General features: G+C 42.1%; 1 protein-coding gene across 8 annotated transcripts; it reads left to right on the top strand.

The window, feature by feature from the left end:
- The first annotated feature begins 10,500 nt into the window (after positions 1-10,500).
- On the top strand, positions 10,501-49,125 carry LOC108920559 (diacylglycerol kinase eta-like). 8 transcript variants are annotated; one of them, XM_018729396.2, is made up of 32 exons: positions 10,501-10,918; positions 12,890-13,063; positions 23,222-23,332; positions 24,366-24,521; positions 25,583-25,663; positions 31,099-31,203; positions 32,395-32,527; positions 35,130-35,236; positions 35,339-35,464; positions 35,749-35,851; positions 36,805-36,967; positions 37,070-37,178; positions 37,298-37,437; positions 37,664-37,745; positions 37,964-38,055; positions 38,152-38,251; positions 38,512-38,803; positions 39,419-39,535; positions 39,954-40,070; positions 40,413-40,530; positions 40,685-40,795; positions 41,974-42,070; positions 42,341-42,448; positions 43,468-43,581; positions 43,686-43,820; positions 43,924-44,084; positions 44,218-44,323; positions 44,429-44,521; positions 44,748-44,867; positions 45,074-45,173; positions 46,003-46,133; positions 46,949-49,125. In XM_018729396.2, the coding sequence occupies exons 1-32, from the start codon at positions 10,874-10,876 to the stop codon at positions 47,033-47,035; spliced, it is 3,834 nt and encodes a 1,277-aa protein (XP_018584912.2). In that variant the 5' UTR covers positions 10,501-10,873; the 3' UTR covers positions 47,036-49,125. The 8 variants fall into 8 exon arrangements, with proteins under 8 accessions (XP_018584912.2, XP_018584913.2, XP_018584914.2 ...); XM_018729397.2 differs by lacking the exon at positions 24,366-24,521; XM_018729398.2 differs by lacking the exons at positions 45,074-45,173; positions 46,003-46,133; positions 46,949-49,125 and adding an exon at positions 44,963-45,073.
- Positions 49,126-51,397: the final 2,272 nt, after the last annotated feature.

Here is a 51,397-nt window from a genome sequence, read left to right as displayed (position 1 = left end):
CTGCAACAGAGCATCGTGTCATGATATCAACATACAACTTTTTGACGAAGAATCTACGTGTGTAACCGTTTTGCCCGGCGTCACGAGAACAGCTTTTCCTCGATTTAACCCACAAAGACTTGCTCAAAGTGTTTTCTTGTCAAATGCTGGCGGCACCATCACTCAACGGCCTCTGTGGATCTGGGCTCAGACTCATCTCCCAGCTGTGTTTGTACTGGAACTCAGTTAATGTGTTTGTACAACTGCTTATCAGTTCCTATTTCAGTGATACTCTTGCTTTCTTTAAAAAAAAAAAATACAGCAAGGTGTCCTGAAGGACTTTGGTTACAGCCTGAAAGTCAACAAAATCACTCTGACTCATACAGAACCTCATCAGTCCGAGTGCTGTGCTCCTCCACCTCTGCCTACTTGATGGTCCCACTTACAAGGGGTCCACAATCCTCATTCCTCATATCCTTATACTAATGAGAATAAACCCTCAGTCTCATGATCAAATGGCTATAATCTAGTGTCAGAAATTTGTTAGTGATACTACACAGCACCTCAAACAGCATAGTGTCTGAGTGCTTTGCAAATTGTGACAAAGAAAATGTTCTTCAGAGCTTTATTTCTTCTTGTTATAAGCCTTGTCTCACCCCCCCCACTTATTGTGAGATAGAGCCCAGGCCACCATGACCCTGCACTGGGCAAAGAGTAAATAACAAATGAAAATGTAGCATTAAAAGATGAGCTGGAAACCATTTTTGTTGACAATATTATGAAATATGTTGGTGTCAACATCCAACAAATACCCTTAATTTTGATATTTTAATTAATATTAGATGACATTTTTTTAGAAATCTGGAAACTTTTTTCAAGGAAAATAATGTTGATTTGATCCTCTCATTACAGGAACAGCAGCGGCAATCCTTCGCAATGATCAATGCCTCTGATCTACATGCCTGTTGGTCGCCATGGTAATCGGAGAGCTGTGGTCAAAGTGTATTTATTTCGGGAAACTTTAAAATGCTGTTGCTCGAAGACTGAGCATTTGAAGTGAGCACTTCACTGACCTTGAAAAAAATGAGACCAACTTTTGCCACCGTACTGTAGCACCAGTGGAACGAGAACATCCTCTCCTTTGCCGCTTAATAAAACATTTTTTCTCACCCAATAATTATGAGCATTTCCTGTAAAAGCCGAGACCTTGAAAACACCCTGTTGTTACAACTTACTCAACTGCTGATGTGAAGGGCAAACTCAGGTGAACCAGCCCGAAACCTCAAAGATGCCGTGCAAAAATCTGAAACAACCACTGTTCTCCTTTTCATCACTTTACGCCCAGACTGCAAACAAACACGTCACTCATCTCACAGGTTGGAGGCATGGGAGTTCCCTCCAGCTCCTCCTGCCATCCTGTATTTCTGTCTGGCCTAATAACACAGTCAATGTGACAAATGCAGTGAGAGCTTCATGGTGTCATTCCTTCCAGTGAGTCCGCAGGTGCGGACAGGTACTGATCTGAGGAGTCAGGCTTCAGTTTTCCCATAAACTCAGAGATGCATACAGAAAAACTCTTACGTGGAATAGTTTCTGCTGTGAAACTACAGATATATAAAACCTCATGTTTCATCTTCAGATATTGTATCTGCCAATTATTGGGTGGGTTTTAAGAGTGAATTGGTCTTTATCAATGAGTCTAACTTGTGACATATCCAAAAGCAACTACTCTAGATGTCACCTTTACCTGAATCCAATTGTTCATAACAGTAGGAGACAAATGTCAGAGAGTACAGGGCTCGATGGACATTCCTCTCGGAACATGTGCTGTAAATGGGGAGGCTTTTCGGCAAGTTTTAAAATAAAAATCCATAAATGAGTAGGACCTCGAATGTGAAGACAGAGCCTGTAAATCTCAGCACAGAACAACCATTTAACACAAACTATTCGGACAACAGGTGGGGTGTGGTGGCGCAGTGGGTTGGACCACAGTCCTGTTCTCCGGTGGGTCTTTTGCCTTTTCTTGTTTCTATGGCTTATCTTAATGCACCAAACTTTGTATGTTATGCAGTCATTGCAAAAATTAAGGTGTTCTAAATTTGCAATATATATTATTTGCAGGGGGTGCGGTGGCGCAGTGGGTTGGACCGCAGTCCTGCTGTCCGGTGGGTCTGGGGTTCGAGTCCCGCTTGGGGTACCTTGTGACGGACTGGCGTCCCGTCCTGGGTGTGTCCCCTTCCCCCTCAGGCCTTACGCCCTGTGTTGCCGGGTGGGCTCCGGTTCCCCGTGACCCTGTACGGGACAAGCGGTTCTGAAAATGTGTGTGTGTGTGTGTGTATTATTTGCAAATATATATAATATCTGTATATCACACCACCCGATACGCAATTCATCAGATGGGAAAAGAAGCCATATACACCTTTTCATAATTTGACAGGGGCTATTGGTGGTTGGCAATGTTTTTTTTTTTTTTTTTTTTTTTTGATTGTTTTCAGGGGGGCGCGGTGGCGCAGTGGGTTGGACCGGGTCCTGCTCTTCGGTGGGTCTGGGGTTTGAGTCCTGCTTGGGGTGCCTTGCGACGGTCTGGCGTCCTGTCCTGGGTATGTCCCCTCCCCCTCCGGCCTTACGCCCTGTGTTGCCGGGTAGGCTCCGGTTCCCCGCGACCCTGTATGGGACAAGCGGTTCTGAAAATGTGTGTGTGTGTGTGTGTGTGTGTATTCGGACGACAGATGAATACAACATATGTACTGACACACAACAAAGACATATATGTGGATGCTCTGGAGAATGTGAGCATCTAATAGAACTCACATTCTATACAATGTTGACTGACTGGCACGTGTATCTCCAACTAGGTCTGCAAATTAGGAACCCCTGCAGTGATTGTTTTTATACTGAAGCGTCGCTTTGCATCTAACCAGGACACAATATCATTCCACTCTGACCTTAAAACCCGTTTTACCAGTGGCAGCAGTGCAGTTCTCTCAGATTCAAAGAGAAATACGACAGTGCCGAGGTCAGCAGTCACAGCTGTGCTCTGCTTAGAGATGTGTTTTTTTTTCCAGTTGAAAAATAGCTTTAGAGGTTTTTTCCACTTATTGCATCTTGGTGCACTATAATATGTCAAACTTTCTAATACAGGGGTAGCAGAAAAGTGTTCCAGAGGTACAGCATCATTCCGGAGATCCAGTCCTTGTGGAAAGCGGGTGTGACTCTACTGTGGAGCCACTGAGAGCTCGCTTGGGTTCATACTAACGTGAAAATAGCATACATTTCAAACAATGTTAAAAGTATATAAATTACAACTAGGAAACTCTCTCTCTCTCCAGTTCAGCTCAAATATGCAGCCTTTAATAGACACCCTGCAAAGGCAAAGCTCATAATCTGAAGAGCTGGTATTCATTTGCACCCTAGACGGGTGTCCTAATTTATCAAGGACATAAATAGTTCAGCTGGAAGGAGGACAGTGCTTTTCAGTAGGAGTGCTAGGTAAAACCATGAGTGGGGTCGTCCTGCTTTTTTTAGACTGCCCCTCTTTTTGTTCTTCTGTAATCACTGCTTTCCACTGGTGAATTTTTAACAAAATACACTTTGTTGATGTTTTGCAAAGAAGAAAAAAAAGCCTTTTCCAAAGGAGAAAATTTTGTGTGTTTGTTGAATGGAATAGGAACAGTGGTGAAATGTAAAAGCTCAGATCTGACGCAAGAATCTCTTGATTTTTATGAATACCAGCTGAAATGTAATTAAGAACTTCTGGGTGTGACATTGACGAACAACAATAATGTGGCAGGGTACACACACACACACACATTTTCGGAACTGCTCGTCCCATACAGGGTCGCGGGGAACCGGAGCCTACCCGGCAACACGGGGCGTAAGGCCGGAGGGGGAGGGGACACACCCAGGACGGGACGCCAGTCCGCCGCAAGGCACCCCAAGTGGGACTCGAACCCCAGACCCACCGGAGAGCAGGACCTGGTCCAACCCACCGCACTCCTGTGGCAGGGTATACTTTGTCAATACCATTGCACAGCCATGTACAGCAGGAAAATGGATAGAAAACCTTAGTGAATAAGGTGTGTGGGCTGATAACACTATATAGCATCCACTGGAAGTCTCTTTGGAGAAAAGCATCTGCTAAATAAATAAATAAATCCATCAATCCATCCATCCATCCATTGTCAACAACCACTTATCCCAAGTGGGGTTGCGGTGAACTGGAGCCTAACCCGGCAACACAGGGCGCAAGGCAAAAGGGGGGAAGAGACACACTCAGGATGAGAAGGTAGATCATCACAAGGCACCCCAAGCAGGGCTCAAACCACAGACCCACCAGAGAGCAGAACCTGGCCAAGCCCACTGCATAAATAAATAAATGTAAATGTAAAACCATTGTAAAACACAGTATTTGACCCTCAAAGTGTTCAGCATGGCATAAACTGCTTTGTCCCAGCCTGTCTGCGCTGCACATTCTAGTTCCATACAATGCTCTCAGGGTCACGATATTTGCCCTTACACCCTGACTCTCTTATCCAATTCCTTCTGAGGAACCTGGGAATTCTGGAGCCCTGTGGAAGGTGGGACCTGTAATGAGAGCAGAACATAGGTGTCCTCATTCCAGCGTGCTGTCTGCATGAACACGCCCCAGACCGAGCGCCAAGCTCATCCATCGGCACTGCCCGCCTCCGCACCCAGGAAAAACAGGTCACTCGGAAGTGGAGCGGCCAAGGACTCTCTCCTCTTCTTCCTCAGCAGGTGCTCTGGGGAGGAGGTGACAGAAAACGTCTCGGATTTGGGTCAGCCCTCTCCTCTCCTCGCACTCCTAAGGGAACTCACACAGTTTGCTTATATGGAGCTTAACCAGGACATTGCTGACTAAAAATATTCCTATGTATCACAGGATGGTCACATTCACTACTGTACAAAAGGAGACACTGAAAGAGTAAATGTTTCAGTGGTCTGGTGTAACAAAAGGTCTGAGCTCATTAAGGCACTAGAACTCCTAACAGCATCGAGTGTTGACATTTCGGTACATCCCTGGAAATACATCCCTGGCATTCAACTCGATTTCTTTGGAGGTCAAAGGGATGTAAAATATTTATGTATTTGTAGGTGTGAGTACGGCACTCCATGCAGGAGGTCTATCGCTCTTGTTTATGATTCTCTGAAGCCTCGTTGAAGTGCAAAAAATGATGAACATAGCAAGTCTGCCACCAGTCGCAAATTATCTGCGTGTATAGGAATAACCATGATGGTATTTTGGTGGAGTGAAGGTACTGGTCAGATTCAGTTGGTAAAGCTTTCTGAGCAGGCTTTGACAATTTCATTGTGCTTAAATTTTTTCCCTGCCCATCTCAAACTCATGCCAATCACTGTGTAAAGCTGTCAAGAGGAATTCTGCACATAGATGCCAATAACTGTGACCTCCCAGATATCCTTTGTGTTTTTGTGTAATCAGCTGCCATCAGCGTGTCTTCTGGCCCCATTCCTGTCTAATCTCTCCAGACAACTCATTCCATTTATGTGAAGCAGAGACCCTTGCGTGTAATACAGAGGAACATCTTCTGGCAGAGAAACTTCCCAACAATCCCCAAATCTCACCCTACAGTCATTGTTCCCAGCAACCTGTTGCCTAGCAACCGTCTTCCTATGACCTTCCGACACAGCTTGTGGAGCAGACCGATCTCAGGTGTTTGAACCCAGCCATCGTGTCTTTCCTAGCATCACCTAAAGACAGTGCCTCGTTTTTGCTCGTAATACAATTCTTACAGATGGATATTTAATAATTCACCATTAACTGCAGCATTAATAATACAAAAGATATTCCCTTCAGTCCTTATGTGACAAGAGCACTGGTATGAATAAATATTTAAAATACGAGCATTACCCTTATTCTGGTATGCACAATTTGAAAGTTCAGGTGCAATGAATTAATTCAGCTCAGGTATCAATGTGATCAATAATCAGCATACGCACTGTCTTCTCGCTATCAAGGCTAAGAACCTGTTTTACATTTGCAGTCTGCAGCCTCAAATGAAAAATTAGATACAACAAGAAAAGGTATAATTAAAACTCCTTGAATAAATTCAGAAAATTATATGCATTTTTATGTGCTTTTTTAAAAAGAAAAATACGTGCAAAATAATTTATGTTGTAGTGGTGTCTATATATATATATATATATAATATGTGTATATATATGTATATGTATGTATGTATTGTTATGTGTATGTACATATATATGTACATATAGTATATAGAATACAATAAAAGATAAACCTACTTTAATTTTGCAAAAAAAGGTATAAAGTGAACAGTGGCAAGTGTACAGTTCTATTAATATTAATTATTTAATGTTTATGTGTGTAGGTGTGTTCATAATACCTCAGTGAGTTATTCCCAGCGCTTCGCAGCAGGGATTATGTTAGGGTTTTCTTGAGCTCTTTTATCAACAAATTCCTCTGTTGTTTGATTAATGTTGCCTTGCAAGAGGCTAGAAATCCAAACAATTTTAGAAACATGATAAATAAAAATTATTTTAATCACAAATTTTTATGTCAAATAGGAATCAGCTATAGAGTGAACATAAATCGGTGATGCTTCCAAATGAATTCAGATCATTCTTCCATGTCACATTAGTTTAAATACTGTGGCAATTAATTATACTGAAGTAATACATAAAAAATAAAATTAAAAAATTATTTTATTGAAAGGGGTGCGGTGGCGCAGTGGGTTGGACCGGGTCCTGCTCTCTAGTGGATATGGGGTTCGAGTCCCGCTTGGGGTGCCTTGCGACGGACTGGCGTCCCGTCCTGGGTGTGTCCCCTCTGGCCTTATGCCCTGTTTTGCCGGGTTAGGCTCTGGCTCCCCGCGACCCCGTATGGGACAAGCGGTTCAGAAAGAGTGTGTGTGTGTGTATGTATGTATTTTATTGATTCCCTAAAAGAATGGCAGCAAAGTCAGTAGATCAGGAAAAACAGGCCTTATGAGCTGCCTCTGAATAATTTTCAAGGGCTTCATTCAATAAGTGGCATCTCACAGCAAAATTCAAACTTGCCAAAAAACTATAATGGCAGTTCATGTTTTGATTAATGTTACCTGGACCATAATTACACTTTTACTGACTTAAAAAATGTTTTGTTTACTGACATTTTAATGGCTCCACAGTTGGGACCATAGCTTATTAGACACATAATTAAAAGTTCTTTCTATGCGTCAACGCAAAGTATTTGTTCAAGTTGTGGGCTTTGTGCTCCTTTTTGTTTGGATTATTCCAACATGCTCATGTAAAAGGGATAAAAATAGAGACAGAAAGGGATGTGATGTTCCTGAGTCGACAGCCAGAGACTAACACCAATTACAAGCCTCTCATGCACAGTTACAAGCTTCTCATCAGCATCCAGGACCCCATACTAGGAGTAGCGTTCTTCCTCATAAACATTAGCTCATGAAGCTGAAAGCAATTGCTTGCGGCAGCAGACTGTGACGGAGACAAGCATGGAGAGCCTGGCAGGGCAGCGGTGTGACTGCTGTCGACCAGGACCAGCTGGTTCTCTCCTCTCATGCTGTCTTTTTGGGAAGCACTTTTTTGGGTCTCATCTTTGGTGGCTCATATACACCTCTACAGGAAGGGATCTCCTGCTGCCACGTCTTACAAACAGGAGGACACAACAGCGCCGTGAACAGTATCATGACATCGTAATGTTTTATTGAGGACGTCCACCTCAAATCCGCTCACACCAGCTTGCAAGGAACATTTGAATGCACAAAAAATTCAATCTTTTCCTTTAATGCTGCTTTGAGACTACAAAACACTTCAGCTTCAGACTTCATTAAAATCCATATTAATGTCAGAATGATGTGTGACACATTATTTACATGCATAGGGAACTTTTCATTTACTAAAGCACATATACTGTGAGGATGCCATATATGAAAGTTATTCTGCTGTGTGTCCAGCATGGAATTCGTTATGCTGATGGAATGAACTGTCTCACAATTCCCTTCTTCCCAGAGAAGGACCTGTGACCCAGAGCTTCCAAAAATAGCTCCAGCATGATGCACCAGCGCCTTCCTCGTCCTGCAGCGGCTCACAGAGCCCCGCGCTAGACCAGCAGCACTCTGGGCATGCCCAGCATTCCTACACGCGCAACGCAGCGGGGCTTCACGACTCGAAAGGCCACTCGTGTTGACTCCCACCCCCCTCCCCCGGGTGCTCAGAGGAGCACATCTTCACTAATTCCAAAACAATGACCAGTCCTGCATGAGCACTGGCTCTCTCTCTTGCCATTATGTCATCGAGAATAACTCCTTGACGGCTTCTTAAAGAGAAGCCAGTGGCTGACATCATGTCATCGGTCCATTTTGTCAGAAAGACACACCTGAGGAAAGGTTAATTACTGTGTCTTCTAAGGATTCTTGTAAAAATCTTTTTGTTTCATTCGCTTTGATTTAATTCAAGGGTCTCTGCTTCAGGCTGCATAAGGGTGGTGAGTATGAGAATTACATTTAACAGAAGAAACAGCTGAGTGTGTCTGAGCAACTAGATTATTGTTTCTTAAAAAAAGAAAAAAGTTGAAGTTGAAAGCGAAATGTTAGATTGTACCCATCGTTATCAAATAAACAGTTTAATTTGGACAATGACAATTGTGTCAATTATGCAATGTAAATTTGCCAGAATGAAAACCTGGTACAACCCAGTGGTTTGGGCTGAGTTTATGACCCATTGTTCAAAATTTCACAGTTGCATTGAAGAGATGGGTTCTCAGGTTTGACAGGTGCCCGTTCTCAAAAATGAGCCACATCGATGTGGTCACTACAGCAAAATATGTACCAGTCGTACTTGGTACGTGAAGTATTTCCCTTACTATCTGGTTTAATTAGTACCTTATGCTGAACTGCCGTGGGAATTCAGTGTTCGGTCCATTCATTTATGAAAATTCCGCCGTACAAAGATGCACATGCGAAAGCCAAAAAGCGCTGACGTCAAAGTAGGGAATTCTAAGCTCTTCAGGCAACCACAAAGTAAGTCTTTGTGTAATTATATTTACAAGGACAAAACATGTCTCCGCCTGTGGGAATGAACTGCATGAAATTATATTGAGATGCTCTGAAATAACTGCGTCATACAGGAGCTTTGATGCAGGACTGAAGGGTCCTGTTGATTTAAGAAAAAAAACCGAATGTCTACACAATGACAAACAAGTGTCACCTTAGTGATGCTGACATGCACGTGTCCGTGATGTGAAGAACACGCTGTAGGTCGAGTGGCTATTCAGCTCTGAGCTTTTTTTGTTTTATTTCTTCCAATGTAATTCAACATAGGAGTAACCCTGTGTTTCTGGCAAAGAAAAAAGGAAGAACACACACACCCCCTCTGTGCAGGGGCTTCCTGTAAGAAGGTCAACTGGATGCAGTCTGACCTGTGGTTTGTCTTCTGGGTTCATTGTCAGCGCCTACAGATAAGGCAACAAAACCCCGGATGTGAACACAAAACCAAGAATAAATATCACCGCACCACACTTCCAAAGCCAATCTTGAATTCAAAATAAGCATCACCCTTAAGCTAAATACTAATTGTGCAACAGCTATTTTATATTGAACTATTGGAAAACAAAAAAAGGCTACGCCATGTTTGTCGCAGTGGGTAAAGAAATGTTCATTACACAGCATACAGTTATAACAGCAGAATAATAACTGACAAACTGCTCAATGTTAATATTGAAAAAGTACATTACTGAAACTGTCCTTTCCGTTGTTAACACCAAGTTTGATCATCTGTCCAAGAGTACACCATGAGCTTCCAAGAAAGAAAAACTACTCTAATTTATAGAAAGTACATGCAAAATAACAGATAATACACGAAAGCCCTGTAATGCACTATGGTGTTTGAATATTCATAGTACTTGAATACTATAGTTTTAGTCCACACTATATGAGTATGGACCGGGGGATGCGGTGGCGCAGCAGGTTTGCCTGTGCCTGCTCTGTGGTAGGTCAGAGGTTTGATTCCCGCTTGGGGTGCCCTGCAATGGACTGGCGTCCCATCCTGGGTGTGTCCCCTCCTCTTCCAGGCTTGCGCCCTGTGTTGCCGGGTTGTCGTGACCCCGTTCGGGACAAGCAGTTTCAGACAGCGTGTGTGTGTGTATATGAGTATGTGCTTTCTGTAGTATCTGACAAGTTGTTAACCTCTGATTCATCATTTTACTGCTCTGGGCTTTTCTATGAATTCAGCATCTCTTCAGCATGCAACACTGATGCAAGGGTGAGTTCAGATCTCTGTACATTTGCTGGGGTAAGCATGGTCTTCTCAAACATGGTAAACAGTGACTTCTCAAACTGCTGCCAGCTGATTCTGAACCTTCTTCGGGATGCTTCAGATCTGCTGATGGCGTACGGCAACATCACGTGTATGTACTTTGAGTGTGAGGTTTTGGGCTCTTCGAGTGCCACCCCCTCTCACCCTTCCCCCTTCCCCCACCCTCGATCAGCTTGTTAGCCCGGAGACAAGTGTAGCGGGCTCTGGAACTGGGTACACGGTGACGGTGATGAGACTGATGGTGAGGAGATGCCGGGGGACGCTGGGCTGACACGCGCTCACTGACAGCGGCGCTGCCCCTCATCCGTCACGTGGCAGGAGGCTCGTCCGCGCGGAGCTCGGGGCGCTGGAGACGAGACGATAAGTGGCGGAGGAGGAGGAGCGGGAGAAAGGGGCCCCACGCGAACTGAAATGAACACCTTCCTCAAGACGCACACATGATCAGTCGTGTCACGTCTGCCCACGCGTAAACATCGCGAAGATCCTCGGAGGTGCCCGTGTTTTTCCCGCGCTGTGTTTTCTTTTTGCTCGCTTGCGAAGCGCGGAGACGCAGCGCACTGAGCGACTGAGTGACACCATGGAAGATGTTCACTTCAGCCGGAGCTCCGTGTGGGAGGAAGAGGTCCGTTCGCCGTGACCGTCCGTCCCCGAATGACACATTTGATCCGTTTCACCACGCACCGCCTTTTCGCGTTTAAATGTTTTCGCTTCGCTGTCCGCGCTTCCATTTTTACAAGTTTTGCCGGAGGCTGAGTTCACGCTGCTCAGCCGCGACGCGGGACCCCGAGACTGAGCAGCTCGTCCGTGAGCTTTAAGGAACCACTTTAGCGCTGAAAACGCATCAACGCCTCACATCATCAATCATCATGCGGGACAAAAGAGTTTTCCACGAAGGAGCAAACTTACAAACGGGCTGGAAACGGCGTGAAACGGTGTTTAAAAAGTATATTTTAAAGTGCGAAATGGTGTGAAACACTGTTAAATGGCGCCAGAAGAGTGTAAACATTTGGTAAAGTACCTTCGGAGCGTTACACTCTGCAAAAACGGTCACGGTGTGTGTGAGACCCGATTTTCTTGCTGCAGCGATGATGTGCGGCACGCGACTCGACGGGTCCGCGCGACTCTACAGTGAGTGAGTCACTGTGCGGCTCTTCGTCGTGGCTCCACGCGCGTTCTATCGGAGTGACACTTCCACCACACCTCCGCGTGTTTCTTACCGCGGCTTTACATCGGAAACGACTGCAGAGCGTGTTCCGTTTTTAAACGCAGGAGCATGGCAAGGGATTAGAGAGCATGCGGGAGGTAAAAGTGTAGCTAAGTAAGTGTTTCCCCCCAAAAAACACTCAGGACCGAAGACGAAGTGTTTGAAACGCGTGTCAAACCTCAGTCGTGCGGAGTCGCACAGATCGGTGTGTTTCACTCGCAATTATGAATATATTTTTGTCCGTCGACATGTTGGTCGTTAGAGCAAAGGACACACCTTGCACTTTCCACCACGTGTCGTGAAAAAAATAGCGTTATTATAATTAGATATTGTGTAACATCTTACATTTACAGACGGTGAATGTAACTACTCGCTAATCAGTTAATGAATTCAGTTTAATGCAAATATCCATATTCATATTTGCTAACCCTGCTGTTTTTGTTTTCATGCTTTTTTAACTGTTACGCCATGGAACTATGGTGGAGACTAATAGGTTACTTATGATGTTGTACGGATCTTAATTTGTATGATCTAGTTTTGTGTAGGAAGTGTGTAATTCTGATGATATAATTACAGCAGGAGGCTCGAAGGTCCAACTATATCAGCAGCTTTTGTTTAATGACTCTGTGTCTTTTCAATATGATTATTTAGTATGAGGGGGGTGCAGTGGCGCAGTGGGTTGGACCACGGTCCTGCTCTCCGGTGGGTCTGGGGTTCAAGTCCCGCTTGGGGTGCCTTGCGACGGACTGGCGTCCCGTCCTGGGTGTGTCCTCTCCCCCTCAGGCCTTACGCCCTGTGTTGCCGGGTAGGCTCCGGTTCCCCCGCGACCCCGTATGGGACAAGCGGTTCAGAAAATGTGTGTGTGTATTTAGTATGAAGTAAAAACAATTTGTGACAAATCCCATTTCCACGTTAGGCCTGTTGAAAAGAATAATCTACACCCATTAATCCAGTCTGTGTGGAACCTCCTCAAATTTTAGGAAAGTGTTACGAATTTGGTGATCAATGTTGATTACTGATAGGATATTATTATAATATACCTTCAAGAAAAAATTCTGTACTCTGACTGAAAGATGGTCATTATTATTTTTCTCTTGAAACCAATTAATTTTTTATTAGAAAATACAGGGTTTCTGATGTTGTCCAAAAAATACACGTTAACATCGATTTCAGTATGATTCCACATTTACATGTGTATTAGGGGTTCAGCTGTTTTTAGTTACTGTGATTTTTGTGGTAAAGTGATATCGTCTTCTTTCAGGTGAACTCTCTTTCACATGGGGAAGATAACAGCTTTCAGCTACTGTCCAGCTCTACTTTAGGTAGGATATGAAAGGTTCACATAAGCCCATGAAAGCGGACACTAAGAAGTGTGCCTCTGCTCCTCAGGGTCCGGTGAAAGAGGCTCTGACTGCTATAGATCGCATTGGGATGGACCATCGGGAGGAGGGAGCTTCTGGAGAAACGGGCCATATGGATGAGTCATCTGACAGTGAAGGAGAACACGAAGGACCCCAGAAGCTCATCAGGAAAGTGTCCACCTCAGGCCAGATCAGGAGCAAGGTAGGGAAGAGCTGATATAGTGAGCTAACCCCATTGTGAAATTAAATGAAAGAAAGTGAACTTCTTCATAGACTTAATGCAGTAACATGTGAACATTCCCACAAGTGGGTTGAATGTGAGATTCCATGAATGCTGAGATTTATATTTATCATTCATTATTAACTTTATTTAACTGATGCCTCTGTCCAATACAATTTATAATGTTAGATGATGATCTTTTACAATGATTTACCCGGGTTGTATTCTTATTGGAGCAATTAAAATGCTGCTTAAAAATGTTCAAAAACAGTTTTCTTATTCTAATCAATGGTTAAAATATCAAAGATAACTGAAGAAATAATCACTAACTAGGCAAACATGGATTCTGAAATATAAATACAAGGTTGTGTGTATACAGTATATTAATAACAATATTTTTGTAGAAGTTGCATATTACACAAGTATTTTTACCATCTAAACAACACACATTTGTCAATACATGACTGTCACATCCACGCCCGTATCACACTCGACAACACCTGACACCATTCAAGCACCAGACACTAGTCAGTACACGCACCCTTAAAGACTCTCCTCAACTTCTCTCAATTGTGGAATCTCGCTGAGACAACCGTCCCTCCTGCGCTACGTCTAGTTCTTCCTTGTCCTTGGATCCTCGTTCTCACCCTGACCGCCGAACAACCGACTCTTCGCCTGTCCGCAACAACGAGAACTTGCCTGATACCTTGGTTCCTGATGGCCGATCCCGCACTTGGGTCCAGACACCCCCGCGTCCTCGGTTCCGCGTGACAACGACACATTAGTTCTGCAACCTTGATCTATTTGTGCAAATACTGATTTTTAGTATTTAAAGAAGATTAAACTTACTTTCATCAAATACACCCAAGGCGTTAATTTCATTAATTAAAGCGTGTTATATGGAGACATTATTCGGTGTGTACATTAGTGTAGTTTATGATATAGGTTAAAATGGAAATATAAAAGTTAAATTGATCAAAACTAAGAATTGCAGAGTATTCAAATGGCTGATGACAGCAATTTAGATAAGTTTTAATGAAGTTAATGTTATTTTCAGTTCAGGTCCAGCTAAGTGTGTTAAATATCAAAACCAGTCTAAGAAAGAAGAAACGTATTTTTATATTTACTGCCTGACATTGTGCTTTGTGTCTTTTTCCCAAGAATGTTTTATCAGTTTTTGTCCAAGATTTTGTCAGAGGGTGTGTGTGACCTGGCTAGAATAGGATTTTTCTATGTAAAGCTGTACACAGTTTAGTAAGACTTCTAAAAGTTGTATTTCTGCCAGATTAACATGCTTGCAGCAGCTGCCGCAATGCATACAGTTATTAAGAATTAAGCACTTTAAAGTACACTACAAACATTCGAAATTCTTGTATACATGTTCTAGGACATCTTTTCATTGGAGCATGGTATTGTGGCACGCAGCACCATGGGTTCGGATGTGGTGAAGAAGGACGCAGAGGCAGCGTTCATCTCAAACATTTAATTAAACACCAGTACACTGGGAAATAACCCACGCTTCCAGCCAGCCTTCCCAGCCTGCTTATTGCCCCCGAGATTCCCTCTCTCTCACTGGCAAACATGATCACCCCCTCATTTTGCCCATAAGTCCGCCCAGTGGTTGCACACTTCATTCACATTCCCCATAATGCAACTATCTACATTTAACAGAATTCCTGCTCCAACTCGCAGTAACACAGGTCGTTACAGTATCATATTCACTTGTTCAAATTCACTCTGACTTACTGGAGAAAACGGGCAATTTAGAAGAGTTGCTCAGTTTTGCTGAAGTATATTTGTCGATTAACCACTGATGAACGATAAAGAAGTCATTTGGAAAGGCTGTCTCTCTGCTGCAACGGAGGATTTTCACCCTTTGTTTATTTTCTGGTTCCATCTACTTCTCCATTCCCTATTTCAAGTGCATGACACATCTACTTCTAGCGCTACAGTTTCTTTTACTGAATGGAGATGCAACTATGCATACATCTCATTTTCACTTGTTTTTCAAAGCAGCGAAAAGTCTGTTGTCTCTGTGTCTGCTGGGTGGGAGAAAAAACCTTTATCTCTTTGACAAGAGACAACTCTGTGTACGTGTGTGTGTGCATGCGTGTGCGCCTGTGTGCCTTCATCAATGCATTTGAGCTATAGAGCAGGTCCGTCGTTGCAGTATGCAGGTGTGCTGCTTGTCTCCTGGTCGGTGAGCCATTTGATTTCAGTCGGTGAGCTGTTTTGTAAATGAACCATCTGGCTTGAGTAGAGAGTTCTTCAGCTATGCTGCACCTGGGGCTTGATGCTCCTGTGATGAGTGCTGGACGCATCTCTTGCCAGACACGAATGATAAAAATACTCTGCTGGAAGTATCAAAGCATTACAAACCAAGCAAATCAGTCTGTTTTTATAGCTAAATATTATTTCACCGCGGGGGGCACGGTGACGCAGTGGGTTGGACCGGGTCCTGCTCTCCGGTGGGTCTGGGGTTCGAGTCCCGCTTGGGGTGCCTTGCGACGGACTGGCGTCCCGTCCTGGGTGTGTCCCCTCCCCCTCTGGCCTTACGCCCTGTGTTACCGGGTAGGCTCCGGTTCCCCGTGACCCCGTATGGGACAAGCGGTTCTGAAGATGTGTGTGTGTGTGTGTGTGTGTATTATTTCACCGCGGGGGGCACGGTGACGCAGTGGGTTGGACCGGGTCCTGCTCTCCGGTGGGTCTGGGGTTCGAGTCCCGCTTGGGGTGCCTTGCGACAGACTGGCGTCCCGTCCTGGGTGTGTCCCCTCCCTCTCCGGCCTTACGCCCTGTGTTGCCGGGTAGGCTCTGGTTCCCCGCGACCCCGTGTGGGACAAGCAGTTCCGATAATGTGTGTGTGTATTACTTCACCATATTCTAGTTACCCTCACCATAGCTGAATATTGTTCAAAAGTTGGAGGACTTGAGTATTATCTTGCATGTTCTTTCAGGGTAAAAGTCTCTGTTTTTAGTTAAATGATGAGAAACATAACTCCTTAAAGTGATTTGGACAGTCGCTGTACATAGAAATAAATGAGGAACATGGAATAAAGAAACAGTCTCTTCGGAATGAGGGCTTTTTTGTAATGACTGAGAAGACGTTATCTACATGATTGCTCTTTCCTCTGGGCTTCGATGAACGTTTTCATTTCAGTAGCATCTACAATAATGACAGTGCGTTTGGCTTTGTTGCTATTATTGTGATGAGGTTTGTCACATATTAATTTTCCACACAGCCTTTAAGAAGACTGCTAGATTGCCTTTGTAATGTTTTCTCTTAATATAGCGTGCTTGAAATGGCCTTGCATTTATTATTCTGTTGCTTTGACTGCATTTCCGCAAATACATTTTTATTAATTCCTATAACATATATAGAGTTGACGAAAATGTAGATATGTTAGTGGTCCAGATGCTGTCATTGTCTTCCAAGTAACCACTGCAGTCCCGTCTTTCCCACCTTAATTTTCTTTCTTTTTATTCAACTAGTTGTTGCTTTTCTTTAAATGGACTTACAGTATTAAGCTATTTTCGGTTAATTAGCCTTTTATACAGCTGGAAAATTTTTGCTGGAGCAATTCAGGCCATGTGCTCTTGTCAGGAGTATTATAGCAAGAGCAGGGATTCAAATGCAAGGCCACACAGATCTACTATGTACCCTGCTGCTCCACCTTTGCCCTTACTTCACTTTATCACTGGCTCCTTTTTGCAAACAAAGGCATCATTAGGGGAACAGGTTACAAAAGCAGTTAAAGTCATGGACTTGTAACCTGAAGGTTTCTAGTACAGACCACACTTCAACTTGCTGTAGTACTCTTGAAAGAGGGAATTTTTTTAAAAAACTGAAGCAATTAAAATAACCCGCTGTATAAGTGGGTCAGATGCCATAAATTGAGTAAAAAGTAAAGTAAGTTAAGTAACCCCAATCAACAATTCCTGATATAGTGCATTAGAAGTGCTCCATTTAAAAAAAAAAAAAAAAAAAACCTACTTTATTGTAAATCACCAGCTCACTGGAGTGAAAGATGTGGTTGTTCCATTATAATACCAGGGAAGTAGCAAGTACAGCTCTGCAGCATAGTCCACTGTCCATTACTTTCAGTAATGGTGCACATGTAAGGCATAAAGACTATTTCTTCAAGCTACAGCCCCCGTGCTTTGGGTGAGGGTAGCGGTAATGGCTTGGACACAAGGAACGGCAAGGTCGGCCAGTAGCTTATTCCGTTAAGCAGAAGTATGTCTCTGGTGCTCAGCTGATTTGCCACAGTGCTCCTCAGTAATGCTGTTTGGGATCATACTGAGTCATCAGTGATTGGATTAAGAACTTGTTAGAGAGGGGCTCACGTGCCAGTACCTTTTTCACTGTTCCCAGGACTGTCCCGTTCTCCTTTCTGGCAGACATGTCCATCAGGAAAAGTGTACAGTAAAAGTGACTTCTTCATACAAATTCTGCTTTCAACAAGACGTTCAACAGTTTTTTCTGAAAGTATTGAACGTTAAGCCACGGTGAGCAACGGAGTTCCAGTTTATACACACACACACACATTTTCAGAACCGCTTGTCCCTTACGGGGTCACGGGGAACCGGAGCCTACCCGGCAACACAGGGCGTAAGGGGACACACCCAGGACGGGACGCCAGTCCGCCGCAAGGCACCCCAAGCGGGACTTGAACCCCAGACCCACCGGAGAGCAGGACTGCGGTCCAACCCACTGCGCCACCGCACCCCCTTAGTTCCAGTTTATATTTTTGGTTAAAGTTTTTTTGTCATGTTTTAGATTTGATCCCGGGTTGTATCTGGAACTGATTAAATGTATTTAAATGTTTTTTGCTCTGGCTGATGAAGTTAAGTGCTGAAGTACATCTTTCTCATCTTGACATCTATTGATGTCATTATTTTGGCCTTGAATAGGAACCACAAGGCCAATATAATGACAGAAGGAAGAACAACGGAGGAAAACATAAGTGTGGTTTTTAACAATTCTTTTTTTTATTTTTAAATGCTGCAGTTTTCTGTGCTCCTGTACTTTGAACCAAATAGAGGACTCCTGGTTGTGGGAGATTATAGCTCTGAGTTGATCAGAAGGCGATCTTAAAATATGCACGATTAGAAAGAAGAAACACTAAATCTATGTTTATATCTCAGTTGTCAAACTCATTAAACAATTAAAGCTCATTTGCCATGTGGAGTAGATATGTGAATCCAAACTGAGTATGTATAGAATCACCATGCAAAAATCCCTTTTAATGAGTATGACATACTTTTAACTCTCTAGATGTTTTCTTAAGCAGTTTGTGAAATGTGGTTAGTAGCCATCCATTATTTATTCAGCTTTTATTGAAATTGAATTTACGGTTTAATTAATTTTCTGGCTTGGTATTTTACTTAACTACTCCCCTCTAGAAGGGGGTGCGGTGGCGCAGTGGCGCAGTGGGTTGGACCTTGTCCTGCTCTCCGGTGGGTCTGGGGTTTGAGTCTCACTTAGGGTGCCTTGCGACGGACTGGCGTCCCCTCCTGGGTGTGTCCCCTCCCCCTCTGGCCTTATGCCCTGTGTTGCCAGGTTGGGCTCTGGCTCCCCGCAACCCTGCATGGGACAAGCGGTTCAGAAGGTGTGTGTGTGTGTGTGTGTGTGCTCCCCTTTACCCAGCTTTCAAATTAAGACAATTTTTTTTTCTTGGTGGGGGTGTGGCGGCGCAGTGGGCTTTGCTAGGTCCTGTTCTCTGGTGGGTCTCGGGTTCGAATCCTGCTTGTGGTGCCTTGTGACAGACTGGCATCCCATCCTGGGTGTGTCCCCTCCCCCTCCAGCCTTGTGCCCTGTTTTGCTGGGTTAGGCTCCAGCTCACCTCAGCACAAGCAGTTTCAGCCAGTGTGTGTGTGTGTGTGTGTGTGTGTGTATTGTTTATTGAATTACAAAGGGTTTAAGTTCTGTCTGTCATGGCTGTTAAAACACATTGAAAGACAATTGACTTTTTACCAGTTTTTGATGAAGACTACACTTGGAATGTAAAGGTTATTTGACTGTTTCTACACAGCGGACTGTGACATTTTTGGGGAGACTGTATATGTTATGTGTATATTGTTCATGAAAGACAAGAAACCTTGAGGAGAAAATTACTTAGATGGGACACATTTGTTGAGCTTCCCACAGTTAGGAAAGAAATGATTTATTAATAAGTTCTTGACCCACTTGGCAGAAGGAAGGGAATCCAAGGGAAGTGAAGACACTAAGGAGGTCAGAAAGGGGCTGCATAGACAGGACACATCAAAATTCTAAAACTGGAGCACTGAACTTGTGTTGAACGAAAACTGGAGCACACAATGGAACTTCCTTGTTGCTCTGTGAAAGGAAACATTCCCCTTTGGTGGCATCTGTAACATAACAGCACATTCAAATGACGAAAGATGGTGTAACTGAAGTTTCTGAAGTAACAGAAGAAGTTTTGGCAGTATCGAGTCAAAGTTTAGCCTTTTTTTAGATAGATAGATAGTACAGAGATTAATGGCCATTGGTAGTAATGAGCTGAGTTGACAGTACTTGGAAAAACACATGTGGACCAGTCTGCTCCTGAATGTGCTCCTCTGTTCAGCCCAGGTTGTATGTAGAAGGTAAGAGTCTTTCTCAGTGATGGGTTTGTTTAGAGATCTTCTCTGTGCTACTTTCTCCGGAGAGTCCAGCCTCACTCACCGGGTTCAAGCCTGTCTTCCTCATTAGTTTGTTCAGGGTTTGAGTTGTGCCAGGATTGACCATCTAGAGTCTTCATGATGTGTGCAACTGACCCATAGTCATTCGAAGCTGACTGCCACACTGAATGATCCAATAAGTAGCAGAAATGCTATTTGTTTTTTCTGAGATAGTTGGGAGGACATACACAGGTGTACTACATTGCACATATTAAGGCAGGAGGGCCAAACTCCCATCACTGTAGGTCAGAATCCTGCACGTTTACATTTTAATGAGTACTTGATTTATTATGCAGATAATTACTTAATTGAATTACTTTAACTTGAAGGTTGAATAAAAACCCACATCTTGTAAGGGCAACCCTGTGGTGTGGCGAATGGTGTTGGGTCCGTGTTGTATTGTTCATACGTCTGATATCTGAAGGAGCTGCACGCCAGGATGTTTCCTCGCACTTTGGTCTTTTTCTGTAATCCTGCCTCAGCGACTAGGCTTCCTCTTAGGAAAATAGCGCAAGGTTAGGTTGCTGTACATTTAAAATGAGTTCAAACTCTTTTAATTTTGTTAGCTAAAACTCTTTTTGTATTTTTACAGCTTTGTATAAAACAAAAAAGCTAAGTCTTTTTTGCTGTAGGACCTAGGCAGATGAGTAAATGGGGACAGGAGGCTGAGAAAGTTCTTATTCTTCATATATATAACTGTACTTATAAATCACATGTCTGCAACTATGTCTCTCTTTCTTGTAATCACACACACACACACACACACACACACACACACTGTCTAAAGCCATTTAACCTGAGTGGGGTCGCGGCAAGCCGGAGCCTGCCCGGCAGCACAGGGCATGGGTCCAAGAGGAGAGGGCGCAGGCAGGTGCCAGTCCATCACAAGGCACCCCAAGTAGGGCTTGAACCCCAGACTCCCCACAGTTTGTCAAACCCAATTCACCACCTGTCTCCCTTCTTTCTCCTAATGTAAAGCACAAATTGTATTTTCTATGAGATGTACAACGCTTTGGCGAAAAGCATCTGCTAAATGAATGCACGTAAATGTAAATACAGGGCTAACCTTTCCGGCCCAGAGTTTACCTGTGCAGGGATCTGTGTTACTTTCCACCGTGTCCCATAGTCTGTGTAAATTAAGACTCTCTTCTTTTTTTCTGTAAAGCTAGTTGATTTCCAAAAAAGATTTTGAAGTAATGTGCCTTTTTCCAGCTGTAATTTTGCTTTTTACACATGCTTCTCTGAAAACACTGTTTTGTAATCCTGTGATTTTTACAGAAGCAGGGGCTGAACTAGATGTTGTCCTTAAGGAAGGACATAGCGTCTTGGCTGGAGAAAATGGTTGACCCTGAGAATGCTGTGTTTAGGTGATTTCAAAGCAGAGTGTTACCCCTCATTTCCTCTCTGCCATTTACTTTTCCTCCTCTTGCCAAGGCATGAAATTGGTGTTGAAGCACCCTTGATCTTTTAAGCATTTCCTGTAGATAAATATAGGGGTGTGGGCAGGGATGGGCCCACATTCATGAAGAATTCCAGGCGTTTATTTCTCCTATCTAAAATCCGAAAACAATACAGCCTATTTTGAAATTAATGACTATAACTGCAGACGTGAATACAATGCACATGTAAACACACCAATATCAAAAGAAGTGATGAAATAATAATATAAGTACAGTACAGAATTTCTCTTACATTTTCAATTTACTTTCTCTTAAGTTCATGGGCCATAACTTTAAGATCATGCCCAGATAAACCTTTACGCAGCTACTCCTGTAATGTACGTAAATGTTGATATGCATATCAAAAAAAAAATTAGTGGGAAGGTGATGAGGAATCGTCGATATTCTCAAGTTCAAGTTGTTTTTATTGTCATTCCTCGCTATAGTTTGTATACAGTGCAACGAAATGTTGCTTCTCTGGAGACTATGGTGCAACACAGAACAGGAGTACAAGACAGTAAATAAATACACAGGACGTGGACGTGGACATCGGCTGTGAATTGTAGGCAGTTTGTAGTGTATGGAGTCATGCTGGGTTAGCTGTTTCACTGTGCCAGGTGAGCGTTGGGAGGCAGCAGGGTGTTGAGTAATCTGACTGCTTCAGTGAAGAAACTGTTGTGGAGTCTGCTGATGGTGGCATGGATGCTTCTGTACCTTCTGCCAGATGGCAAAAGGACGTAGAGTCCATGAGAGGGGTCATCCGCAATGCTGGTGGCTTTGCGAATGCAGCGGTTTTTGTATGAGGAGTCGATGGTGGGTAGAGGGACTCCAATGATGTTTATTAGCTGTTCTCAAAACTCGCTGTATCGTCTTGCGGTCAGTCATGCTATTGGTATGGTATGGTATGACATGGTATGGTATGGTATGTCCATATTCTGAGTCTTATGCAGCTACTCGTGTGATGAACATTGGTGCATATGGTGAAAGAAACAAACTGACTGTACTTAAGAATCATATGTCTGCAACTATGTCTCTTTCTCCTAACGTAATGTACAAATTGTATTTTCTATGAGATGTATGTCGCTTTGGAGAAAAGTGTCTGCTAAATGAATAAATGTAAATGTAATAAATGTAAATAAATGTAAATTTCTGCATCTGTTTTCTTTCACTTTTTATTTTTTGCACCTTCAGAATAAGCTTTTGCTTACTAGCCAAATAAAAAGTAACTTGAATGGAATCAGAAACCGAATATTTTTTAAACACGATCTCTATTAGACGCAGTGACTGAGTCAATAAGAAATACGGGTTCTTTGCAGCAGCACGGCCAGCTTGTGGGCAGCAGATGGAGTGGTCATCATTAAATGTTACAAACAAATATCGGGACTTCAGAATAATCCACTAAGGTTGACAGATTGGCTTTTGTAAGCAAGGGTTGTTCCTAAGTCACGTATGTCATAAGTAGAGAACTATGTTTATGCTCCTCTTACCTAGTAATACCTGCATTCTTCCTTTTGACATCCCCTGCATGTCTGCTTGGTCTAATGTAGCTGTTGCCAAAAAAATGGCCCAAACTATGTTCCAGCCTCTTTCAGATAATGTGTCTTGTGTCTGATCATCCATGTTACATAAACTGGAATTGAGCCATTGGATACATCCTAAAAGAAGAGGCTTGAGTGATGAGTTTGTTTTCTGAGGTGGGAGGAACACTGCTGTGACCTTTACCAAGTACCACCCTCACATCAGTGTGCTAAGGTGCTCATTAGCACACTACTTCTTCCTCATTTTCCTGGCATCTTTATTAATAACCCAGTACTTAAATCACTCTTAGCATTATCTGACCCAGTGCTGTATGAAATTACTTTTCACCATTAGGTACCACTGATAAGTTCATCTAAATTTGCACTTTTAATGAGCATTTTTAATGAGCTCAGGTGTTCTGTCAGTCTATTTATACTTTCTGAATATGCATCTAAACTAGTGTGTTTTCTTTATTTTCGGTCCATTTTTTCATTCATGCCAGGCAAGTGTGAAGGAAGGGTTACTGCTGAAGCAGACGAGTTCCTTCCAGCGCTGGAAGAAGCGTTACTTCAAGCTGAGGGGAAGAACTCTGTACTACGCCAAAGATGCCAAGGTTGGTCTTCGCATTAGAAGAAACATACGAAAGAATACAGGCGGTAGACACGCAAGGAAGTTCCCTCTTTCCTTTTCAGCACTGTTCATTCCATGGACATGTTTTCCAGCTATCTTAATACTCCCGTCCCTCAATTTATGTAATTTCAAGTAAAGGTAATCTCTTCTCAGAAATCCATTTCTAGCATGAAAATTCATAGAAAGAAAAACCTGTTCTCATTATTATGAATAAAACTCATTCCCAACCAGCAAATATCACCCCAAATTTTGTTTAGTTCATGAAAAAATGACAAAAACAAACATTCAATGAAATTCAACTGAAGTACAGTGTTATAGTGGGTTTCTAAATAGATGTCTTTAATTATATCTGTTTCTTCAGTGGTTTAACTTGTCATCTAAGACTGTCATTAGGTTATAATTAATAATAATTTCAATTTCGTTTTGCCCATGATGCTGTTGGGTGAAGTATCAGCAATGCAAGAGCAAGAGCAGCCCACGTGCTGACAAGTAAACAACCATAGCACACAGCTGATACACTTGCAACATCCCAGACTTTCTATAGGCTTTCTGCTAGCTCTATCACATTGTGTAAGGAGTGTTAGACCAAAGGTGTGGGATGCCTAGGAAACATCCATGGATTTTCTTCATAAGCGTCGAAATTCATATGTGAAACAATTGATATAAATCAGCAGAGTAAAAAAAAATTGTAATCTTCATACACTGTGGGATGAGTATAATATCTCTGCATAAAAGTCCTGCAGTCCAGTCTTTTTGATACGGGCATCAGTTGTGATTACTTTCAGACCTCAGTCAGAGTATATGATTCACCTTACCCTATCTGGAGACCACCCACACAACATCCAGTACATTTATGATTATGAAGTAGCTTGTAGTCAGCCGTCACATTTACAGGCAGACTCTCCTGTTCCCACCTCCCAGGAGTGGGGGAAGGGGAGTGACTTTCCTTCTGGCTCTCGGGGCTTCATCCAGGTGGTGCTGTGGACCTAACCGCCTGTGTGGTTGCCCTGTCGCAGGCGGGCGGAGTGCTGACGCGTTGGCAGGAGCGGGCGTACCGGGTGTCCCAGCGCCACATGTGCTGGAGGGTACTGTTTATGTGCTGGACAGGACCCCGGCGCAGCCCTCCGTCCCTGGGTGCAGGCGGCTCGGAGGAAGGTTTGGTGACATTTCGGGTCAGCAGCAGCGGTGGACGCCTGGCCTGGGCTGTGTTTGTCTGCTTCTCTGCCCCATTCAGTCCTGATATTACTCACCAAGCCTGTTCTCTACTTTGGTCCTCATCCGAGCATCGTCACTTGGAGTAGGCAGTGCCAGAACAGGCGTGCTGTAATATGCGTCTACAGGGGTCATTCATTAAACGTTTCATCTCCCGTCCAGCCCACACGCATAACTAGTAATCGTTACGTTTTAGAAAATCAGAATTCAATTGTTGTAAAATCATTGAATACTTTCCACAAAGAAGTTCTTGTGTCAGCCAGATGGGGCTTTTTAGCTGCCTTCTATATCTTCCAGCCGGAGGTGCTCTCTTTGCCAGTTCCTCTGCGACTCAAAGTTGTTGTAGCGGACTGTTCATGTATCAGTTCTCGTCATTGCATCAGTTGAACTTCTGACTCTGCAGCGCCATTTTTCATTCCTCAACATTTTTGTCCTAGTCCTGCTTTGCTGTTGAAATTCAATCACCTTGTCTGAATAGAGCTATGCGGTCAGCATTTAGTATGTGATATGCTGTGTAATATAGCTGTAAACTTTTTTGATTTGCATTAGTTCCAGAAGTTTCTTCTCCTTCTGTGAATTAGCAAATGGAATATGTTTCCATTTAATGCTGTATTTTATGAAAAGGTGAAATTTATATTTTGTCAGATAGTAGTTATCGCAAGGAAGAATGAAGGCTACCCATGAAATGTTAATCATTTAAACAGCATACCATCTATGCTGTAATAGCAGAAAATGTAATTGCAATAACGGGAATTCTGCAATTCGGTCCCTTCTCAACGTGGTGGGTACCATCTTGGGAAAGGAATATGTATGTTGTTGTTTGCAGGACTAAAGTAATTTGTTGCTTGTGCATGTCTTTTTGTCCTGCCTAAGAGAATGAGTCATATATAAATGGTTTGTTCATGAAAAGGACTTGGAAAATCCTCACTTTGCATGCCATAATTAAGGTTAATGGTCATAGATTCTGTTTATGCCATGCTGTTCTCTCTTAAAACACATGTCTCCCACTTCTTATTCACAGTCTCTCATCTTTGATGAAGTGGATCTCTCGAATGCCAGTGTTGCAGAATCAAGCACGAAGAATGTAAACAATAGCTTCACGGTAGGTCACTGCATCAAAGAACTTTCAATGCTAAGCTGCTTTTTCATTCTCGTTTTGGTCCATCCATAGCATTGGGAATAGTGATTCCAGTTTATTTGCCTAAAAATAATGAGAACGAAAAGTTATACCTCAAGGTGCATGAGTAGCAAATAAAATGTCTTTGACTGAATGCTGATTGTAGAAATAAATACCAAAATGTGACTGGCATTTGTTATTATGTTTGGAAAGACTGGAGGGAAACTTAAGATAATTAATATTTTCAGTCAGTTTTTTCACTCTTACCAGGCAAGTTATTATTCATTGATTGACAATTTAATATTTTCAGTTTCTTAATGTTTTTCATATTATTGCTTTTTGAGGCCTTTGGAATATAAAAAGTCACATGTGTGATTTTCAAACGCTACTACTTCCAAATGTAATGGTAGAAAGTAGCTATCGCCAAGATCATTTCCCTTGATTGAAGTTTGAGTGCAGTTTCTGACCACACGTTTTGTTTAGTACAGGTATGAGAGTGATTACAAATTTGAAAAGATCAATAAACTTTATTTGTTGAAAATCGTTTCCTGACATCTCTGAAGCAAAAACATTTTTGCCTTAACCTACATTGTACGTTAAACAGAGAACAGAGGAATAATGAAATGTTAAACAAAATCATGAATAAGCACTTGAGAAAATGCTTTTATTCTCATTTTCGTTCTTTTCATTGGCCCTGAGGTAAAGCATTCCTTAACAGCTCTTTAAAACTGATAGATACTTGATCTTCCTCCAACTGCAGACATCTGCAGTAAGTTGATATCTATTAAAAAAGATTCATATTGAACTGACTTGACTGAGTTTCTATTGTACACATTAATGATGGCGAAGTATTAACCTTGGCAGCACTTTGCCATCTCAACAGGGGTAAAACTGTAACGTTTCTTAATTAATCTCCTTTTATTGGTAAGGAAAAATGTGTCGGCCCCAGCTGCTTATGACATTAGAAACCTTTAAACATTGTTGGTTTAATTCTGTTGAAAATAATATTGAAAATAACGTTTTTAGCTGTGCCCCGAGAAAAAAAAAATTAACCCTATTCTAATGGAATACAGTAATTTCATGTTGTTTTAGTTGATTTTGTCACTATGTTTTTATGCAGTCCTGCAACTGTGGATCCTTGAGTCTCATGTACTTATTTGCATGTCTTCATGCATTACTTACTGATCTTCTCCTTTTCCCTGTGAATTTGAGGAGATGTGGGTTTAAGTCAGTTCAACTCAAGATTTTCCCAGTCCGGAAGTCTGCTGTGCAAAGCACATGGCATGCAGTGTATGTACTGTGTTAAGAAAAAAGCTATTTGCTGGCTGCGATTAAGACATATGGAGAAACAGCAACAATGTCTTTCTAAAAATTGCACTATGCTTCTAGGCTTTCTATAAAAAGACACAAAGTGAATCTGGGACGTGCCTGGGAGACTGATGAGTTATATATAGTAGCTGTCCCTTAGACCCTGGAGGGAGCGGGATTTGCAACATGACGGCTAATGCGGGGTGAAGCTGAGTGGGCTCTGCGAATGTCTTACCTCGTTATTTAACTGCTGAAATGTGCTACAGAGTCTTTTGCAGATTAATCTCTAATATTAAAAGCAACCATTCTTATCTGGTACAGGCATATAGGGAGACATACAGGTTTTCATTGGCTAAGAAAAATACAAATACAGAAAAACAAATACAGTCAGATCTGTGCTATGGCTATTTATCATATTATATGAGTTATATTAGAAAGTGAATACCATGAAAAGAACACAAACATTTTGAGGAAATGTTGAGAAATTTTCCAGTCAGGTCTTCCTGTATTTGGTTATGTAAGGTTTTTCAATCAGGGGAACATTGCAAATTCTTATCATTATACAACTAAAAGAAGATCTGCAGAAGGTGCAGCTCACTGTGAACGAGCATTAAAACAGAAAAATCACATCCTGAACAAAACATTTCTTACATTTAGCTTAGGCTTTCCAAATGGAGTTATACCCTAAGATCATACAGATGCAGTAAGTGTATTATAATTAAATTACAGCAGCTCCAAGTGGTCTTTGACGTGCAGTCCGATTTCCTCGACTGGAGAGGAGTTGCAGTCATTCCTCTAAGGAGTTTTGCAAAGCACGTCGTGCTGAGAATGAGCTCTGACTGATGTGAGGGAGGGAAAAGATCACAGGTTTGAAGACCCAGCACATAGCTGAGTGGAAAGAGAAAGGGAGGTGGAGGGGTTAATGGGGAAAGGAGCTTTCTCTTGTTACTGACTGCAGTCTGCTTTGCCTGAACAGTCATTTACAAGAAAAGGTAACAGCCCATGTGTCTTGTAATTAAAGACAGAACCGAACAGGTTTATGCATGCATCTGCAGCAGCAAAGTGTAAGAGCTTGTGTCACTTTAAGATGTATGACGAGGGTTTAGAGGTGTATGCAATACACCCTGTGTGTGCAATACACCTAGTTGCTGCATGTGTCGATGTGTTGGGATGTTGTAGCCAGTCGTGCTGCTGCTGTTTCTAGGGGGAGTGAAGGTGAGAAAGGGGAGCTCATAGTGTGACAGAGTGGCAGATCATTCAAGCAGATAGAGGAGGAGGCATTATACGACGGATAGCCAATGCACCACAGAGGTATTTGTGCAGCTGGAAGCAGGGAGAAGCTGGCGTGATAAAAATTTCATTGGGAATGCCTTATGAAAGGGATCATTTTGGGTAATTGCTTTTTTCTGACTCGAAGCAGTGGTAGAGTATGGTGTCCTTTCTCTATTAGTCATGACGTACCTCTCATTAGGACTCATCTCGCTGGGTTTTCTGGGTGTTCTGCTTCAGATGGAGTTCTGTACCACTGAAACCCAGCGTAACTTTGGTTCCTGAACCACAACTGTGACTTTTTGCCATTTATTTTATTCTGGTACTTGCTTAGAAATTTCTCCGCTGTTTCTTTTCTGCATTGTTATGAAATGTTGTATAAATCTACTATAGTATATGACTAAGAAGGAATCCATCATTTGTAACCTTTAACGGCAGATTGTATGACTGTGTATTTAGTAGACCGCAGATACATTTCTTGCTTTTCTAACTGTTTTGTCAGTCTGCTAATATATATGTTTCTTCGGGGCAAAGCTTCAGATTAATTTTTTGTTGCTCAGTCTGTGCAGTTTATATACAATACCAATCAAAATAATGAGTACACCTGGACAATGTGGGCAATACTTGCATGGGATGAAGTGGACAGAAGAATGAAAGCACAGTAACCCACATGTTCCCCATTTTATATCTCTGGGAAGTGCTGCAGAAGAGATGGGAAGACATGAAGGCTCATTTTTCAAATCAGATTTGTTAACAGAATGTCTACTGGAAAACATTAGAAGTGTAGAGTGGAAGTGTACTCAAAATTTTTACTGGTACTGCAAGTGGTGTTTCTGGGTACGCAAAAACTTAGGTACACAGTTACGTTTGTGTACACATATGTACAGAGATTGTTGTACATTTCTATATGTGCGTCCAGTGTATATGTTTATGTGTGTTTATGTGTTTGTGTGTGGATGCGGGTGGACGAGGAGAAGCTTTTATGGCCAAGTCCGAGTGGTACAGTGGCAGACGAGTGAAGGGGACTGTATACATTGCCTTTCCATTGCTGATCAACGTGCAGAACAAAATTATGTGTTGGCAAAACCACCAGTCCTTTCTGTAAATTATGGTTTTGCTCTGATAAACATTTAGGCCCCGCTGGAAGCTACTTTCTAATATTTTAACGTAATTATATACTGACCATAGAAAAGAACATTTCAGTCATTCCTGGGAGGGATTGTGTACCAGATGGACATCAAGTGCGTCTTGCTATACAGTTGCGAGACTCGGGAGAAGACCTAGAAGCAGTGACATCCAGACTGTGACTAACAGTTGAGGAATGCTCTGTTCAATGCCCCTCCTGATAGTGTATTTTGTTTGGACAGAAATGTTTATACCAGTTCCTCACTTGTTGGGTTTGGATGTGTGCCTTAAAATGTACCTGCAGTCAATTTTTTTTCAGTAAAAACAAGTGAAAGCACTTGATCATCGCAATAATAAGGCACCATAATACAATATCTTCTCCAAATAAACAACGGGATTGTTTTGGACTCTTGACAATATTTGTCTTGTTCATCACCATGAATTCAAAAGGATTTTTCTTTAAAAGCAAGAGACATTTAAAAGTGGAGAATTGTATTTAGTCTAGTTTACAGAACTGTTCATCACAGTATTCCAGAAAAAGTCATTACCAGGCTTGTCTCTTGAACTGAATGTTCAGATGAGACTCACAGTGGTAAGTGATTCATAGTTGGGAGGTGTGAATGGCCCATTGTTATACCCGATATAAATACCCTCTCCTGAGTTTTGTAAGCATGGAAAACAGTATACTTTACCAGCACTTCTGGTGTAATATGCCTGAGGGAGCTCCCTTCTCATACAGCCTCTTTTCTAGTTAGTTGCAATGGAGGATAATATCGATGTATCATTTTAGTTTTGTGATAGGTAGTACACTCTATGTAGGTTGGTTGACAAATGATGAGGAGCTCTCTGTGATTATGGAAATAATTATATAACCTGGGGGATGAGTGAGGCCCAGACATTGATTAGTTTTTGATGTTGATTGTGAATTTGACCCATAAACTGAAAGCATGTAAACATCAGGTGCAGGTTCTTTTCACTTTGTCCATTCGTAAGAAAGATGACTGCATAAACAAGACATGCTACTATCAAGTGTCAGTTTAGAAATAATAAATTCATTTAAGAACTAAAAAAAAGAACAGGTTACAAGTGCGTAAAATCTATGCCTCCGTTCAGTGGGAAATGTGGCGAGAGCAGGTAGATTTTTTAATGTTTTGTATGTAAATAAAGGTAATACAAACATCAAACCAGTGTTATGATTTAAAACTGTGACTTACTGTACTAACTGCAGTGTGTAGTCGGTACCAATTCTAAGAATTACGTGTGAAACTGTTCATTCCTAAACCGAAGTGCTGTTTTGGTGGAAAAACAGTGGGACAACACTCTATAAGCCATGCAAATATGAAAGGACAATATGAGAATATCACATGGCTATAATAAAAGGGTTGATAGGGGCAGGGAAATAAAAACTGAAGGCACTGAGTTAATAAATAACAAGCACATTAAGAGCGTGTAATCGTCTTTGGGGGTGTTTTTTTCCGTGGAGACTGGCTTTGTTATGAAATAGATTTTTTACATTTTCTCAAGTGCTCTGCCCGTCAGAGTGGATCTCAGTCAGGCTGGTGAGGAGGAGGAGGAGGGAGGCTGAGTTGGTGTTGGTGGTAGGAGGGAGAGTGCGGGGGCTGTGGGGGGAGTCTTAAGCTCTTGTTTTAAATAAGAGACACATCTACAGTGGCTGGCAGCCGTGTGAGAAACATTCATCTTGGTGAATCTCTCACCAGGTAATTACTCCATTCCGAAAGCTCATCCTTTGTGCAGAAAACAGGAAAGAGATGGAGGACTGGATCAGCTCCTTGAAATCGGTTCAGTCCCGAGACCATTACGAGGTAGGTTCCCCTTTTTAATCCCATTCCTTAGAAACCAACATGCCATGTTTGTGTTGAGGTCAGTAATTGTATTAGTTTCTTCCACTATGTGCATGAACACAATGAAGAAAAAAGAACAGGAAAAATGCCCAGTACGTTTCAGTATTCAGCTGTAAATAAGCATGTTGACATTATTTTGTATATATGTGAATATATGCTCTTTGCGTGTTCTATGTGCCTTTACAGTTCCTACTGCATTAAGTGTAGAACAATACTGAACATACTATTGTTGAAATGTCTTACACTGAATGTCTGAAGCCGGCATGTGCTTTACATGGGAATCCTTAAGCTAAGAACACTGGACTTAATACTCAGCCTGGATGTGAATACAAAGATTCAGAGTGCAGTCTTCCAGAGTCTGTGCCAAAAAGATACTGCAGTACATCTCTGCTCATTCTAGTTTCATTTTCTTTTTTTAAATCTGTCTTCGGAGCAAAAACGCACTGCAGATTTTATTGAGCAATATTATCACGAAGTGCGAAATAACTTGTGAAGTAACTGATATGCTGAAATAGATGCCCGCAAAATGCTCAGATTCTGGGTCCTCATTTTAGAAACCGAGGCTCAATAAGTAACCATTAACATCAAACTCAAATCCTGAGATGAGGTTGCTGATAGAAAAGTGTCTTGAAACCCTGCTGTTTGCAACAAATCTGCTACTCCAGAGCAAGCTTGCATTTGGAAATACCACAGGAAATATTTTTTGAAATTGTACAAAAATATTTTAAAAAACATGTAGCAGACAGAAGAAACCCCACCAAAAACTTAATTAAAACCAAAATAATATCAGCCTATTCTATTCCAATCACCTGGTTTTTCTAATTCATTCACATCTCGTCTGACCCTTTCTTTAAAGAGTACCCAGATTTGCAGGGATCACTTGATTTGCTGTGTAGTGCTTCTGTGCTCTCATGTCAAACAGCCATGTGTCCTCTTCATGGATTTTGTCAAACACTGAAGTCCCTGGTGATGCAACACGCATGATGTCCCGCTGTACTGCTGAGTACTTCTGTACCTCCAGCCACGGTGCATCCATGTTGTGTGAAACATTCTGAAAAAAAATGGGTTGACTTTTAACTGTGTAGAGTGCTGTTGTAGGGCTTGGAGTTTTACCCTGGTGCCGCCAATCTGTCTTAACTTCTCCTTTGCTAGACGGCACAGTTTAATGTGGAACATTTCTCAGGGATGCACAACTGGTACGCCTGCTCCCACGCCCGGCCCACCTTCTGCAATGTCTGCCGAGAAAGCCTCTCGGGGGTCACCTCTCATGGCCTCTCCTGCGAAGGTGAGCGCTTCCTTCTACCTGACTAATAAGCGACTACCTTGAGTGCCACTAGATGATGACAGGTGAGGTGTGAAGAAGGAGTGTCTTGACAAGATGCCAGTACTGAATTGTTTACAATGGTAAGTGAGTAATAGTGCGATAATGCCTGGTAACACAACGATGTTCATAATGGGGCCACATTCTTAAAGCAGAAGCTTCTTCAAGACGCTGTATTATATGTGTTGTTTTTTTCATGAACTAGTCATAACATGTAACGATAGCGTGGACACCTTTTGGTCGCAAAGCGTGTTTTCGCACCTCCGGAAGCATGTAAGAGCAGCTCCCGGTGCACGGCACTCCCATCCCTCCAAGGGTATTCCACATTTTTCCATTACCACTCGTCTGTGTCAGAGTAGAGGGAGTCCAGTCTTGTCAAACAACAGACTGCGCCAAACACTGGCAGCCACTGCAAGCATCCGTTGCCTCCTGCGGCCCAGAAGGATATTTAAAGCTCTCCTTATAGTCCTGTTTTCAGGCCCAAAGGGAGAGGGACAGCTTCTCAGATGCTTAACTGAAATGAACACCAGGAGTCCTTTAACCTTCAGAACGCCAGGTCTGTCCCAGATGCAGACGTATACGGTGAGAGCACATTGTCATCTTGAGACAGCAAACATCCCCAGAGTGCTGGCATCGCCTCAAAGGGGAAGAGTGCTCGACCCAAAACAGCATCCACAGGTCATGCATTATGCATGCGGATGGGCTGAAGTAAGCAGGAAATATGGTGCTAATTAGTAAAACGACATGCAGATGGTATTCATCGAGCCGTGCAGAGTATGACTGGCACTGTAAACCGGGAATGAAATATGAAATCATAAATATTCGGTGCCGTTTTGGAGAAGCGTTACCAAGTTTCGTTCCACCGTCCTTCTTTTTTTGGGATAAACCCTTCAACGTTAAGTGTTATTTCTCCATTTTCAAATCTTGTCTTTAACCTGAATAGACCAAGCAGTGCTTTGCTTAATTTTATGTACTTAAAATGTTTGGAGTCCCCAACATTATTTGATTTGAGAGGTGCTGGGATTCCTCAGTAAAAATTACTCATTGTGCAGTATTCCTGTCAAGGTTACTGCGAACATAACTGACATACGCTGATATCTTATTATTCCCGCAAGGTTTTTTTTTCCTGCACTACCTGGTAGTAGGATGAAAGCTAATGCATTTACTATGAAATCAAATTACTTGTTTTTGGGAGAAAGCTCCCTTCATAACACATAGAAGCACGCGCATTACCCCTGAGATTACAGTGCCACACGAACAAGAACACAGTCAGAGGAGGGTGAGAATGGAAACACTGATTATTTGAGTGTGATAAATACCACTTCTTCTTCACTTTGTGTTCTTGGCCAATCAGCCAGTATAGGCCAAGGTTCAGGTTTATTTTTTTTCTCTTTAATTGGTTTAAATCTACCTAAATGGCTTCATTCATTATCAGGATATTGTCACTGCAGCTGTGTGCATTTAACATATTGAACCCGTTAATGGTCTGTGTACAATATGTCTGGCCACAGGAGCCCAGTGCTACGCAGAATAATTACAGAACTATGGTAAATGTGCTTATTAGATGTGAACACAGTCACAGACACTGAATGCTGAAGTGGTATCAGTGCTCAATGGAGAAGTGGTGCTTTGGGGATTAAGTGATATCGCTAAAGGAAATTTTCTAAAGATGAGCTTGGGAATGGACTCTGAAAAGCAGGTGGTTAACAAAATTGTGAGCGACCACAAGGGAATCAGTTAAAACTATCAAAGTGTCATTGTTGCGTGCCGAACAACATCTGAGCTCATACGTGAAAGTACACCTGTGTGTTCCTGACATTATGTTGGACACACCACCTTCATTCAAGGAATGGCATTTTCATTATGTCTAAGCTTTGAGGGATAGGTGGTCTTCCTGGGAGAGAATGAATGACAGATAGAAGCATGAATGGCCTTTTTCTAATTAGCGGTGCTCCTGTAAAGCTGTTTAAATAGCTGACAAATGAGATATGCACATCGTAAGCAGGCAATAGAAACCATTTGTGCACTGGATGATTCAGTTCTAAGCAGGGCAAAGCTTGGGTTTCTGTTCCTTCTGCTGGTGAATGTCAAGCAAATGCTGGTGGATCAATTGGCTTCCATTATTGTCCTATTTTGGTTTAGTTGCTAGTAATTGTATACTGCCACTGTGGATGAAATGGGAACGCTGGGGTTTCTACAGGGTGTATTTTGTTCAAGCTCCACTAATGTCCAGCTGAAGTGTAGCTCTTGAACAGAATGCCGAACAGCGCAGGGGACAAGGACAGAGCAGTTTGATGGTCTGAGTGCATATCAGACATACTGGACAAATCAAAGTTTCCACTCTCATCAGTCACTTTATTCTCATACTGACCAAAGAAAAGACCATTCCTTACTGGCCTAAACCTTCACATTAAAAATATTAACTGTAAAATATTTAACTGTCACTCTTAATTCGGTTTAACCTATGTACTGAAATCTTTTTCTTACCCATCATTCTTTTTTGTGTAACTTGGCATTTGGATTGTAATATACAATTCATACATCTGTTGCTTTTAATGTTTTGCAGTCTGCAAGTTCAAAGCACACAAACGCTGTGCTGTCAGGGCTACAAATAACTGCAAATGGACAACACTGGCTTCCATTGGGAAGGACATCATCGAAGATGAGGATGGGGTGAGGTTTGCACATGATTTTTGTTTTTACTTCTTTGGTAAGGTAGAATAACTTGCAGTGGACATGTGATCTCCACGGTGACTCTGTGGTCCTGCTCTACAGATCGCTATGCCTCACCAGTGGCTGGAGGGAAACTTACCAGTCAGCGCCAAGTGTGCCGTGTGTGACAAGACGTGTGGAAGTGTCCTACGCCTGCAGGACTGGCGTTGTCTGTGGTGTAAGGCTATGGTGAGGTCCTGATTCTTGCCATTTGACTCACCCCGGAGCCTGATTCACAGAGGCTTAAACAGTGCTGAATTACATGAAATTATTTGGTAGTCTCCATAAACAAACTAAAAATTTTAATATTGCTGTACACTTAGTCATATGATTTGTCAAAGAATAGATAATAGCCACTGAGTTCAAGGAGGTGTTTTAAATAGTAATTACTACTGGACTGAACTTTTCCAGATTTGGATCCTCTGCTGCTCTGTAATTATTTTTGATTATTCATCTCTTATGAAATCAAATAGGTCCACACAGTGTGTATGGACCTGTATCCTGCAAAGTGTCCACTGGGTCAGTGCAAAGTGTCCATCATCCCACCTACTGCTCTGAACAGCATCGACTCAGACGGTGGGTCCTTCAGTCCTCATCATTCCCCTCTTATTTAAAGCCACCTTGTGTACTTTTGCTGCAGTCAGACTCATTGTGTGTTTTACTGTAACTGCATAGCACCAAAGTTTTCCCTCAGCTGCTGTTTAGGAAAGCTTGTATGTGTATATTGCTTTTCTCTCCAGACTCACAGGCAGTCACGTCAGAAAAGTGTTTCGGTGATGTTTCGTAGTCAGGGAAACATGTCAGCTGCTCGGCAGAGGAAATTCTTGTCTTTCTCTTTGAAGTTTCTTATAAGAATGAACAGTTTTGACAGGTTCAGCATCCAGTGGTGACCCATATTCACTTGCGGAGCTATAGAAAATGCACTGCCATAAAGGTTCAGGTGGTCGCTCACATTTTTGATTTCTCTGACGTACGGAGGCTTAATTAGGGACAAGTGCAGAGAAGCAGTGGATTGCTGGGAGGATTGACGCTCAAAGCATTTCTTTTCTGACGTGACTCAGACTCCTTCAGCTGGGTTCCAGCAGTACTGCTGTGCTGATGGAGAATTTGACATCAGTGATCTTCCATCAGTGCCATATCGACTGACCATATAAGAGCTCCTATTTTAACTCTGGAACAAATCATAGACTAAAGAGACAAGACAATTTCTGCTCTCAGAATATTCAGTATTTCATATCTCGCACGGATGTCATGCCATAGTATTGCAAAAACATTTTATAATATACTACCCACTAGGATTTTTCAATGAACAACATACACTCAGGTTCATATGCAACTAATCTAAGTACTTGGACTTCACTGCCTTTTCAGACTTGACCATATGCATTAGCATGTCCTTGGCAACAGGATTTGTGTTATTTCCAGGAATTATGTCAGAGTGATAAGCTTGTAAAAGCCTTAAAGTCGTAGAGAAATCTGGAATTTTTTTTTAAATTGTGAAAAAAATGTAGAATACTTTATTCTGACAGGCTTCTGGAAAGCCACGTGCCCTCCGTCTTGCTCCAGCCCACTCCTGGTCTTCGTCAACTCCAAAAGCGGAGACAACCAGGGGGTGAAGTTCCTGCGGCGCTTCAAGCAGCTCCTTAACCCTGCACAGGTCTTTGATCTGGTAAATGGTGGTCCACACTTAGGGTGAGTCCAATGAAAACTGCGCCTAAGTATAAGTATCATAAGTAGATAGAGTAATGAAATGTGTCAACCCTGACCATTGCCTGTATGATTTGTGCCTTATAGCCTGCGGTTATTTCAGAAGTTTGACAACTTTCGGATCCTTGTGTGTGGAGGAGATGGAAGTGTTGGCTGGGTTTTGTCTGAAATTGACAAGCTGGGCCTTCACAAACAGGTAAAGGATTTAGCATCAGTGTGTGCTGAGAACTGAGATGATCATCTCTCAGAGACTCAAGTCTCTTAAGTGTGTGATATGGCTACTGCTGGTCTGTGAACATTACTGTATTTTTTCAGTGTCAGCTGGGAGTGCTGCCACTGGGCACGGGGAATGACTTGGCACGTGTGCTGGGTTGGGGCCCTTCCTGTGATGATGACGCACAACTGCCCCAGATCTTGGAGAAGCTAGAGAGGGCGAGCACCAAAATGCTGGACAGGTATGATTGCAAAATGAGGGAAAAAAATTTGACCGACGGGTTCATTTAAACACTTTTAAAGGGCAGTCAGTGGTGGCCATTGTGAAGTCTCTTTCCACAGTTTTTATTCAACTGATGAAACCTGAAAAAGGAAATGTAAAAGTATATTTTTCTTGCATTTTACAAAACAAAATATATGTTGGTTTAGTCTGTCTGTGACACTGACAGCTACTTTTGTTGTGTCCAGGTGGAGTGTAATGACATATGAGATTAAGATACCTCCCAAACACAGCTGCTCCACCATGCTCGAGGAGTCAGAGGAGTGCCAGGTACTCCAAATATAAACCTGCCCTCAATAAAATGTTCTGTTTTATGTTTTAGAGCAAAATGTGTCTCTCCACATGGGCCTCTATTTGTGAGGACTTGACTATAATTATGAAGAGAGAATAATATCATTATATTGTTACAGTATTATATAATAAAATATCAGTTTGCCACTTTATTAAATCAGTAAGGTTCTTAAGACCACATTTATTTGTTGATGTAGTCACATATCTCAGCCTATGAAGATTCTATTGCTGCTCACCTCACGAAGATCCTTGACTCAGACCAGCACTCTGTGGTCATCTCCTCAGCCAAGTGAGTCTTTGGAGCATCTGAGCAAGATTTTTTTAATCCTGGGAATGGAAAACAGAGAACATTATTCACCTCTGTTTTTTCATCTTTCTGTTTTAGAGTTCTCTGTGAAACAGTGAAGGACTTTGTTGCCAAGGTGGGGAAGTGCTATGCAAAGAGTGCAGAGAACACAAACGAGGTGGAGTCCATGTCAGCAAAGGTAAGTATATGTTTACAAGCTTTTGGCCTAGATTTTTCTTCAGTGGGTTTCATCTAGCCATCCAGTGTGGTCATTAGGTAAGGATCTGACTGATTTTTCTTGAAATTCTCACAAGCGCACCTTACGATGTTCTGCTATGTACTGAAATGTTCTCCTTGTTTCAGAGGGAAGGACTTCTTGACTCACCACGTACATACGTTATCTGTCACAGTGTCTATTTCATTCTGTTGACTGGTTGACACCTTTCTACCCATCTACAGTGTACCATCCTCAATGAGAAGTTGGACTCCCTCCTGCAGACCCTCAGAACCGAAGGCCGGACCAAGTCCCGCTCACGTCGCTCTGGTCAGCAAATTGAAGAGCTGGAGTTGGAGGAGGAAGAAGAGGAGGAGGATCTCAGCGAGGAGTCTCTGACAGAGCTGAAGGGCAAGCTGGAGGACAGTGTGACAGAGAAAAACTCCCCACTGCCGTTCAGGCCTAGGGAGCAGCTCATCTTGCGAGCCAACAGTCTGAAGAAGGCCCTGCGGCAGATCATTGAGCAGGCAGAGAAGGGTAGGGTTTTTAAAGCACACTCATGGACCTGAAAATTGAAAAAGTTCACAAATTACATTGTGCTTATTATCATGTCAAACGTACGCTGTGCATACTGTATGCTTTACAGTTCTTTTTTAGAGATCTTACACAGGTATGTTAGATTATAATTTTACAATTTTTCTGTGCCTGAAGAACTCATGTCAGAACATTCCCGTCATTAGGTTTTCATAAAAGAGCTACGTAGGTGGAACAGTAACATTCATTGCATGTATCTACATATCTAAAATGGAAACAAGTCCATTATTTATACAAAAACATTATTTATTGTCGCTTTTAAACCTTGTTTTATAACATAAACCAGGCAGTCAGCAGTGTTGCACCTTTGTTTCCGTGGCGGTAATAACAGCAGTATTAGCAAGGCTGTAATGCCCATTTCTAAATGAACAATTTATATAGTTAATCATTATTTTAATTTAGCCTTTAAAGTGGCCTGAGGGAATTTCTTTCAAGATGACTGAAAACCTCACTTGACTCACCAGCAGTTCTCAGCCATTCCTTCTTTCTGCTGCTTCGTCTTCCCTCCTTCCATTCCTCTGGCTCACCTCCCCACATCTCCTCGGTCTGGCCTCACAGTGGTGGATGAACAGAACGCACACACCAAGGAGCAGGAGGAGCTGTTGTCCCCATCTGGAGATGAGGACAAGGTCACTGAGAAACATGAGGACACCAAGGAGATGGAATCCCAGTGCTGTAGGTCCTCTACCTTATCAGTTTCTGCTACTCTACAAAAAAGTTTTATACACGGAAAAACACAATGGGCACATTATATATTGATAATAAAACATATGTATTTTTTTCTGTTCTCTCCATTTTATTCAAGGATGTTTCCTAGATTTCAGAAATTGTATCATTCTTTTGCAGATCTTTTTCTTGCCTGCTGCACACAGTACTAGAGCTGAGCTCAATTCTGGGTTAAAGAAAGGAGGGAGCTGAAGAAATTTTAACCTTTCGGTTCAGATCTGTCCAGGCCGTTGAAATGGAATGCAAATTGAGTTCTATATATTGCTGTAGGACATATGGTACAACCTTACCTATCAGATGTTTGGATCAACTTCGATTGACTCCTGATATATGACAGTGGACTCATGGTGGTGTGTATGTTCTCCAGCTGCAAAGACAGCACTGTGCTCACCTCCGGAAAGGTGTCGCAACACTCAACACTACTCCCTCTTCAGCACCAGCAAGGAGAACCTACCCGTCCTCAACACCCGCATCATCTGTCCAGGTATGAAATGTGCACAAAGACTGACACCTGCAGGGATATGGACACATAGCCATTGACTTGTACACACATACAGAGGCCTGTGGAGAGGGGAACAGATACGCTTAAAGATGCATGCAGATACACATTTGTACATAGCTATGCATACATCCACTTTGTCTATGCTTGTCCACATATCATATTTCCTATCAAAGTACAGCTCAATACACTGAAAACTTTACTTTCTGAACACAAATGTTTAGGACTTGTACTGTCAACATTATTATTGACCTGACATGCAGCGCGCGCATAGATGTGCAGCCTTCTCTATCTGATGTCTGTGTTTCTGTGTTTTTGTTAATCCAGGGTTACGGGCGGGTCTGGCAGCTTCCATAGCTGGGAGCTCTATCATCAGTAAGATGCTGCTGGCCAACATTGATCCTTTTGGAGCCACACCATTTATTGACCCAGACTTGGAAATGCTGTAAGGCTCGTTTGGTTTGTTTGACTACAACACCGTGAAATGGACTTGATTTCTGAAGTTTTATGTGTTAATGTTCATTTTTGCCTCTATGGTAATAATATGTACTGTATAGTTCTTGCATCTACACTTTTAGTGATTTGTTGCTCACATGCAGGGATGGCTACATGGAGAAGTGTGTCATGAATAACTATTTTGGGATCGGACTTGATGCCAAGATCTCGTTGGAGTTCAACAACAAACGTGAGGAGCACCCTGAAAAGTGCAGGTGAGGAACATTTTGTTCCTGTTCCTTCATTGCTTTGTTTACCTTTCCATTTTATCCACTTTCGTATATCTTTCAATGTCACATAACAAAATTAATTTAGTTCAGTTAAGTTTAGTTAGTTAATTTGGTACAGTTCAGGCAGTAAGGGTAGACATGATTATTAAGAGGTTAATATATTTTCAATTCAGTGTTAATGATGATATGATTATGCATCACTGTGTAATGTCCAGAAATATTGGAGTAGACACTATCAGGTTCCATTATCAGGGGCCAGGGGTGGCACGGGATGGCACCGCCTCCCCCCGAAATATGATTGGCCCCTCCGGTGTCCGCTAAATGCCATTGGGCTAGAGTACTGTCAATCTGACAATGCTCAACGTCATTGGATCAGAGCACTGTCAATCGCTGCCTGATTTTCAATGCGAAATCGCAGTACCGCGTTTTTCAAAGAGGAGCGACTGGAGTTGACCTTAGACCACGTCTCTGTGCATAGTATGTACATACTCAGTTATATATTTTGAAATATGTGGACTGGGGTGTTGTCGTTCTCTGCAGCAATAATATGCATATGTGAACTCCAGATAACAGCAAAAGTACTGGAGCTCGATTGCCCTAGTAGAGACAGCCCTCACGGGTCTAATGGCTCCAAAACCTCCCAAGAGTCCCATTATATTACACAGGTAACTTAGCTAACATCCCGCCACAACCGCCCCCCACCCCCCTGTCTATTTTCCCCTCCCCGACTGGTTCTTGTTTCCCCCTGTGCCACCTCATTTACATAATCCTGGAATCGCCCCTGTCCATTACATTCTAAAATTTAGCGGTTCTTTAGAAAATAGTTGTAAATTTAGCTATTCAGTAATTCCTATAGAAAGGTACAATAATAAAAATGCCCAGTTGAATGAATGTGTAAAGCATTGTAAGTAGCTAAGCACTGTTAGTTGTGTTAGAGAAAAGTATCAGAGTAATACATAAATTTAAATGTAATTATTTCAGTGTATATAAACACAGGTCACAGAAATATCCACGGAGGTTTTCCTTTTGTTTATGTGTATTGCTTATGAGAGTGTTCTTTTTTGTGTGTTCTGACAAGAAGATGTAAGACCAGCTGAAGGGACAATTGCTTGTGTTTCGTACATTGAAAACAGACCTTAAGAGCACAGGTGTGTTCTCAACAGGAGCCGAACCAAGAACATGATGTGGTATGGGGTGCTGGGGACAAAAGAGCTGCTGCAGAGGACCTATAAGAACCTGGAGCAGAAGGTTCAGTTGGAGGTAAGACATTGATAGGCCTTAGTTGGTCAGAAGCCTGGGTGCAAGGAGAGAACATTGTAGGCCTGTAGTACAGGCTTCCGCACGTACATAGTCCAGGGTAGAAAATGGTGTGTTTCTTGGGTTCGCTATCAGACTACCAAGCTATAGCAAATGATTGGAAACTAAGAAGTGGTAGGAAATTGTTAAGACATGTGGATGATGCATAAAAATGCACAGAAGAACTTTATTTGCTCTGCTGATTTTCCCGTTTTTTTTTTTTTTTTTCCCCAGTGTGATGGACAGTACATCCCTCTCCCCAGTCTTCAGGGAATCGCCGTGTTGAATATCCCCAGTTACGCAGGCGGGACCAATTTCTGGGGCGGAACAAAAGAGGATGATGTATGTTCTCGTAAAGTCCACGCATGTCCGAACGTGATTTCAGCAGACCTCCCCCGTGGAAATTGCTTGTGTCCTATGGTTTTGTGGTTCCTTTTCTATTTTCTGAGTTGTTGCTGTTTATCAACGAAAATAAGAATCACACTTGAGCACTTAAGTAACATGCAGCAGTTGTCAGAGTGCAGTATTTTACGTCAACAGCATACAGTGGTCCCTTTGTCTTTTAATCTGTACTGTATATTTAGGGTGCAGTTTCAACGAGAAGCAGTTCTGACTTATTCTTGATAAAAATCACTGAATAAATGCATAGTATATACTAAAGCTGTTAATGTTGTCGGTGGTTCAGAACATCACAAAATCTAATTTGAAACAGTTGTTTCAGATCTTAAGTAGTTTTTCTGTGACCTGATACTTTTTTTGTCAAGTAAATTTTTGGATGAGAACTTTGACTTGAGTAATTAAAAAAAAAAAACACACACACACAACTAGGGTACTTCTACAATCTACTGCTCTGAAAAAGTGAACATCTATCCCCTCTAGTGGTCAAGAAGCTCAAAACCTGGCTACCCCTTATGTCCTCTGTTTGTGACGTCACACAGTAACCGACACACACAAACACATACACACACAGGAAGTGCAACAAAAATTTTCAGAGTTCTTAGTTATGTCATTTTTTGCGACGATTATGATTTGTTAAGGTTTACATATTACAAAAATACCACCAGTTCTTCTAGAATGTCAGGTTTATTTTGGTACTTTACAGTGGTTGAAAGATTCTAGAAGGTACCAGAACATTTGAGAAAGTACCAAAACATTCTAGAATGCAACAGATCCTAAAAGGAGTATTCGGTGCTTGGAATCCAGGGCCAGAATTTGCCAAAATTTGCTAATTTCAAATGCACTTTATATATTTATCTCAAAAATTAAATGTGTTTTGTTCATTCATGATGTGCGATGCTTAACTGTGAAGTTCTGCACACTATATTCATGTATTTCCTTCACTGAATGGTTACTTCACGCAGATCTTCTGTGCGCCATCCTTTGATGATAAGATCTTGGAGGTGGTGGCAGTGTTTGGCAGCATGCAGATGGCTATGTCCAGAGTGATCAAACTTCAGCACCACCGGATAGCCCAGGCAAGCTTCTTCTCATCGTCAAAAATGAGCTTCGGTTTTTCCGTCAGGTTCATGTCTGAGCCTTAGGAACGTGAACTGATGTGCCCTCCACTATTCTCACATAGTGCCGGTCCGTGAAGATCACAATTCTGGGTGATGAAGGTGTCCCAGTCCAGGTGGACGGAGAGGCTTGGATTCAACCACCAGGAGTGATCAAGATCCAACATAAGAATCGGGCCCAGATGTTGACACGGGACAGGGTTAGAAACAGGGGGTACCAGTGGGCAGCAGTCAACATGGGATTGGCATGGAGTGAAGGTGGGCCAAGCTGTGATTGCTCCTCTTCCTATGTATATGGCCCAGGCCTTTGAGAACACGCTGAAGTCCTGGGAGGACAAGATGAAGTGTGACAAGCCCCCAGTGCGGCCCCATACATTCCCACAGCAGCCCTTCGACCTGGCCACGGAGGAGGAGGCGGCCCTCATCCAGATGTGTGCCCGAGCTGCGGAGGACCTCATCACCAGGTTGTGTTCTTCCCCTGCTCTAAGACTGTGTCCAACTCTTTTACAGCAAACATTGGAATGGAAGTACGTGGTGGCCTTGTTTTACTTTGTATCCTTAGCGCAACTCGTAATGTTCATCTTTTCTTCCAAACAGGATCTGCGATGCGGCCAAGATCAACGGTCTCCTGGAGCAGGAGCTGGCTCATGCTGTGAACGCTGCCTCCCACGCACTCAACAAAACACACCCCAGGTTCCCAGAGGTGAGGGCAGCCTAGGAAGGTGCTCTCGCACTGGTGGCCAGCCGACTTGCTCGGCTCTGGCAGCATCACGACTGATGTGGATTCCTTTGCCTCGGTGACTTCTAGAGTCTGACGAGGAGCACAGCCATTGAGGTTGCCAGTAAGGTGAAAGCCCTGCACAATGAAACAGAGTCTCTTCTGGTGGGAAGAATGTGTCTTGTAAGTCCATTTGTATTTATTTATACTCTTTTAACGTGAATTATTTAATACATATGCCATTTCTAGTAACACCAGTATTTACGGTACAGGTATAAATGCAGGAGATGGGGGTTTTGAGAGGGAACTGGCATGTTGGCGTTGTGTCGGGAAGGGGGCAGTGACAGGCCTGTTGCCTGTTCTTTGGCCAAGGTGCGTCACTCTGTGTGGGATTTGTTTCTCGCTGCAGCAACTCGACCCTCCCCATGAGGACCTGCTGTCCAGCGCTCTGCAGAGTGTGGAGCTGGAACTGGGAAAGCTGGCCGAGATTCCCTGGCTCTACCACATCCTGCAGCCCAACAGCGAAGAGGTGATCCTGCCCACCGTCACTGCCACAGGATGACAGTCCGCCCGAGTTTAGTGTCAGTGCCCACTGGCTACTTGTCCTCTCTTTCCCCTCCTCAGTGATTCCCATTAACCCTGAAGTCAACACGACAGGCAGTTTTTCCACATCCTGGATTTGGGCAAATCTGTTCATACCTTGTGGCTTATTGACAGCATGGCTCTGTGTCTCAGGACCCCTCAATGGATTACGGCAAGAGGACGAGCCGCAGCACCATGTTCCGCATCGTGCCCACATTTAAGAAAATCCCTAAGAAATTAAGCCCACAGTCGGGTAAGAGTGGGTCTACCTCCTGTACACACGTACAGCGTGTATAGGTCACATTAAATGTACAGTTTTCGAAATCAGGCTTTGAGTAAGTGCTTTAAGTTCTGCTCTTGTCTGAAATGTATCATCTGGGGTTATTATTATTTTTATGGATTTCATTCTCACAATATAGCTTTTTGTTTTTGTATTCGTTTCTGGAGTTTTTTTCCTTTACAATACAACACACTTTAGACTAGGTGTTTGGGTTTAGGGTTTGAAATGCTTCCTTTTGCAAAAATGCAAAGCTTTTGTAACAAATTTAAAAAAAAAAAAATGTATAGTGACGTGAAAACATCATATTGGTGGCGAGTTCTACCTGTTTTGCATGTCAATGTACATTCATTGCGAATGGTCAGACTTCATACTCTACAAACCCAAAGAGGGGTCTCTAGGTAATAAATACCCTTCAGCCCCATGCAGATTGATTTTTTTTGAATACAGCAGGTTTACCCTGTTTTGAGTGAAGTCATAAAGAGAGTGGCTGGTTAAATTGCACCCAGCCCCCATAGGGCTTTCAGGGGTCTCGCTCCAGCACAGGCTGTACACATGTGAGCTTCTGTTTCCCTCCTGTGTACCGTGCTGCTCTAAATGGTCGATATTCTCAGCACAACCACCTGCATGCAACACAAACATATCTGAACGAATGCTACCTGGTGGCACCTCCCAGTGGGCTTTACAGAACTCCCTCTTTGCCAGCTTTTGCCTTGCTCTCTCCTTCCCCACTTGGTTTTCTTGGCCTGTCCCTTTTGCTCTTGACACATGTTTGAAGGGGGCCTCTTGCTCTTGACCTGTGCAGTCCAGAAGTGGGGCACTGAGGAGGTGGGAGCGTGGTTGGAGCAGCTCAGCCTGGGGGAGTACAGAGACACCTTCATCCGGCATGACATCCGTGGCTCTGAGCTCCTTCACCTGGAGAGGAGAGACCTGAAGGTACACCTGCCTCACCAGCCTCGCTCGGTCCCTCTTATAGTGCTGCTCCCTCTGCTCTGCTGCTAACTGTCATTGCCTCTCTGTCTGTGTGGCCTGTGTGCTCCTCTGGGTGGCACTGCTCTGCCTGGCTTTGGCTATGCATATTTTATTAAGGGCGGAAGGCTGATTTAACCTCTCCCTCTGAGTCTCTGAAAGGGGTCACTTAGTAGTACTAAAACTAAAATGCGAACAAGGTAGCAGGTCGAAGAGAAGATGTTTGTGGGTATCTCTCAGATTGTTATTAGAAAGAAGTATCTGTTCTGTGTGATGGGGACTGTGTGAGTGATGTCAAATTCATTCCACATGTGTTGGCTCTCTTAAGTACGTGTGATGACTCTTGAAATTTTTACCACAGCAATTCGCTGGCTGTGTCAGTGTATACACCAACGTTCATTCGAACAGTTGTGTGCAAAATGTTTTAAGCCATCACGCGTCTGCATCCAAATTTCTCCTTCTGTTGAGGTAATGCACTTTTTGTATTGTTCTCTGAGATGTACGTCGCTTTGGAGAAAAGAGTCTGTTGAATGAAGAAATGTAAATGTGTTGAGTTGCTGCTGAGACCCACATCAGGCATCTTTGTACCTTGCCTAATATCCTGTAAAGAATTCTCACGAATTTATCTCAGCTGAATTTTAATTTGGTGGAGTTTGTTGTTAGCTTCATGGTCAATACTCGTTAAGCAACGTCCAATGAAGAAGGGCTCCTTGTTGTGCGTATGGCACGGAAGCAAAGTGGGCCTCTCCGAATCACAGCGATTCATTTTGTCGTCTCCCTAGGACCTGGGGATATCAAAGGTGGGCCACATGAAGAGGATTCTCCAGGGAACTAAAGAGCTGGCAAAGAACACCCTGACGGACCTGTGACCCGCTGCTGGAGACCTCTCCGTGTTAACTTCTGAATAGTGTAAAGACCAGGCTTGCTGAGAGTTTTATAAATGTGGAGATATGGCAGCCTGTCGCCCTCACTGTCTGAAGGTATGGAAGTGTGGCTGTTGGTAGCACACTGAACAAAGCACAATCTTGCAAGTAATGTCCTCCCGTTTCATTCATTGTGCAGTTTGGTCTTTCGTGAAGAGCAGTTGTTGAGTTTTGCGCAATAAGATGTTATGCGTTAAGTGCTCGTAATCTTGCAGTAGATTGCAGAAACGAGAAGGAGCTGCAGCTGCGTCAACAATATCTTTCCATCAACCTCATTGTTTACAGTACGCTCGCATACACAGGAGGCACCCAAAACACTGCAACTTAATGTCAGTCAAAGTAAAATGAGTTCAAGAGCAAGTTAGAGCTTAAAAAGAATGACTTTAAAGGAAGGATTTTTATTAAAGACAGTGATGATAATTCATGTCATTCTTGTTTGATGTGGATACTCAATAAATTTAAGAGCATGATTAATGCCATATTTTTTATTGCAAAAGAAGATGACAAATCACTTTTATAAAACTTTATCATTTGGTATCATGCCATGTTTTACTACTGAAGTACTATATTGCTTTGTTCCAAAATAGCCATGTTTGCATTTTTTGCATGAAACTTGTGAACTATTGAGTTGTGTTCTAAGGATGTTTTACCTGTGCCATATTTTCAAGGTTATTTTTATATGATCTGGTGATAGAAAGAATAACCTAGTGTTAACTGAAACTAATTACTGGCAGAAAAATTAAGAACACGTGTATTATAACAGTATTACCAACCAGAATCTCGTAAATGCTAAAATAGGTTAATAGTTGTTTTTTCTTTACATTTCATCTTTTTAAAATATGAATAGCTTAGATCTCTTAAGTAGAGTCAAAAGTTTAAGCAAATCTGAGTTCCTGTTCTTTATTAATGCTATTGTATGGAAAGCACTGAAATTGACTGGACTACGTGTACTTCATTCAAACATTTTAATTCTTGTTCCGACATTCTTGTTATAAACTCTTTGGACTGATTTAATTGACAATATTTAGAAGCTAAAACATAGTTATTAACTTTATTACCTTTTACCGAACAATATTAAGTGAAAATAGGAAATATATGTGGGGATTAATACAAAGCAGGGCACTTTAATGCAAAACTCTCCCGTAGTTATTTTTACATCTATTTTTAAGTAGCAGAGTATTATGTTTTGTTAGTCATAAACTTTTGCATGTCATGTAAGGAGCTCACACTGAGTGTGTATACTGGACCAGAAGACCATTTATTTAAATGTAGTGTTGTTTTATTCAGTTAAATGTGCAATATTGTATTACTTTGAATACTGTTGATTATTTGTCTTTGAAGTTTTGACATATTTTGTCATTGGTTAACAATAAGCATTTTATACAAAAGCTCTCACACTTGCTGGATAGATGTAATCCTTAATAAGACAGATGGTGTCGTGAAATTGTTTGATGACTTAAAATGCTTCCACTGTTTTTACTCTGTGCTTCCTGGATCATTTGTGGAAAGTAACAAGACTGACTAGGTGTTTTCAGCTACAAAGTACACTGGCTCCTTAATTTACGAACACAGTTTGGGCCAGAAGTCTGTTTGTAACTTAATTTGTCCATAACTCCAAAGTGACGGTGAATATAAGCTACGTAAAACAGCCATCCCTCTATTTATTCACACATTCTATAAAAAACTCTAATACAGCTATAGTAAATTAGACCCTGAACACTACCTTCTATTACCAATAACCACTTGTCCAGTGAAGGGTCTAGGTGGTCTGGAGCCTATCCTTGAACCAGTAGGGTATGAGTCAGGGTACACTATAAATGGGACTTCGATCCAGAACGGTGTAGCATTTCTTTTTTTAGAGTTTCCAAATACGTTAAAAGGAAAGCTCATTTAAAACAACTGAGAATAAGAAAAATCCATCAAATCCACAACCTCCTGTTCAGCCTTGATGACAATTCACGCACTCTGCAACAGTACACACACACACAGTCTGACACTGCTTGTCCTGAGCGTGGTAGTGGTGAGCCGGAGCCTAACCTGGCAACACAGGACACAAGGCTGTAGGGGGAGGGGACACACCCAGGACTGGACGCTAATCCGTCGGAAGGTACCGCAAGCAGGACTCAAACCCCAGACCCGCCGGAGAGCGAGCACAGGCCAAACCACCGCACTCCCCATTCAACAGTACTGTTTTGAAAATTCACAGTTCGCATGTTTGTAACACGTGGAGCCAGTGCACAATGACCCTCATCTCTTTCAAAACGAGCAAGTTGGGATTTTGTACGTCTGTAACTTGTGTCATTGAGCATGTGCTGTCGTTGTTACGGTGCATGTGTGACGCTGTTACAGATACACTTATTGATACTATTCATATTCAGTTCTCGCTCTGTGAACCCAGACGACAGCAAATACACGATAAGCGGATTGAAAAAGCTTTTTTCTGAATATTTGGTAATTCATATTTATGACAATGGATTATAATTCGTTCCCTGTGACCACCGATGGAGGGGAAAACATTTTAAGATATTCTTCACACTAAGAGAAAGAACATAGTTCCCCTTTCAGCTGACATGACTAATTCATCTGAATACTGTAAGCAAACTTGATGCTGCTATAGTTCAGTTGTCGTGGCAAGAAATGGTGAGAAAATTATAGTTTATGAAATGTGGGGTGAATTACTTATCAGAGCCATCACACATCCTGCTTCCTCAATAGCTCTCTGCTTTTTCATCTTGGGGAGTTCCACACTGACTGCTGTAATACGGCTCGCCTCCTCTAACCATTAAAATAGTAGCTGATAAGCATGTGAAAATGAAACTTGGTGGTTCACTTTAGCTTCCATATCTTATCCATCAAAATAAAAACCCATTTTGAATGTCAGGTAATGACTGCCAGAATTGAGTCAGAGGAAACAAACACTGAAACGCAGCAGCTTTTTTATTGGCAGCATGAAATACAAATAAGTATGGCTTTCATAGTACGGATTTTGTATAGAATGAAACCCATTTATCAAAAAGAAAAATAAAAAAAAAAAAAAAAAACTGATATTTTTGTTTTAAAGTAAGATGAGTAGGTTTAAATACAGTGTTGTTGTTTTGAAGGATGTTAAGAACGTGGCAGGCTTGAGCAAAATAAGTTTTCAGTTCCATCATCTGGCTTTTTACATGAGACCCAACATAGTATATTAGTATAAAAATCACTGAAAGTTAAATAATTTTTTTACAGATTTTTTTTTTTTTCTCTTCGTATGTATGTTTCGTTAACTTACATAATTTTCATAGGTCTTTCTTCTGGAAAAATAAAATGGAAAAACAAAGCCCCCTTTTGTCTAAAAACATGAACAAAGAATAAAAATATCAATTATATTTTTTTGTAGCTTGAAGAGGCATGCTTTTGAGAGGTACTTAAAGTTTCGTCTGTTTCTTGTTCTGCAGTGGGAGGATGGGATGAATGTTGCTTTACATTCCTCAGAATTTTGAGGACCTTCTTGTGATGAGTAATTCCACATGCCTTTGCTGCAGTGTTTCCGGATGGTGTCCTTTCAGAAGTGTATACATGTTGAAGGCACCAGAAGGACAAATAGCTGTCAAAGTGCTTTGGGTGCTAGATGCGTAAGAACAGGTTGCAATATTGTATTGCTGACCCTTGTTCAGATTTAATTTAATTACTCGGAGACTCTCCTTAGCGTTGCTCAGTTAAGCCCATGACCACTGGCTGTATTTAAAAGGTTATCTTCTGGGGTTTGAGTTGCTAGTGCAAAAAGTGATATATGAACACAGCACAGTTTTGAACACAAGCATTTAAGAGTGAAAACATAAGCCAGTGTATTTTGTTTACATTCCTTGTAGAGTGGCTCAGAATGGCACATCATTTTATATTGTATTTAACAGTACATATATTTCCATTTTTATTGGTTAAGTGTGTTCAGATTAATATGTAATATGTTTTCACCTTTGGAATATAATGTTTCTGATATCTGACAGTGGTAATTTATAGGTAGCTGGTCATTTTATGACTACTGGTTTTCTGCGGCTTTCTATTGTAAAATGCATGGTTAATTATTTATTACAATATAGAGGTCACTGAAATGTGTATTTTTGTATTCTTGTTGTACATTTTTAGATGCTTTCCAAAAAGGTTATTTAATAATATCTTCCTATTTCAATAAAAATGAACTCGTACTGCCTATGTTGTTCGTCCTTTCTGTCTCAGCAGCATGTTGGGAAATGTTTTAATTGGTATTCGCTTAAATACATTACCATAGTGGTTTATTCTCCAATAGGTTTTGAAATTCTTTTGTTATTTGGT

This window comes from Scleropages formosus, chromosome 14 (genome assembly GCF_900964775.1).
Source record: "Scleropages formosus chromosome 14, fSclFor1.1, whole genome shotgun sequence".
Taxonomy (NCBI): Eukaryota; Metazoa; Chordata; class Actinopteri; order Osteoglossiformes; family Osteoglossidae; genus Scleropages; species Scleropages formosus.
Note: the sequence above shows the minus strand (reverse complement) of the source record. Positions and strands in the feature narration are given on the sequence as shown.

Bases quoted from the DNA above. Each gene is read 5' to 3' on its own strand.
- LOC108920559 (XM_018729396.2), top strand. From the start codon at position 10,874: ATGGAAGATGTTCACTTCAGCCGGAGCTCCGTGTGGGAGGAAGAG. The intron at 37,746-37,963 runs GTACTCCAAATA...TTGTTGATGTAG, and splicing joins AGGAGTCAGAGGAGTGCCAG to TCACATATCTCAGCCTATGA. The intron at 38,252-38,511 runs GTAAGTATATGT...ACCCATCTACAG, and splicing joins TGGAGTCCATGTCAGCAAAG to TGTACCATCCTCAATGAGAA.